Source organism: Mustela erminea, chromosome 13, assembly GCF_009829155.1.
Source record: "Mustela erminea isolate mMusErm1 chromosome 13, mMusErm1.Pri, whole genome shotgun sequence".
In the NCBI taxonomy this organism is placed as follows: Eukaryota; Metazoa; Chordata; class Mammalia; order Carnivora; family Mustelidae; genus Mustela; species Mustela erminea.
Genome location: NC_045626.1, coordinates 12,691,317 through 12,762,088, shown reverse-complemented (window position 1 = coordinate 12,762,088; position 70,772 = coordinate 12,691,317). Strand labels below are relative to the sequence as shown.

At 39.1% G+C, this 70,772-nt stretch overlaps 1 protein-coding gene across 2 annotated transcripts; it reads left to right on the top strand.

Moving 5' to 3' along the window:
* The first annotated feature begins 19,331 nt into the window (after window positions 1-19,331).
* Window positions 19,332-49,381, top strand: SERPINB7 (serpin family B member 7). 2 transcript variants are annotated; one of them, XM_032311463.1, is made up of 8 exons: window positions 19,332-19,391; window positions 24,461-24,646; window positions 32,153-32,203; window positions 32,808-32,924; window positions 41,270-41,387; window positions 44,783-44,925; window positions 45,886-46,032; window positions 48,461-49,381. In XM_032311463.1, exons 2-8 carry the CDS (start codon window positions 24,479-24,481, stop codon window positions 48,857-48,859), a joined length of 1,143 nt encoding a protein of 380 aa, XP_032167354.1. In that variant the 5' UTR covers window positions 19,332-19,391; window positions 24,461-24,478; the 3' UTR covers window positions 48,860-49,381. The 2 variants fall into 2 exon arrangements, with proteins under 2 accessions (XP_032167354.1, XP_032167355.1); XM_032311464.1 differs by lacking the exon at window positions 19,332-19,391 and adding an exon at window positions 30,709-30,731 and having other exon boundaries at window positions 24,580-24,646.
* Window positions 49,382-70,772: the final 21,391 nt, after the last annotated feature.

Genomic DNA, 70,772 nt, shown 5'->3' with positions numbered 1-70,772 from the left:
ATTTGGTAATAGTCAGAGTCATCAGATGCTTAACCTAAAGGATGATTACTTGTCCAAATTTTAAGGTATTACGGGATATTAAGGTGTTATGGGAAAATAAAGGATTTATGTAGAACACTTTAAATAATAGAAAGTCAGAGAAAGAGGTTTGGGGTTAAAGAATCATAATGTAGGTGAGTTGCAAGTTGTAATGATACCTTTGATTTGGGTTCAGTGAGGTGGAAATTAGTGGTCGTTGGGCAAAGAAGACTGCTTTCCTTTGTTAAAGATCATGTCCTTTGAGCATGAACTAAGTTTTTTTTTTTTACTAAATGGTGACTTAAATCCTGGCATCTCACCATGACATGTTTTGAGAATTCCACAACTTGGGAACATATTCCTGGCCAGGGAACCCAGAAAAGAACAAGTTGGACCTGTGTTTCTAAATGGGTCACTATAAAGAATTGCGTTACAGTACAATTACAGTTGTGTAGTATTTCCCAAGTTATGAAAACAGAAACTGCATGCCATTTATGTGGTATGAACTGAATTAAAGGCAGGCCCAAGAGTGAAACTTAACCAACCTTCAGGGTAAAAGAAAATCCTCCCAAGACTTGGACTCTGTTGAGTGATGGGTGATCGGATACATTTGGATAAATTTTTCTCAATCACTTACAGCCTTGGTCCCAATATCTGCAGTAGAATAACGTGAATGCAGATGGGATTTGGTTAGCTAACCTAAGATGCTACCTCTATTCTTCTTGGCTCGAACGCCAATGACACTGTGTTTGGAGGTTTCACAAAGCCAAATTTGTGTTCTGTCTGATTCATATTCAAATAAATATGGAGTGACTGAATAGTTTGGCCCTTCGAAGGAATTTCATGTCTCTGCTTGTTGGAGTTCTGACTGTTCCCGTCTCTTTCTACATCCCATGTATGCTCTTTCCTGCTTCTCCTGAGCTGCTGGTGGAAGTGTCCTGAGGAAGCTTCATACTAGTCTTCCACAAGTGTCTGTTTCTGAGAACCAAGGCTATTCTCCTTAAAGAACATGCAACTCTCTCTCTCTCTCTCTCTCCATATATATATATATTTATTTATTTTTTATTTATTTTCAGCATAACAGTATCATTATTTTTGCACTATACCCAGTGCTCCATGCAATCCGTGGCCTCCATAATACCCACAACCTGGTACCCTGACTTCCCACCCCCCGCCCCTTCAAAACCCTCAGATTGTTTTTCAGAGTCCATAGTCTCATGGTTCACCTCCCCTTCCAATTTCCCCCACCCCCTTCTCCTCTCCATCTCCCCATGTCCTCCATGCTATTTGTTATGTTCCACAAATAAGTGAAACCATATGATAATTGACTCTCTCTGCTTGACTTATTTCACTCAGCATCATCTCTTCCAGTCCCTTCCATGTTGCTACAAAAGTTGGGTATTCGTCCTTTCTGATGGAGGCATAATACTCCATAGTGTATATGGACCACATCTTCCTTATCCATTCGTCCATTGAAGGGCTTCTTGGTTCTTTCCACAGTTTGGCGACTGTGGCCATTGCTGCTATAAACATTGGGGTACAGATGGCCCTTCTTTTCACTACATCTGTATCTTTGGGGTAAATACCCAGTAGTGCAATTGCAGGGTCATAAGGAAGTTTTATTTTTAATTTCTTGAGGAATCTCCACATTCTTCTCCAAAGAGGCTAAATTACAGAAATTTATTCCACTATACTCTGTAGTGGGATGTTTTCCTTGAAAAATAAATCTAAAATTCTGTAGAAAATTTAAATGAATGAAAATAGTCAAGAATGTTTTGGAAGTGAAGAGCAGTTTGAAGGACTTGCCTTAACAAATACTGAAATACACTTCTATTAAACAGTTTCAGTTGACAAAAAAAATACATGGACAACTGAATGGCATGGAATAAACTCAGACTGTTACATAGTTGAAATTTAGCTTGTGATGAACAGGAAGTACACGTATTTGGAGGCGAGAGAGTTTAAAGAGGTGGTAATAGGATAATTGGTTATTATTATTATTAAACATGTAGATCTTCATTTTATACCAAAGGATAATAGAAGGAAACAAAGCAAAACAAAGTAGCAGAAGACAAGGGTAATTAGGTATTGGACCTCAGAGCAGTTTCTAAGCATAAAAGCTATAGAGGGGAAATCACCTATTTTTAATTGCATAAAAATGTAAAATGGGAGTGGGGAGGAGAGGAGGGATAGGTAGGCAGAACGCAGAGGATCTTTATGGCAGAGAAACTGCTCTGTGTGATTCTATATAATGGTTGCATGTCATTATACATTTGTCCAAACCCATAGAATATACAACAGCAAGAGTGAACTCTAATATACACTATAAATATTGAGTAATAATATCATTGTAGGTTCGCTGGTTGTAACGAATGTAGCACTCAGGTGGGGGATGTTGATTATGTGGGAGGCTGGGTATGCATGGGGGCAGGGTGGGTATGGGAAATATCCACCTTCCACTCCATTTTGTTGTAAACCTAAAATTGCTCTAAAAAGTGAAGTCTATTAAAAAGATATATATATTTTTTGTATATGTGAATTATCTGTTCATGTCTTTTCTAAAATTTTCTGTCAAGTTTTTGGTCCTTTGCCCTTCACATTTAAGAGTTCTTTTCGTATTAGAAGTAGGCCTTTTGTCTGTGGTGGAAGTTGTTAATTTTTCTATGTCTTGACTTGGTTTTTGGTATTTTCTGACATGCGCTAGTTTTTATTTTTTAGTCAAATTTATTAATGTTTTCTTTTATTGTTTCTGAACTTTGAATCATCTTTAGAAAGCCTCTTTCTTCACAGGAGAGAAATTGACCAGGGGCACCTGGGTGGCTCAGTGGGTTAAGCCTCTGCCTTCAGCTTCAGTCATGATCCCAGAGTCCTGGGATTGAGCCCCTCATTGGACTCTCTGCTCAGCGGGGAGCCTGTCTCCCCCTCTCTCTCTGCCTGCCTCTCTGCCTACTTGTGATCTTTGTCTGTCAAATAAATAAATAAAATCTTTTTTTTTAAAAAAAAAGAGAAATTGGCCAGTATTTGTTGCTGGTACTTCCATGATTCAGTTTCTTACATTTAGATCCCTAATCCATTTGGCATTTATTCTATGTATGGGATGAGATATGAATCTAATGTTATTTTTTCCTGAATAACTACCCAATTGTCCCAGAATTGTTTATTTAAATATCTATCTTTATTCCATTGATTTGAGGTGCTGCCTTTCTCATATTCTAATTTTCCGTAAGTATTTGGGTGCAACTGTAGACTTTCTATTGATTCTAGTGTGTTTCTTTTCTGTTGCTACTTCATTGAATTTCTTTTATTGTTTGTTTTGTGCTTATCCCTGATTATCTGTGGATTTCCAGGTATACTATTACAACATGTAAAAAATACAGGTAATTTAACTTATTATTTTTTTGATCTACTCTTACTCTTCTGATTGAGTTCTCTTGTCTAAGTGAATTTACTAATACTTTCAGTGCAATGATGAGTAGTAGCAGAGAGAGTGGGCACCTTTTTTTTTTTCTTGATAAATATAAACATTTAATTTAATTTAATTTAAAAATAAAAAATTCTTAAAAATTTTTTATAACAAATGGGTATTGAGTTTTGTCAGTGGCTTTTTCACCATATGTTGAAATAGTCATGATATTTTTTCCTTAGATTTATTAATATGGTGTATTATAGTAATAAAGTTCTAATATTTCTTTAAAGATTTTTAAAAAAATTTATTTATCAGAGAGAGCGAGCACAGGCAGACAGAATGGCAGGCAGAGGCAGAGGGAGAAGCAGGCTCCCGCCAAGCAAGGAGCCCAATGTGGGACTTGATCCCAGGATGCTGGGATCATGACCTGAGCCGAAGGCAGCTGTTTAACCAACTGAGCCACCCAGGCATCCCTAAAGTTCTAATATTGATTTAACCTTGCCTTTCAAATCCCACAAGGGATTGATGTATTGCTTTCTTAAAGTAGTACTAGATTCTACTCGTTAATATTTTACTTAAAATGTTTATAAAGATTTATTTATTTACTTGTCAGAGAGTGAGAGAGGGAGAGAGTGAGCAGGCATGCACACAAGCAGGGGGAGTGGCACACAGAGGGAGCAGCAGGCTCCCCACTGAGCAGGGAGACTGATGTGGGACATGATCCAGGAACCCCAGGATCATGACCTGAGCCAAAGGTAGATGCTTAACTGACTGAGCCACCCAGGTGTCCCTTTGCTTAGAATTTTTGCATCGATACCCCCGAGTGATATGTGTCCCCTCCTTGCCCTACTGTCTTCATCTGGTTGGTTTAGGTATCAGTGTTATAGTTGCTTCATAGAAGGAAATGGAAATTTTCCTTTCTTTTCAGTGTTCTAGAACAATGAGCACTGGGACTATCTGGTCTTCGGAAGTTTGGTAGAATTCTACTGTTAAACCATCTATACCTGATGCTTTTTTTGTGTGATAGTGGTTCCTTAATAATGCTGTTTCTCTAATGGAAATTGGTCTGTTCAAGCTTCTCAGCTCTTATCGAGTTTTAGTAATCTGTATTTCTTTAAGAAATTATCCAGTTCATCTAGATTTTCCAATGTATTTACATCTACCTATTATTTATTTATTTATTTTCTATTTCTTACGGAAGTGTTGGAAATTGCTAGTTGTAGCATGTTCTAATAGCTGCTTTAAAATCGTTGTTAGAGAATTCCTACACCTACATCATCTTGATATTGAAATCTGTTGATCATCTTTTGTCATGTGAATTGAGAATATCCTGGTCTTCGGTAAGATGACTAATTTTGTATTTTCACCCAAACGTTTTGAGTATAATGTAATGAGACTCTAATCTCATTTAAATCTTCTCTTTTGGTAGGTTTTAACACATTTATGATCACAGAGTACATCCTGGTTCACTCTGGGGTTTGTAGTTTTAATGTCAGTTTAGTTGTCCAACTCTGCAGTGTTATTCTGGTCTACCCCACTTTTGCATTATCCAGAGGCCTGCATGGAACAGCATCGTCATTTACTTCTCAGAGTATCTGCTTTATTGATTTTCTTTTTTACAGATGAGTATAAAAGGGGTGTGACTGGGACTTCATATACAAATTTAAAGGATCCTTTTTTCCATCTTCTGCCTCCAGCTCTTTAGTGGGGAGGAGGAGGGGGAACTGCTTGTTTGCTGGTTATTGTAGTCTTCATTTTCCTTCCTTTGGGGTGGTGATAGTTGACAAGATCCCACCTCACAGACTGTGTTCTCAGTGCAGGTGGGAAGGAGTGGGATTCTCTTATCTGTGTCTGCAGCCACCACCAGTGGCTAGGCATGTGACACTGTTTTCTTGGTGTAGAGTGGGGATATTCACCGTGGTTTCACTCCACTGTCTCTGCAGCAACCAGACCAGTGTTGGGCCAGGGGTTAGGGGTGTTGCTTCTCTCATGACATCTGCCTGTACTTGGGTAGGTAGAGTCGAAAAGGCTTTGCCTATAGGGCTACCCTCTTCCTAGACCTGTGGCTAGAGAGAACAGGCTTTCCTTGAAGACTTTTTCCTGTCCCTTTTAGGAGTTCCAGAGTGTGGAACTCAGGCTGAGATGTATCTGGCAACAAAAAATGCAGCAAATTTAACACTAAGTTGACCTCCAGTCCTGAGGTTCTAGGCATTCTCCCTTCTTTTTTTTTTTTTTTTTTTTTCTCCTTTCAGAGTCTTCTCCTTGTTCCTTTATGGCTTTTTTCCCCAGGGATTTTAGTTGTGATTTATAGGAAAAAAGAGGTGAGGTATGTTTTTCCTATTTTGACTGGAACTGGAAACCATTGACATTAACTTTTTTTTCTTGTAATTTTAATTTCAATTTTCTTTTTCACCCAGGAGGAAATAGGAGGATTTTAACTACCCACGTGGAAAGGTCTTTTGCACTTTGTTTTTGTTAGTAAACTCTAGTTTCCTTGCAGTGTGATCAGACGGTGTTGTTTGTAGTATTTTCCCTTACTGAAATTATTGATGGATGCTTCCTTTGTGATGCAGTATATGATCAGTTTCTGGGAATAAGCCATGGGTATTTGAGATGAGTGTATTCTCCAGTATCAAGGTATAGAGTTCATAGATTTCCATAAGATTTACTCTGATGACTGACTATGTTGTCTAAATCTTTTAACATCTGACCTTATTTTCTTTGATTCCTCTCTCTCACACATGTACACACACCCCACAGAATGTTACTCCCTTTCACCAGAACAAAGCAGGATGAGAGTCTCATGAAATGTAGTCCGAGTGGGAGAAGAGCTGAACTTCCCAAAGGTGTATGTGCACTTTGCGTGGAGGAGACAAGCACGTGGGTCTCCTGTCATTAGGAGTTCCAGGGAGGGGGATGGCGTGGACTTGTGCAAAAAGGGAAGGAACGAATGGAAAGTGGGGCCTAGTTGTGGTGAGGATTTGCGGTACAGAAAGGATGGTTCGCTGCTGCTCTGAGTGAAAGTTTGGGGATGGGAAGAGATCCCTAAAAAGGAGCAAGGAGGGACTTGTTATGTGGCATGCTTCCTGAAATCTTTTGAATGGACTCTTTAAGGAAGCCTGAATAAATGGAATGGGATGTGTATTTTCTTTGAATGTGACTTTTTGCACAGACTGGATCCTGATGGTCCTAGTTTTTATTCTCAGTTTTGTTTTTATTTTATCCATAATTAAATTAACATAATTTGACATGAAATGACCATAATAAAAGAAAAATTTAAATATTTCCTGTATCTTTGTAGACTTACCATTAGTTTATGCTCATTTAATATGTTCTTTATGTTTCATATACCCTGCACATAGTTTTTTTCTTTAAAGACCAGAATCTTTATGTGCTTGACAACTCCACTCAAAAAGGCACCCCTCTTTAAGGGTTTGCATGGGTTGGGAAAGTTATTACTCCCAAAACAGTCAGAAAACAAATCTGAGTTGAACTGGTTTACTTCAGTTTCCTATGAGATCATATAGGATTCTCTATTTCTCATAGGCCCTTATGAGAACTGATGGGCTGCTAGCTATGAGGTAGAAATCTATGGTAGGCACATTTATGCATAAATCAAGACAGCAGCTACATTAGCTCTGACTTCTAAGTCAGTCTCAGGGGAAGCCTGGGGGATGCTTGCAGAAAAGCCAGAAGCACCCAGGAGAAATTATGGTTCAATGAGAAAAAACATCCCAGGCATCTTGGGGTATAGTTCCAAATGTTTCTTTTGCGGGGGGTGGGGGCGGGTAGGGGCAAAGGGTGAGGGAGAGAAAGAATCCCAAGTAGGCTCCATGCCCAGCACAGAGCCCAGTGCAGGCGTGGATCTCACAACCCGAGAGCATGACCTGAGCCGAAATCAAGATTCTGATGCCTAACTGACTGAGCCTCTTAGGCGCCCCCCCACAACCAAAAGTTTCTTATTTAAAAAAAAAACACAAGCTTTCCGAGTCTCAGTTTTCTCATATTATAAAATGGGAGATTTAGATTTAAATGATCTCTAAAGTTTCCTTTAGCTCATTATATATCTGTCTTTAATAAAGGCAGAATTGATTTATGTTTACCTCTCAGGTTCCTGAATTCACAAATTTAAATAAAGTTAAAGTGGAGATCTTAAAATTACACTGCAAGTAGAGGAGTGCATCTAGATTATAGGTTTAATGAGCCCAGTGAGAACCAGAACCATGATGTTGAAGGATGACAAAATAAAAGGTTACAGAAAAACTAAATACAGGTTTCCCCTGCCATCCTGTTGTAGGCTGGGATGGCCTGAAGCAAAGAAGCAATTACCTTATTTATATGGAAAAATGTTTGAATGTTCCCTAGTCCCAAAATAACCGCTCTTAGACATTCCTGATACCTTAGGACACAGATGCACATAAATGGACAGAAAGCCCAGACACTCACGGATACAGTTCACAGCACTGGGGCTGCTGCGGAGATGCCCAGTGTGTTTCCTGGGAAAGCAGCCGGTGGCACCTCTCTCCCTGCTGCTGGGGGTGGGGAGTGGTGAGCTACCCCTACAGTGGCTGTGGCTCTCGCAAAACAAACACTGAATGCTGTCTTCGTTTTTTACCTTCTTTCATAAAAGACAAAGTCCTCCTTGGATTTATTTTGGTTAGCAAAACAGCTACTAACACAGGTCTTTCGTAAAAGCTAAGTGGCTTAATGCAAACTTTTGAGAAGTAGGTGATGCCCTTGCATAGTTTACCTTGAACCATGCCACTGAAATTGATTAAAGCTTAATGAACCTGGGATTATATTTCGTGAAAGATGATGATATTCAAGTTGGGGTGAAAAAAAATTCAGGAAATCCAATGGGACCAATTATTGCATTTATTTGGCAAGTTGACATTCTGAGATGGAAAAGTGGACTCTAATTTGCTTCTTAAGAAACTAGAACTGGGGGCACCTTGGTGGCTCAGTGGTTAAGTGTTTGCTTTTGGCTCAGATCATGATCCCACGGGTCCTGGAATTGAGCCCCACAACAGGCTCCCTGCTCAGCGAGAAGCCTGCTTCTCCCTCTCTGACTCCCACTGCTTGTGTTCCCTCTCTCACTGTGTCTCTCTCCATCAAATTGATGAAGTCTTAGAATATAACTGTGGTTCGGTGGGGTGATGTCTGGAGCTGACAACCAAGAAAGAATTCTTTAGACATATTTGGTGCAGGATGGTGGTTTATTAAACCACAGGGATTGGACCCAAGGCCAAAAAGAGCGGCTGCCCCGGGGGTTGTGAGGAGCGGTCCATTATGTGCTTGCAAGTTGGGAGGGCGTCAGGGATGGTTTCAGTCTCTAAGGAATTTTGGAAGCAAGGTTTCCAGGACCTTGAGGGGCTAGTTATTGTTGGGAAAAATGTCATTCATTACCAGTAATAAGACCTTTGTCGTGAGACCCTTTAGATGTGTCATCAGTGGGCCATATGCTTCGGAATGATTGTTAACAGGTATCTTGGAGGGTTTAGAGATAACGTTTTGGAAGAAATTGTTGAAGTGGACTTCAGGATCCTGGTAGGGGGTAGGGGTCATCAGGCTTTGATAGCTCTTTGCTCTTAGCAAAGTTTTAAGGTGGAGGCAGTTGAGTCCCTAGAGGAATGTCACTCTGCCTGTTTTAAGGGCTTGTCAGTGGGTAAGGACATTTAATAATTTTTCCTCTGCCTTGGTTTCCCACATCAAAATAAATAAATAAAGTCTTAAAAAAGAAACTGGAACTGGATTTTATTTGGGAAACCTCCCTGTCTCAGTCTGTTCGTAATATCAGAGAACTAAGAGTTCGAATAGGAAAGGTTACTAGTAAAAGCCATAGTGATGACTCAGTTCTTCAGGGACTTACCATTCATTATTCTATTGTTTGTGGCCATGAAGATGTGATGAAATGACATGGCACAAATAAGTGGAAACTGATAAGGCCTCGGATATTTGAAATTCTGATGAGAAGAGATCGTAGGAAGTTCCAATGACTGCATTCATTTAAATGTCTGAGGAGAGTAGTCCATCACGGTATTCATGGCCAGGGGAGAGCTAACATTATTCATTTTGAAAATAAAAGAGGGAAGAAGAAAGTGGAGGAGGTAGAGCAAGAAGGAAAGATAGGGTAAATATTGACATGTAAATAGGAGATGTGGACTAATGGAATTCTTTTGTGCCCTGCCCATCGTGCAAAACCAAAGAATACATCAAGTAATAAAAATAGACCTAACATTCAAAGCATTTAGGATGAATAAACCATGACACAACATGAAATTGAGCCATGGAACTTGCTACTGCAAGGTTTTATTCAAATAGATAACTTAGATTAGAGGATTAGATTCGGTAAACACAGTTATAACAAAATTTCAATGTCTGCAAACCAGAACAAAGAAACAAAACACCAACGAAACAAGAAAAATGACTGTAGCTTCCAGAGAATATTCTAATCTATTTTAGGATGTGTAGGAAATTTCCCTTTAGTGATATTTTATTGCTGTTCTTATTGATGGTCTTTAATAAGAAGAAGGTGATGATGGTTGTGGTGTGGGAGAGGAAACGGTCAGAATACATAACGGCAGTCCTCAGGGGCATCCTGCAGGCCTCTGTTGAGCTATTGAACTTGACCCACATGGAGATGCTGTAAGGCGCCCAAACTGGTCTCTTTACCCTTCGTGCCGTCAGGACATGAAATGTATATTTCTGTTTTTTGTTTATAGGCACTTTTATTCTTTTTTTTTTTTTTTACTTTGATTTAATTGTACGCTATTGCTCTCTTCCTACTCCATCATTCCAAGAGAAAATTTTAAATTCTATTTTATCGTTCATGGAATTTTTCAAGCATGCGCAGAAAGGAAGAAAATAGTCTACAGCAAACCTTCTACTCGTCAGCCAGATTCCACAGTAAGCAGCCCGTGGCCAGTCTCGTTTCCTCTCTGTCCTTTAGTTCATCTCTACTCCTTTTTCATTCTGCCACAACATGGGGTTGTTTGAAACAAATCCTTAATAAGTATCCATTTTAATGCTTTCAGGTCTTTCTGATGGAGGCATCCTCTCCTGGAGTAGCCCATCCACTTCTCTTCATTCTAAACGTCCCTGTTCTGCAGACCTGGCCCTTGTGGATCATCCACAATGCCAACATGGCCGCTTCCTCCTGCGAGGATCTCAGCCTCCTTAAACTCGACACACCTAGACTGTGTTATTGACCTTATGCCACTCTGTATTTCTCATTATTTTTATGCATTTTAATGTCTTTTAACCCTAAGTCTACTGAAAATTCCATGAAGACAGGGTTTTTTTTTTTTTTTTTCATTTTCCACGTATGTACCTTTATACTGCCTACTTTACTATCTGATTAACAGAAGGCACATGATAAAGAGTTTTTGTTCTGTTCTTTGGAAAAATCATCACTAATCCCTAGGTCATTCCCCTTTGATAGCCCACTTTGATCCACACCCTTTTCTATGCCCTTTAGTATTAGTATACTGTCACTACAGAAATGGTGTATTCTTAGCCCAAATACAGAGCTCTAACCAGAGTTCACAGCCTTCTCAACCCATACCTTATATAATCCTATATTTACTCTTAGGACTTGCTTGAAAGTCTTCTCAGGTGGAAGCTGTTTTTGTCCTCTGATCTCCTTGTCTGAGGCTAGGAGGAGAAGGTAAGAGCTTTTCTCTGGCTGTCCACCAACACTTTGAGAGCATTTTCATCTTCTTCTATTGCCCTTTCTCCTTTGAAACTCTAAACGGCTACATCTTCCCCTTCTCTCCCAGCCTGGCCACTGCCCATATGCCAGACTGTTAGTTATGCCCTGAGAACTAACTCTAGAGGACTTTGGCATCTGGGTCTTAGTTACTATTTGTAAGTTTTCTTTTGGAGTGTCCCTGGCTTGAACATTCATGTTGGTATGTTGGTACCATCTACTATTTAGCCTCTTGTGTTCCTCTGCAGGCCACTTCTCTGAGCACATGTGGACCTTGTTATTGGCTAGAGGGGATCCTCTTCTAGAGTTTTGAGCTCTTTGCCCCAGTCACACTTACTGACCTTTTTTGTAGTCCACATTCCCATTAAACATGCTTAATAACATCTTGTCTTCCAGCATAATGATGTGAATAAACTTATGGTTCACCCTTCAGGTAGCCTGCCAATGTTCACCACACTCACTGCAAGTATAGGAGTTTGGGGCTGGAGCCTCATGTGCTGATGTGCAGCGTTCTGCAAACATCTCTGCTCTGGGAAATTGTGAAGAGGGTCATACTTTCTCTTTATGATGCTCTGTTGAACCTGGACTTCAGGGTCCACCATTTCAACTGCACTCATTAACACTAAATCTGATTCCACATCATTTACATTTGTAATTCAAAACCCAACCACTTTTTTTCCCCCCCTCTGTGCTGCTCTTGGGCTTCCTGCTGCTACTGAAGAAAGGTTATGTAACTGTATTACCTGACTCTTTTGGGGTCTGGATCCTTACTTTGCCTGTCCTGTAAACATAGGAATTTCTCAGGGGCCTTCCCAGTGAGCTTTTATTCTTCTTACCTTTGGTAATCTTCTTCATGGTTTTAATTACCATCTATGTGTCAAAGACTGCTGAATTAGCGTCTGTCTCACCAACCACCTCTTTTATATATGGAACTGAATTTCCAACTACTTTTCCAGCTGGGTGTCCTATAGCATCTCAAATTCAATATATCAGAAGCAGACCCTGTTATCTCTTTTTTCTTCTTCTGTCCCATATGCTGTTCCTGCTGGATCCCTTGTTTCTGTCGATGGCATCATCATCCATCCAGGCAGCAGAGCTTGCTGCCCCTCCGCCCCTCTACACCACCTCACTAGGTATTTGCCAGCCATTCCCAGAACACATCATGTCCACTAGTTCCCCCGGGCCTTTACTCAGGCCGTTCTCTATTCCTGGAATACGCATCCTTATTCCTCAAGATTCAGATCTGATGCTTGCTCACTTGTGAGGCCTACCTAATCCCCTCACTTCCAATTAATTATTTCTCTTTCAGAGTTCTCACTTGTTTGCTTTTCTGTCATAACACTTATTTTACCCTAAGTCATTTCATTAATTCAATAGCATTTATGAAGGCTGAATATAGTATCAGACACTGTCATATACATGAGGGAAGAAAAAGGAATGACTTCGGTCTGGATAGATTGCTTAATTTCCCAGCCTTCTGTTGGGAGAGGTGGGCATTTTATTCACTTTTACTTTATGCCTTTAAAGAGAAGATATGCTTAGCAGTTCATTTGAGGATAGTAATAGGAGAATAAGCTTCAGATAAAGCCTTCATATAAAATGTTAAAGATTGAAAATTCAGTAGTAACAGTAAAGACAATGTAGACATATTTGGGTCATATGATGGTTTGGTAGTTCCCCAAAATGCATACTTAAAATTGTAATTTAATCGAGGCAAGGAGCCTATCCAAAGGATGTTTATGCATGGGTATTAATGGGCATCATGGGTGAGTGAGAAAGAACAAAACAAAATGGTAGAATCTCTGTTATTCACCTGGTCCCAAGGATAAGCATCAGCCAGAGATGGTTGAGATCACAAATCCTGGGAGATGCATCTCTGCCAGGTACCTGGTAACAAAAGTGACAAAGGGACCTTCTTCCCATTTCTTCATGGGACCAAATGAAGGTGTTGAACCCTTCCCCCCAACAACTGTGAGGATACCAGGAAATAATATTCTTGGTAGGGATAGCGGTATTCCTTCATTGAGTGGTGACAAAGGTGAGGGATCCTCAAGAATCCTGGAGACAGAGGATATTGATGAAGGTACTAGAACAGAAGAGAAATATGGAAGGCTCATATGGTGGCTCTAATGGGTGAGCAAACTTGTTTCCTTGGGAACCTGCAAATATCATCCCAGGCTTCAGTCCTGGGTAAATAAGTGAGGACAAGGGACAGTCAAGTTTAGGTTATTATAATTCATGTGATCTCATCTCTACTCATGAACTGGTAAGTCTATGGACATTTGGGTTACATTGTATGGCAAGAGAAAAAAATTGATAGGATATACCAGTTCCCATGGCTGAGCTTCCTTTTCAGACTTCTGTCACTTGAAGATTGGTTAGTTCTACATAAACTGTTGCAAACACAGTAGTAGTAGGGTTGTCTGAGTTAAAGTGGAGAAGAAAACATTGGTGAGAAGAACTTTAATTATGGTTGACTCTTGGTAATTCCAGGAGGATTATCCAGTTTATGTGTCACTTGGATTGCTTACCTTTTACCTACTGGTTGTTTTGCCACTTGAAAGTACTTTATGCCTACAGTAGGCAGGGGTGATAGAATATGGAACTAAACATATGTCAGCTCCATGCAGTCAGGACACAGAGAATAGGAAATCAATTTGTAATCCCGTTTTCAGTATTAACAACACCCTTCACCAGAAAATTTATTGAAACTACTAAATCAAAATAAGTTTTTAAAAAAATTTTTTCAATTTATTTATTTTCAGAAAAACAGTATTCATTATTTTTTCACCACACCCAGTGCTCCATGCAATCCGTGCCCTCTAAAATACCCACCACCTGGTACCCCAACCTCCCACCCCACCCGCCACTTCAAACCCCTCAGATTGTTTTTCAGAGTCCATGGTCTCTCGTAATTCACCTCCCCTTCCAATTTACCCCAACTACCTTCTCTTCTCTAACACCCCTTGTCCTCCATGATATTTGTTATGCTCCACAAATAAGTGAAACCATATGATAATTGACTCTCTCTGCTTGACTTATTTCACTCAGCATAATCTCTTCCAGTCCCGTCCATGTTGCTACAAAAGTTGGGTATTCATCCTTTCTGATGGAGGCATAATACTCCATAGTGTATATGGACCACATCTTCCTTATCCATTCGTCTGTTGAAGGGCATTTTGATTCTTTCCATAGTTTGGCAACCGTGGCCATTGCTGCTATAAACATTGGGGTACAGATGGCCCTTCTTTTCACTACATCTGTATCCTTGGGGTAAATACCCAGGAGTGCAATTGCAGGGTCATAGGGAAGTTCTATTTTTAATTTCTTGAGGAATCTCCACACTGTTCTCCAAAGAGGCTGCACCAACTTGCATTCCCACCAACAGTAAGAGGGTTCCCCTTTCTCCACATCCTCTCCAATACATGTTGTTTCCTGTTTTGTTAATTTTGGCCATTCTAACTGGTATAAGGTGATATCTCAATATGGTTTTAATTTGAATCTCCCTGATGGCTAGTGATGATGAACATTTTTTCATGTGTCTGATAGCCATTTGTATGTCTTGATTGGAGAAGTGTCTGTTCATATCTTCTTCCCATTTTTTGATGTTTGCCTGTTTCGTGTGTGTTGAGTTTGAGGAGTTCATTATAGAACCTGGATATCAACTTTTTGTCTATACTGTCATTTGCAAATATCTTCTCCCATTCCGTGGGTTGCCTCTTTGTTTTTTGACTGTTTCCTCAAAATATGTTTTAAGGACTTTTTTGTGACTTTATTTTTCTCTATTATTATATTACTCATAAACCATCATGGAAGTGAACAAAAACGATTTGATTTCAGATAAGCTAGCTGGCTCCCTTTCTTCCTTGGCAAGAAACAAAACTAGATAAAATTGATAAGCCACTGTAAGCTTGTGGCCCCTCAGATTCCAGTAGCTTTTTACAGTAGAAGACTCAGTCATTTGGGTAAGCATTGGCTGTATACTAGAAAACATTCAGCCAAAAGAACCAGCTTGCAGTTCCTTCTGTGCACAGCAGATGCCAGGGGCACAGAGTTCAACCATGTGATGTTAGCACTGGGACTGAAATGGGATGTTCTTTTTATTGAGCTAGAGCAAAGTGACAGCGCAAAGCTCCCGAGGAGGGAAGGGAACCTGACAGGGTTGCCCTGTGTGGTATATTCCAGTGGCAAACCTACCTTTGCTTACACATGGCCACTTATCAAGGGACAAACCCATTTCCATGAACTGTAGCCTGTATTATAGCAGGGAGGATCTAGATGTTGCAGATGCGGCTTTCCATTCATTGCCAGATCAGAAGGGTGGAGAGGAATCTGGCCAGGTGACAAGAATGAATTAACATCCCAAGTTTCAGCTTCTCTCTGAAGCTGCTCAGTTAAGGTAAGCATCTAGAGAAGCCAGTTGAGATTACAAACCCAACAGATATGTTTCTGGAAAATTCCAGGCCAGAAAAAACTGGGATGAAGAGGGAGTAGGAGAAGGATGGAGGATAGCACAAAAAGAAGCCAGTTAAAATAGTTTGAGGTCCAGATGAACATCTGAGTTTCAGGAATGATAAAGATACTATGTTAAATTCTATTTTAAGTTCTTATGCTAAGCATATCTACACAGGGTAAGGTTGAAAGGAATTAGACCACAAGAGAGCAATGACAAGTTGCTATAAAATTTCATGCAAAATTCACAGAAGTCCCTGATGTCTTGCTTTAGTTTACTGATGATCCCTCTCACAAGCAGAAGGTATGTTTTGAGACAGGCTAATAAATGCTCTAGATCCTGAAATTTTGTGTATACTTACATTAAAACCATTGGCACTGTAAAGAAGAGAGATGAGCCAATTCCCCCTTTAAATCTTATTCACATGCAAACTGAGTGAACCCCGTAATGACTGCCTTAGATACTATTTTGAAACTTGGTGCAAAGGCTTAATGCTTATTAACTTTAGGGACTGTGCTTACTGTGAGTCATAGGGAATCCATCCCAGAAGCTAAGTCTACACATCAATAAACAGTTGGTGGGGCAGGCAGCGTGTAGACGGCACCTACGGACAGCCTTTAAAAACGAATTCTAAGGTTTTTAGGAAAATACTCAGCTTAGAAATGCTTCTTTTTACTAGATAGTGATAAATCAGGCTTTCAGCTCCCCTCTTCTTTGTCCCCTTCCTAAGTGCCTTGGGAAAACACGTTAAGGCTGAACGGTCCAGAGTGGTATGAAAACACTTTCTTTGTGAGTGAGAATGCATCAGTTTGAGAAAGGAGATCAGAGTTTCATCACTGTGTGTGTGTGCCAGGAGGCTGGTGTGAATGCAGTCTTGATCTGCATATTCAAAAGGCTGGTCCTGTTTCTGCAGCTGTAGGTGAGAGGTATGCTCACTGGTGAATCTCAAGAAAGATGTCAAAAATGGCCGATTACATGCAGAGGTGTAGAATCTCTGGAGGGAACACTGGGACCCCTGGTCTCCCATCATGCACCATGTCTGTCTGAGCTCCAGTCTTACTTGGCATCCTTCTTCACCTCCCTGCCACTCTGTTTATCTTCAGTTCAGGTTGCCCCTCCCCCCATCAAAATCTGCCCTCAGGAGCAGATCTGTTATTGGTTACGTCCTATTTCTGAGGTATGTATTTCCTTAAATGTTTTGATTGACTTTTTAAAATTATGAAATATAAATTGGACACATAAAATATATGCATAGAATTGAACAAATAGAACATTGCCAATATCTCTGAAGTCTCCCTCCTCATCCTTTTACCAAAAAACGTTCCCTCCCCCTAAGAGGTAAGAGGAGCCAAGTAAAGGCAATCATGCCCTTATCACAGTCTGCCCACCTACATAAGCATCCTTAAAAACACAATTTTGCTTGGCCTGACTTCTCATAAAGGAAATCACAATGTGTGTTTTGTTTTGTGCTTCTCTTCTGACTATGGTTTAGGACCACATTTGTCCTGCTGCAGCAATTTCAGGCATCAGTGAGCAGATGAGGATGTATTTTGGGTGTCAGCATTATATTTCCTGTGTCTCAAGATAGTTTGAATTGAATGAACATGACCTGGTGTGGAGTTTTGGGATGTGCTAGATAAGCGGTGGTCTGGGAACTGTGGCTGAAGGGAGGAAATGTGCCCCAGTGTTTGTCCCACCAGGACTGAGGGTGTCCCAGGAGCTGGGACTTTCAGCACTAAAACCAAGAACATCTCAGGCAAATTGGAACCAATTGAGCGCCCCGGTTCTTTGTTCAGACCTCAACCTCCATGCCAGCGGGTCCCTTCCCCACCTCTTAACTCTGAGCCTGCACTCCCAACTGCCCATTATTCCTAAAAGCCCTCTCCATTCCTCCTATGATGAAAATCTCCATGTATTATTGATCATTGTATTATTTTCAGGAGGATGGAACTATCACACTAGAGAGATAATAGCAGTAAAACTCCAGATTCTCGAAGGTAAAATGCTATATACAAACAGTTGAGGTGATCCAACTTCTTATGTTGTATGTAATCACATGTAATATAATACAGCCAGGACAGAGTGAGCATGGACGGGGATTAAAATTATTGAGGGCCTCTCCTGCACCAAACGCTATTGTGGTATATATACATAGTACCTGTGGTGTAGTATATAGTACCTGTAGATATACACATATATTCATATGTCTTTAAATAAAAATAGAATTGATCTGAATTCTGATATTATGGATAGAAAAATGGGAGCTCAGAGAAACTAAGTTATGGACTCAAGGCCCTACAGCTAGTAGAGGTGCCAAGCTGGAACTTAGCCCTAGAACTGGTATTTTATCCTTCGTCCATTGCAAGTTTAGATATGATCTAAGCAGTGAGGAGTCAAAAGGAGACCACGGAGCTGATCAAGTAGAGCAGCAGTCTCCTCTTCCCTCCCCCCCCACCCTGCTTCTCACGTAACAGGAAAAACAACTCTCAATGCTTTTGTTTTTAAAACCACTTAATTGCAGTATGATTGACTATGGTGGTGATTTTATAGGTGTATACTTATCTCCAATCCCAAGTGCTTTTAATGCTGGCTTGTATCTTCCTCCAGATATCTAAATACCATGCTAAGGCTGCTATTTTTTGCATTTTACCTTTAAAGGCTTATACTAAAGACTTCCTTTCATGGAAGGAAGATGTGTCTCTTGGATACCCTATTCCCCACCTGACCCCTACACCTAGTTTCCTCCTGGCATCCTTACAGAGATACATCCTGAGTCTTGTTCAGCTCAGTACTTAATATTTAAATCATTACAACTAAGAGACTATTACCCTCAGCTGACCTATAAAGTGTAGTAGGCTATACCTTTCACTGTGTAATCTTTGTTTTCCCTTGAGTTAATAATTATATTTTTTTCCTGATTTTTTTTTGGTTTAGTTTTCAGTGTTCTGATCACTAGCTTATCTGTCTTCTGGTGAAGGTGGTTCTCTCCCTACGTGTTCAATATATTCAAACACATCTATACTGATAGGATATTCACCTTAGAGAACTTTAAACAATCTTCCAGTATTAAAACTTCTAGTATTAAAACATGCAATTAAAATTAAGGCAGGGTGGGCAAACGCTTGTAGGAATAATGATAAGGTAAAGTCAGAAACACTGTATCAAGTAAAACCAAAGGAGCTGTGAAAGAGTGAGCTCACCTGCTGTCCTCAAATACAGAAATCCTGTCTCTGAGCCAGAGCGGTGCTTGCTGTCCCCACTCTGTCCCCCAGCTCTTTGCCCTCTCGCTTCTCTAGGGGGTCACTGATGCCCTTCTATGTGGGGCTCTGCAGTATTGTTAGACACCAAAATCCAAAGAGGAGGTGGAATCTGACAATAACAGTAACAAAAATCAGTGGTTGAATCTGAAAAACACACCTTTCCCTGTAGAAAAATACCAGTGTAGCACAATATATGAATATTTGCATATACTACATAAAAATACTATGTGATGTTAATATCAAAGTAAATAAAATTTCATACTAAATTATACTTACATAAAATATATATTATTATACTTATTAAAACATAGCTACTTTGACCACTTTGAATTGGTTCTGTAGCACAGATGCTACACATTTCTCTTAATCTGCTTTATAAAGGGCCTTAACATAATTATATTTTAATGCCATTATTTAAAACTTCCATGGTCATCACAAAAGGAAGTAGGGAGTGTCTGAGTCAGAGGCTTTATATTTCAGAGTAATGCAAGGAACTCTTTCAGACTCACCCAACCAGCTGCTAACTTCCTCTATGAAGAGAGTAAGGTAAATATTTCTGAAGCCCACAACTTAAAGTCTGGCCAGACACTTTGAATGAGAGAGAGACAGAGTGTGAGAGAGAGGAGAGAGACAAAACAATGGCTGTTTGTACCTGAGGGTCTGAACTCATCATACAATATCAGAATCATTGCCTAGTCCTGCCCTCAGCTTGCTCTCTCTTAGGGCTCCTCTTAGGGTCCTCTGATGGCGGACTTTCTGTGGTGTCATGGGGGGAAGGGCAGCGCCATGCAGGGGATCAGATGAGCTGAACCTCATATTCCATTCAGAAATAGATAAATAGCATCTGGGGAATTATGTACAAATCTAGGTTCTATATTCCCAGTGTTCTTATTTTAGGCATTGTAAGTTAGAATTTTTAAATATAGCATGGGAAAAACTCGGCTTTGAGATTAGAATTGAACTTAAAAAAATCATGTAGCATGGTGCTTGTCTGCTTAGGGATTTACCAAAATTTGAAACCAGATTTTAAAAGAAATGGAAAGATTTGAAAATACTTCTGTAGAGGAGTAACTATTGATAGCATTACAATTGACTTCTATGATAAGAATAAAAATTAAGCATGCTCGATAGTAGTTACTCATATTTTCCCCAATATGTATTTAATTTTAAATACAAGTTTTTTTTTTTCTTCTTCAGTAATGTACCATGAAATAGAGCTACTTTTCCTTGTACAGACAAAATTATCCTGAGATTCGGTAATATTTTTATCAAAGATTTAAGACACATAACTTGTCAATCAGGTATAATACATTTAGGTCCATAAAATGTCATTATAATTTCGTGTTTTTTTATTGTGCTTTGTCCCTAGTTTTTCCTGTGCTTTATGTAAAAATTATTTTTCTTGCCTTTTATTAGACTTCAAAAAAAAACTTTAGTGACAACATGTATTTTTTTGTTTTGACATAAAAAATGTTGACTATAGGAAGGAAGGGGTAAGAATTTTCTTGGATTAAAATATACCATAAGTAAACAAATAAGCTTTGAGTTCCTGTGGAGTTTTAGACCCTCAAGGTAGATGCTTGGGATTTAAAAAGCTTTAGGAATCTTTGTTAATTTGTATTAACTTGAAAATGATAAATTACATATCTGTATAATAAACTAAAATATTTGTGTAAAGAGTGTAAGAATGCAGTGTTTTTTAGTGGGATGAAAAATTAATCTGAAGCCAAGTTCTTTCCGGATTTGGAAAGCATATTTCTGCATTGCTATGTCTGGACAAAGGCATCCTGGGGCCTGGGTCGTATCATACTGATACCTTCTGTGGCTTAACGTAATTTATTTTCCTTTTCCATTTCCTTTAGTTATTTAACTGGGACCCAAATCACTGGATACTTTTGAATGGCTTGTTTGAACTTAATTTCTCTTGGTGCTTGTTTATTATTTTCTTTAAAGTTGGGATAAAAAGCAATTATAGGAGAAAGGAAAACCACAGTTTTGGTACTAATGCTAATATTTATTAATCTGTTACCTGATAGAAGCTTGGGAGCATAAAAAAGTAACTCACCCTTAAATATTGTTTATCTATTTGCCAGTGCGATTTAAACTTTATATCAAAAGAGAAGGAAAGAATCTTGCTTTCATTTCTAGAAACTGCAGTGCACCTGCAGAGAGAAAGATAAAAACAATTATGTGAAGTGGAACATACTATTTGGTATTTATTTTCAAAGTGCATAAACACCTCTGTACAGGAATGTTTAAAGATATATGATCTAGTATCATTTATCATTTTAAAAGTCATTGCTTGAGAATTTATATTGGTCTAGGAAAGTCTCAGCTCATTTTTTTTATGTTTATGTGTCTCTTCCATAAAATTTATCTAACTCGTAAAAATGTGTACTCAGTTGCCTCAATGAACAAATTCCTGTGTAGCTTCTCTTCTCTCCAGTACAATGTAGTTTTGTGAAAAGTCATCAGGATGATTAAAAAATTAGAAAATGAACATTTGTAATTATTGCTTCAAGCATGATTTAAGAAAAGGTTTTAAAAGACATGAAAGGCCCCCACCTTGCCTAGGGGTAAAATAGTATGATATGCTTTTTTATTTTAAAAAATTTTTTAGAGATTGGGGCTCCTGGGTGGCTCAATCTGTTAAGCGTCTGCCTTCGTCTTAGGTCACGATCCCAGGGTCCTGGAATCAAGTCCTGCATCTGGCTCTCTGCTCAGTGGGGAGCCTGCTTCTCCCTCTGCTGCTTCCCCTGCTTGTATTCTCTTGCTCTCAAATAAATAAATAAATAAAGTCTTTAAAAATAAAAAAATTAAGATTTATTTAATTATTTGAGAGTACGTGGACTGGGAGGGGCAGAGGGAGAGGGAGTGCCAAGCAGACTCCATGCTGAGCATAGGGCTCTGTGCAGGGCTTGATCCCATCACCCTAAGATCACTAACTGAGCTGAAACCAAGATCAGGACATTTAACCCACTGTGTCACCCAGGTGCCCCAGTAAGACATACTTTCGTACAGCATCAAACAGAACTGGGGATTGACCAAATAAAAGTGCATTGAAATTTTGTACTTTGGGATATGATACTAACCAAGTAACTTCCACTCTCCACTGTTCCACACAGGCAGGTCCCCAAACAGGGTCATTTTTAAATATTGCAGATCCTAAAGTTTCAGTATATATTGAATATATTACATCAAACATATCAAATAAATAATATAGAATATATTAAAATAATTCAACAATCCTCTATTAAGTATAATTTTCACTATACATATTTGGAAATGATTACTATAATTTTGCTTTTAAAGTTACTTTTCTAAGAGTGATTAATTTCATTTACTATGCTTTTCAGCAATCAGTATGAAGTCTTGGAAACTGAAGAGACAGAATCTAGCACACAATTACACTTTCAAATTAAGGAACTTCTTATAAGTTCAAAATTTAATATAAAAAATCAATGTTTCAATTTAAGTTCCAATTTAAGTATATGCTTCAATATAAATATATTTACTTATATATACACTAATTTCAATTTTGTCATTTTTAAAAATTAAAAAAAATACTTTTCCGATGTAGAATGTGATTTCGAGCCCCTGGAAAGTTTGGGGACCTTAGTTCCTGCCGATATCACTCACTGGCTAAAATTGTCCTGTATCTCTCATCCCGTGTCCTCTCCTTGCTCTGTTTCCTTCTTGCCCTTACAAGAAAGGGTTTCTCCTTCCAATCAAAGCTGCCACTACACGTCCCCTTAGTTTACATGGATTTGATATGAAATCATTCAATTTTATGGATAACCATTAAAAAAACATAGATGTTCTTTCTTGGAGTGAAGAGTGTTTGGAGTGTGAATGATATTTTCACCCTTTATTTCTGGGGGCATAACTGAGGAGTGGGACCTGTAATGAATTGAAAGTAGCTGAATTTGACCTTGCAAAACAGCATCATTTATGGTCTTGTGCCTCAGTGATGTTGTCAGGGGCTGGAATTCCAAAGTGCAGAATACAGTTTCCTCAGGCATACTCTGGAAATGTTCAATTTGTGGTCTTTAAGGAAGAGCAAATTTACTACCATTTAATAAAGAATAATGAATATGGGGGCAGCTTCGAGTCACTGTTTACAATGAATCAGGCATTATGCTAGATTGTTTTTCATTTTTGTTTAAACTCAAGCTTCCATTTGATAAAATAAAAATCGAAAACTTATTTTAATGACATTTGTAACTTTGAAAGGCATTAAGTTTTTGTGACTTCAACAAAATCAACACCATAGCAGTTGTAGGATATTATTTTTTCAAACGCCACATATCCCTCTTCTTTTGGCATTCTTTCTTTTCTATACCATGCCCTCATCCTGCTCCCCAGAGCTTGGACATCATGCCATCCTTTAACAACTGTAGGGCGGAAGCAGACTTTTTTTTTGGGGGGGGGTGTCTTGTAAATTGATCATATTATTGAATAAGAGGTAATTTAGGAGCTTAGAGAAGTTAAGACTTAACCCAGGTCATACAACTTTTAGCAACAAGTTTGGGTTTAAGACTAGGTCTCTTAAGGGTCCGTGAGTCTTGGAACCCACCTCACATTAGGCATAATGTCACAGAGTATTCAAGGAGAATAATTTGGAGGACCCATGGGAATTCATTTAGTCTCTGACAACTCCAACTGTGGTACTGGAATCAGTTTAGTATTGTGGAAAAATTATGCAAAGAAATACCAAAGTAGACTCCTGAAAAATGCCATGCAGTAGTGGTAACCCTCTATATTTCAGAAACATTATCAAGAATTTGAAGACAATCTCATTTTCATCCTGGATTCTAAATTTGCTATTATACCTCAGGTTCTCCAGTAAGAGATAGATCTCTGTTTTGGAAAGTCATGTGCATGTTTGTGATACATAATATGGTTAATCACACTTCCATTCCAAAAAAATTAGAAAGTGGTGTGAAAATAATAAATATAGGATCAAAGATGCATAATGTTTGAAATTAGGACAGTCCTGAGAAGAGTTAGGGTGCATGATTAAACACATGCATTAAACACATGCATGTATGGTGGCTCTTCTAGAGAGAAGGAGTAAGGAAATTATGTGTTAAATCTCTAAATGTTAATGTTTTTTAAAATTACAGATTGAAAAGGCACGGACTATAGTCCCTTTAAGAGACCATTAATGCTGTACTCTTTGTTTTACTGCGAAGAGCTCTTTTGCTCTGTTTCAGCTTAGAAAATGGGGGTGATTTGATGAAAGGTAGACGTCGGAAATGTGTCTGCTTAGGGGTTGAAAGCAACTCAGAGGCCACTGATGATAGCAAACTCATGTCAAGGAGAAGTGAGAATATGAGTGTGAGAGCATAGGCAGAAACACAGAAACGCTGCACCAAAGAATATCAGTGTAAAAAAAGTGAGCGTATTGTGACGTTGTTGGCACAACAGAGTTTTAGAGTGTTGTTAACAAGGATACAGGACCAAAGGAAATTTTCTTTTTGTTCTAAGTTATTTGATGGTTATAGCCAAGATTGAAGAAATGAAGCTTCAAATACAAAAATCAAAGACTAGAAAAACCATCATATGGCCCCAAAACGTACTTGGCACTCATTCCATTTCTCTTTGTCCTCTAGGCAGCGCTCCATTCCACAATGGCCTCCCTTGCTGCTGCAAATGCAGAGTTTTGTTTCAATCTGTTCAGAGAGATGGATAACAATCAAGGAAGTGAAAATGTGTTCTTCTCTTCTCTGAGCATCTTCACTGCCCTGGCCCTGGTCCGTTTGGGTGCACGAGGTGACTGTGTCTCTCAGATTGATAAGGTCAGTCCCAGTTGTGCCACCACCCATGGTTTCTGCCAATCCTCAGTTAGGGCAAATTGTTTCCTATAAGAGCACATTCTACTGCAATGGTACCATGTAAATGAAGATATCTCAGTGAGTCCCTCTCTGGGTGTGAAGAACCCATACTGCTTGTAGCACTTGATTTTGAGGTGGGAGAAAACAGGAATATTCTCAGAACCACTGCTTTGATGCTTTTCTTTAGTATAGTGCTTCTCAAAATGCATTTCCTAGACCAGTAGCATTACCATCACCTGGAGAACTTGTTAGAAATGGGAATGGTTGGGCCCCACCTGAGACTTACTGAATCAGAAACCATGGGGGATGGAACCCAGCAATCTGTGGTTTAATAAACTCTCCAGGTGTGGACTAAAGCTTGGGAACCACTGCCTGAGTAGATGTAGATGAGAAAGGAGGGCAACAAGAAGATACTAGTGAAGTCCCACTTTATTTTTATTTATTTATTTTTTGAAGATTTTGTTTATTTATTTGACAGAGAGAGACACAGCAAGAGAGGGAACACAAGCAGAGGGAGTGGGAGAGGGAGAAGCAGGGAGCCCGATGCAGGGCTCGATCCCAGGACCCTAGGATCATGACCTGAGCCCAAGGCAGATGCTTAACGACAGAGCCACCCAGGTGCCCCTGAAGTCCCACTTTAAACACAAGTGACATGGGCACCAATGACATAATAGTATATTCCAGATAATAGTAACCTACTGAATGGTTATCACATTGTCACCAGCACGTGTAGAAAGTGCTTTTTAACTCACCCGTGTATACTACCCTGAGCCAGGCTGTGCAGGGAAGTGACACTGTCACAGAACTGTAGTAGCTCAGTAGCAGGGGAGATCCCAGGTTTAGGCTGCCTGTGGAGGTCTTTGTTATCACTTTCTGCCTCCTGGTTTCCCCCATTATTTTAGTTTATAAATGAGAGCTAGAGGAAGATTGTCTGTGTTGTAACCCATCACAACTAAGCAGTTGTTGAAGAGTGTTTGCTCAGATAATCTAAGCTAGGACAATTCATTTCTCATTCTGGGTAGCTCAGTGAATATTTGTTGCTAAGGAATAACCAGAGTCTCAGGACACCATTTTCCCAAGAGCTGGAGTGATTCGCAACCACAGTGCATTGAACACTTTTAATGAGATGATAACAGCTGACTGCTGGAAGTTTCATCAGCGTACAGCTCTGGGATAAGCTCTAAGGGTATCTTATTGGCTGCTCCCAGTAGCTCCGGAGTAGGCATTATCACCCTGATTTTTGTGTTCCTGTGCCATCTTAGTAAGTGTCAGCACTATGATTCAAACTCAGGGTGATCTTCTAAATCAGGGTTTCTAAATCTCAGCCCTACCGACATTTTAAGCCAGATAATTCTTTGTCATGAAGAGGCTTTGGTGTGCATTGTAGAAGGTTTAGCGGTATCCCTGGTCTTTTCCCACTGGATACCATTACTGTACCTCTGTCCAGTCATGACAATCAAAAATGTCCCCAGATAGTGCCAGATTGCCCAGGAAGCAGAGTCAACCCACAGTTGAGAACTATTTGGCTTAAAACCACCAAACTGAAATGCAGCCCAAAGTACATTATTGCAAAGCCTCATTTATTTTAGAGTTAGTGTAAAATATAAATCCTTTGGAGAAAAAAAAAAACTTAGTAACCAGTAAAAATGTATTCATTCATTGGTATAAGGACACAATGTTTTAGAACTAAGTAAAGCAACGTGGTGTCACGGAAACAAAATACTGGTCTGGGAGTTAGAAAATCAGATCCCGGGGTGCCTGGGTGGCTCAGTGGTTTAGGCCTTTGCCTTTGGCTCAGGTCATGATCTCAGGATCCTGATTGAGCCCTACATCATGTTCTCTGCTCAGCAGGGAGCCTGCTTACCCCCTCTCTCTCTGCCTGCCTCTATGCCTACTTTTGATCTCTCTCTCTGTGTCAAATAAATATATAATATCTTTAAAAAAAAGAAAATCAGATCCAAATTCTGATTTGGAAAAATTAGTTCATCCATGTGGGCCTCAGTATCCTCACCTATAAACTATGGGGGTTGATTTGGGGTATCCTCTTAATGAGTATCTCAAAACTTGTTCCTGTTCCATATGTTAGACAAAGATGTGCAGGCTCCACACCTATGACAAAACCCCACGCCTTTAACACAACAGAAGGCACAGTTACTTGTTATTGTATGATTTTGGGTTAGGAACATTCCTGAGCTATTGCCTGATTCATTTCCCAAGGTCTCCTAGTGGCCCAACAGCCTGATGGACAAGGGTCAACCGCTCATGGAAGTAGGTCACAGTGGATTCAGAGAGCCTATCTTACTGAGGTCTGCTCTTCCATCACCACTGGAATCAGTGCCTTTCCTGAGTTACTTTTTATACCTCTTGCTATTGTAACCTCCTATAAGAAACATGGAAAAGGGAAAAATGCAACTGTAGACACAGAAACATTGATATAATTCACTGGTACAAAATTTAGTCATCTGCAGTAAACGCCTTGGAAGTTAATTGTTAAGCCTCCTCCGCCAGTCCCCAAACTCTGTCCCAGATAGTTTCTCCTTGCAATACCTGACACCTGACACTGTGGGTCACGTATGTGTATTTTTAGAGAAATCAAGCCTCGGTCACTTTAGTTGTAATTTATGGCATCATCCATCCTTCTCTCTTAAACCTTACCATGGACCAGTGTTCGTTTTTGTTTTCAATGCTAAGATGGTCACAGTTGGGCCAATAGAAATCTCTTTAAACTTGTCATTTTTAACAATCCTTTCAGATGATTCTAAATCTTTGCTAGCTAACAACACGATGTTCTGGGCCTGTCCTGAATTTTCTTGGCTCAAGATAGGTCAGTTCTCTCTGAAAAACAATCTGAGGGTTTTGAAGGGGTGGGGGTGGGAGGTTGGGGGAACCAGGTGGTGGGTACTGGAGAGGGCACGGATTGCATGGAGCACTGGGTGTGGTGCAAAAAACAATGAATACTGTTAAGCTGAAAAAAAAATTAACACAAAAATAAATAAATAAATAAAGGTCAGGTCTCCCACTCTCAGTGAAACCCTGGTTCCACTACTGGACAATAGCATTGAAATCCAGACTATACATATATTTTATATAACATATGTATATAATATATAAAATATATGTATTTTATATATACATAATATATAAAATATATTATAATATATAATATATACATATTTATAAATACATAATATATAAAATATAATTTAACCTAATGGTTTTTATTTTATTTTAATTTTTTTATTTAAAGTTACCTTATTTATTTTTTTTAGGACTGAAACACTTGGAAAATATGTCACAGCCTTGAAACACCAAACATAGGCACATAGGCACATACATTATCATTTCAAGGAATAAGCTGGTAAAAAGAGAACAAGGTCCTTATCAAAATGATAAGGTGTTCAAGGAACGGCAGGAACACAGCTTGCTACAAAGGCCCTTAGGCCAAAGTGGTGTTCGGTGGTGGTGGTGGTGGTGGGGAGGTTGCTCCTCTTTGTTTTAAAGGATTCATAGCTCAGCCCTGAGTTGCTTAAGTTTTCTCCTTTGACCTTTGTTGCCCAGGATTATCTCAATAGGGCTGTGTTATTTCTGGGGTAAATAAGCAAGACTGACTTTAGGCTCTCATTCCATCTTATTCTATATAAACAGATGTTTTCCGAATCTAGTACTTAACAACTGTCTTAATCAAGAAGGCAGCAATTCATCCTTCAATGTTCATTCCTGGATACTTGTATTTGGTGCAACTGAAGCCCCCTTTCCCTTTGAGGGAGAATGCCGCTGTCACTGTAAGGCTGCCCTGTGCCTCTGCTTCCGAGAGCCTCAGGGCCCATGGTGGCAGCTGGTGAGTGGGAAGGGCTGCTTCCCACACCCATGGGGCATTACCTCCCATGTAGCTGCAGGAACATCCTCCTAGTTGGAAGATGTAATGTGTTTTCCAAGAAATGCATATCCACATTTTCTTGGCCAGAAACAGAGAGCCACAAGGAAGTATTCAAAGTTCTTATCCAAACCACCTCTCTCAACTCCACAGCTTAAAAACCAGGCCCTTGCATATAAAACAAAACCAAGCGAAACAAAGATCCAGAAACCTTTTTTTTTTTTTCTCTTCTAAATTAGTGACCTCATGGATTTTGTTTTATAGTTTACAGAAAATGATTTGGTGATCCTTCTGGTCAACAGGAGTTTGGCAACAGACAGAAACACTTCTGCTCACACTGATACAGTGCTTTTTCAAATGTATTTTTCTTTTCTTTGAGCTACCTACTCTTCTCTTTTCTCTCACATAGCATTTCATTGAAATAAAGTATGTCATAATTTTTTTAACTTTAATCATGTCTTTATATTACAGTGTTATTTAGAAGGTATACAAATATGAATTTTCTTTTTTTTTTAAAGATTTTATTTATTTATTTGAGAGAGAGAGAGAGACAGAGTGAGAGAGAGCATTAGAGGAGAGGTCAGAGGGAGCGGCAGACTCCCCATGGATCTGGGAACTCCGGGCGGGACTCGATCCCAGGTCTCCCGGATCAGGACCTGAGCTGAAGGCAGTCGTCCAACCACCCAGGCACCCAAATAAGAATTTTCTTTAAAATAAGTGGGTTTTACTAAAAACATTTCAAAAAATAATCATTTTAATATTACTTATTCTACCACTTTTGTGAGAAAACACAATAGTTTTATAATTGGTCATGAATACACAGGTGGAAGGCCACTGGGATGCAACGATTCAAAATCTTTTATTTTTTAACCTTCTGCCCGAAGATCCTAAAATTTTTTAAATTTTGATGGCCCATGATTTTCCTTGTTTGCCATTATTCGAATATGTTATCAGTTATGAACAAGAAAAAGAAATTCTGATTTTCCTTCATAGGGTCAGTCAGGGGATACGAGAGCACAGGACTGCCGGCATTTTGGATTGTGATGACTATGCCCTAAGATATTTTATTTAATACCTGTTACATTTGAATATTTACTAGTATCACTATTCACCTTTAGTCATGGCAGTTTTATTATTGAATGTGTAATATCTTAGAATTTTTGAAAATATAAAAAAAATATGCATTACCTCAATATTGTACCAGCCCAGTTTACTAAAAGCCAATTAAGAATGTCAGAAGAGACAACTAGATTATTATCAAAATGGAGTAAAATTATAAATGATCAAAGAATAATATTAAATATTTTTACTCGTTAAAGCTTTTTTCAAAAAGTTAACAAGAATGACTTCTGGAGATTCATATAATCTTTTTAAATTTATTTTTTATTTAATTTCGGCATAACAAGTATTCATTATTTTTTCACCACACCCAGTGCTCCATGCAATCCGAGCCCTCTATAATACCCACCACCTGGTACCCCAACCTCCCACCCCCTCGCCAATTCAAACCCTTCAGATTGTTTTTTGGAGTCCATAGTCTCTCATGGTTCACCTCCCTTCCAATTTCCCCCAACTCCCTTCTCCTCTCTAATGGCCATCTGTACCCCAATGTTTATAGCAGCAATGGCCACGGTTGCCAAACTGTGGAAAGAACCAAGAAGCCCTTCAATGGACGAATGGATAAGGAAGATGTGGTCCATATACACTATGGAGTATTATGCCTCCATCAGAAAGGATGAATACCCAACTTTTGTAGCAACATGGACGGGACTGGAAGAGATTATGCTGAGTGAAATAAGTCAAGCAGAGAGATTCATATAATTTTTATAGTATTTCCTTGGTTCCACAAGAATTAGTTCAGAAAAGACATTAGCATTTTTGAGTCCTGACACTGTCCCATGATATTTTATGTTTCTGGTACCTCCATATATTCCCAAATACCAGTCTATCCAACACCAAGGCAAAATGAGAAAGGAACCTGATATGTTTCATATTCCACAGTGGCATCGAACCTGGGGGACAGGATGACATCTGGGGCATGAAGCATGGTGCCTCCATGCCTGCAGAGACCCCACCAGTGAATTTTAAATTGACTACTAATTTGTATATCAAGTTTATCTCTTACTCCATCTCATGTTAATTATTATTTCAGATTAAGAGGCTGTAGAAATTAAGGTAGGTTCCAATTCTCTGTGACCTATTAAGACTAATAATGACACTCATTGCCCCCATATGTTTTCATCTATCTTACGTAGCTCTTCCATTTCGTCATAGCCAATAAGATGGTGCTATTGATTAGGGGTCCAAAGTCTTGAAGTCTTGAAGTTGAAAGCCTCCACAGACACACAAATATTAACATTGACTCAATTAGATTCCCATCCGTAATTTCTTTACCCAGTGTCGGAGTGCTCCTTTGCCTCTTCTCCCTACTTCTACCTCCCACCAGGGGTATGGTTCAGATATAGCACACATGACCTCCCCCTCTTTTTTAAAGATTTTATTTATTCATTTGAGAGAGAGAAAGATAGACCACAAGCAGGGGGAGCGGCAGAGGGAGAGGGAGAGGGAGAAACAGACTCCATGCTGACCAGGGAGCCCGACCTGGGACTCCATCCAGGACACTGGGATCATAACCTGAGCCAAAGGCAGACCCTTAACTCTTCAGGCCACGCAGGCGCCCCCGCATGTGACCCCTTAAAGAAAACCTACATCTCTTTACAGAAAATCTTACCTGTCTCTCTCAGTGCGCATTCAGTTTGCTCCAGATGGCCGCATAAATGATTATCACTGCGTAGCACCCTTTATCACTTCCTTGTAGAGAAGCCCTTTTGTGTTTCAGATCCCATGACCATAAGGGTCTGGGGAAATTAAAAGTGCAATAGATAATAGATAATAGATAAAGTGCAATAGAAAATTAAAGCTTGGGCAGAATAGCAATTAGTAGAATAATGAGATTATGAGAGCCACACTGGAAAAGGAAAACATAACATAAATGATGCCACACATCCACGATGCCACTGTGGAAATGCTAATTAACTACTTAATTTCAAATAATTGTAGGATCTTTTTTGTTTTATTTTGTTTTCACATCTCTCAAGTCCCAATTTCACTTCATTTAGGATTTCTTAGATACCCAGTACCTTTGTCTCTCTTTTTTATCTTTGTGCCTGCATCATTAACCTTAATCTTGCCTGCCATGTGGGCAAATAAAATTGCTCATTTGATACTTTTTAAATCCTTGTCAGGTTTAATCAGTGAATAATTGTTCAATTGCTCCGTGAGAGTGAGCAGACCAAAATGATTCGTAGACACAATTCATTTTGTAGCCATCGATTTATTCACTCTGCCAGCTGCTGGGTGCTTTACCCAATGCATGACCTGTCTTCTGTCAGTAGCTCATAGTCATGACCTGTGTTCTGTCAGTAGATCACAGTCATGACCTGTGTTCTAACCAAGTCAATAGCTACCTATTTTCTGCTACGAAACACACATGCAAGCACAGCCACTAACAAAGAGTCCCTTCTTTCCTTTATTTTGTGGGGTCCCTTCCCCTCGAGCAGGACCTGCTAACTGATTTCCTTACTCCCTGTTTGCAGATGCTTCACTTCAACACAGCCTCGGGATGGGGAAGCTCTTCTCAGGCTCAGGTAAAGACAACATGTTCTTTCAGGGAAAGAGATTGTGAGACTGACTTTAGAGAAATCACTATTGCGCTGATGTATTTAATTATGCTTACCATCCTTCCAAGCAAGGGAATGTGTCTCTCTCAGATTTCCATCTTGTGACATCTCAAGGACAGTTTTTGGTAATTTACTTGTTAATTATTAACTTACCAATATTTTACTTCTGTGTTGGCCAGATTTTGGCAAGATAGTTTGGAAATAAATGTTTTGCTTTTATCCTTTGATATTCACAGCCAACTTATATTGGTAAAATGAATTTTTTAGTATACATGCAAGGCAAATTCATTATCTGCTGTTAATAATTTTATTCTTAAGTTATTTTATATGTGCTGCCGAAGTGAGCACTCAAGTTAACTATTTTAGTAAAATTTGTAATTAACTTTGATCACAGGTACTATTTGAGAAAGGGCAAGAAATTGTAAATAGAGGTGGTGTTGCTGAATCTACAAACATCATTATTTTTCAGTTCTTTCATGATATAGTATACATATTTTATGTTATGTGTAAATAAGAGTGTGGATATATTTGCAGTCCTGTAACACATTTTTATACATCTTTTTAATAACAGCCAGGACTTCAGTCTCAACTGAAAAGAGTTCTCTCTGATATAAACACATCCCATAGGGATTACGAACTCCACATTGCTAATGGTCTTTTTGCAGAAAAAGTGTTTGACTTTCATAAGGTAAGTGTGGCCTCCCCTGTCACAGGTTATTTCTACTCTGGACCCCAGTTCAACCCATCATCTGCAAAAGGCTTTTGTCTTTCTACAGAGCGATACAGTGATGATTTTTTTTGCTAATTATGTTCCCAGACGTCTTTGAAATTTCATCTCTCCTGTTTCTAGAGTACAGCTTTACTGGAGCTGAGCACTCCCCATATTCAGGGTCCCCAGACTGAGAGGCTCCAAAACAGGAGACCATGTCCTCTGGCAGTCATGGGGAGGGAGGAGCAGGCAGCCCACTTAGGGTTGTCGGTGGGCAGCAGAGAAAAAAGTCTACCCACTTTTCTTCTGAGCTTTGTGTCTCCTGGGATCCTTGTGGATCCCCAGGGCTGAGTTCACCTCCTCTGTTCTCAGCCACGCCCTTTCACCCCTCCTGCCAACAGTGACTTCGCCATGGGATCATTGACGGCCGTGAGTGTCCTGGTAGGGCACATGGGCGGATACAGCCAGCTGCTGGCGGAGGAGCGGCTCGGGCTGGTCCAAAGGCAGGGTCTGGCTCACGTGAGGTCAGCGGGTGAAGTTTCCACGTTACTGGGTGGTTTTTGTGCTTTCAGTGGCTTTCTGTTCACGCAAAGACCAGGGAGACCCCGACTGTACCCTATAGGCTCCCGGGCTCCTCGCAGGCGCCCCGCGTGCGTTACAGCCACTGTCGCGGGGACAGCCAGGAGCTGGTTAGCGCTGTTCAGAGCTGCAGTGGCCATGGTTTTCAGGGCGTGTTTGTGCTCCCTGTAATTCTCCACTCGTCAGACGACCATAAAGCTCTGCTTCCGTGACATCTCTGGGCTGATCTCCACTTGTGTCTGTGCCAGCTGTCTGTGCTCCACCCAACCATTATTGTCTTCTGTCTGTCACCCACACAGATCTTTGTCCCTTCCCAAACCGCGCCCAAGCCCTTCGGCAGCCTGCCAGGTATGAAGCACTAGGCCACTTTGTGTTTTAATCTTTCCCAAAGAATCCTACACAAGCTTTCCAGGGCCGCCTTGTAGGTTCAACTCCACATTTCCTGTCTCTTTTCCCACACGTACTGCGGACTCCCCGAGGGACTGTTAACCCTTTTAACCTGGAAGTTGATGTGTCTGTCATGTTACTATTTATAGCACATTTCCATGTTCCTTTATCTAGGACTCAGTGTATGCACCCGGCACAGAAAAGGTGCGATCCAATCACCAACATGGAAAACAGACGCTGCCATTGTTTTTCCTCCCAGACATTTACATACACAGCTATTCGAAAAACTACTTTTGATTAAAAGCATGACTTGCCTTTCAGTTGTCAGTGCAGTACAAAGATAGATCGTCTCCAAATTTTCTACATTTTGTTGTGTAACAGTATTTTACTCATATTTGAATATGAAGGAGTCTATTTGAATTGAGGAAGATAATAATAATGTATCCATTTTCTTTACAAAATGTATGGAGAAGACCCAGCTGCCATCTCTGATACTTTTCTCCACTCTCCTCCCTGAATCTGTGCTAAATCTGTCTTGGTCAGACCTCTGTGAAGGTCATTCCCTATTGCCCCAAGCTCTGCCACCATTGAGGGTGACTTCAGTGTCCCTATAACAGCCGGCTGTGAGCTCAGTTTCCCTCCTTACAGTCTCCTGACCCTCTCTCCCTCGGCCATGACAGTAACAAATGCCCAAGCCCCACCCTGAAACTCATCAACACCCAGAACTGTTCCACTGCAATCTACAACTGGAGCTGCCCTGTCAGGGGCCACATCACTTCATGCTTCTCATTCTCTCATGATTTCAGGCCCGCTCTACCCGTTCTTCAACTGCATCGAGTTATGCAACTTTTCCGTCTCTAATCATCTCTCAACATATGAGCTCTCTCTCTCCCCCAACATAGCCCCACCCGGATCAGTCCCTTGACTTCCCCCAGCAGCTGTGCCTCGGCCCATAGGTGACACTTGTGCCAAGCCTCGGTGTGTGCGGTCACCACCAGGACACCATGGGCTCCTAGCCCTGCTAGGTGTCCTCCATGCTGTCCAGCAGCCAGCTGGGCGCTCACAGCAATTTCTCTCATTCCTCTCACCAGTTTCTGAAAGCTCTTCTCTTCTCTCCATTTCCCAGCAACCCCTTTTGGCCACCATCAGTTTCAACTAGGTTTATACCAGGAGCTCTAATCTCTGCTTCCTTAGATTTGTTTAGTTGGTCCTGGAGCAGGAAAAGGGCCCAGTGCTGTGGGAGCTCAGGTAAGGACTAGAAGCCATGGGAGTTGGTGGAAATGGCCCTGGGTTTTCTTTAGTGCACATCCTGCTTCCCCTGGTTAACAGAATCACAGCAGTAACAGGGTGTCACCACTGCCTTTGGGTGGGGTGGGTGGGTGGACGGCTGGGTCATCTGGGATGACCTGAGACCTCAGGGTAACACCCCTGTGCTCCTCAGAATTGCTGCTCTGGGTTCCTGAGGTGACTGCCTGCGTGCCTACTGCTCTCCGCCTACCCAAAACCCAACACTGGGACTTAGCACCTAAATTTTATAGCCATTTGTGTGTTCACCTCAAAAATAGAATTCCCATACTACACAAGCACTTTAAGCTTTCAAGCTTCTTCTCTCTCTCTCTCTCTTTTTTTTAAATAGGAACTTACTTTAATACTGAAATAGAAATACATGTTGTAATATACATAGGATGAATATTTTAGCTCTGGATAGACCATTTGATATTCTTAAAATTAATGGAAGAATTCTTAAGAGACAAAACAACAGTATCTCTTTATTAAAGGTGAATACATCATATAAGTTCTTGGAACAAATTGTATCTAGAGAAAAAAACTAGACTTGAGTTGTCTTATATTCCAGCTTCTCTTCTGTAGGTAGAAACAAATCTGCTTCAGAATAATGCACTTTCTTTTTTTTTTTCTATTTCTTTTCAGTGTCCCAGAATTCATTGTTTAATCACCACACCCAGTGCTCCATGCAATATGTGCCCTCCTTAATACCCACCACCACCAGGCTCACCTCTCCCCCCATCCCCCTCCCTTCCAAAACCTTTAGTTTGTTTCTCAGAGTCCACAGTCTCTCAAGGTTCGTCTCACCCTCCAATTTCCCCCAACTCACTTCTCATGCCCATCTCCCAATGTCCTCTGTGTTACTCCTTATGCTCCACAAGGAAGTGAAACCATATGATAATTGACTCTCTCTGCTTGACTTATTTCACTCAGCATAATCTCTTCCTGTCCCATCCATGTTGATACAAAAGTTGGGTATTCATCCTTTCTGATGGAGGCATAATACTCCATTGTATATATGGACCATATCTTCTTTATTCATTCTTCCGTTGAAGGGCATCTTGGTTCTTTCCACAGTTTGGCGACTGTGGCCATTGCTGCTATGAACATTGGAGTACAGATGGCCCTTCTTTTCACTACATCTGTATCTTTGGGGTAAATACCCTGTAGTGCAATTGCAGGATCATAGGGAAGCTCTATTGTTAATTTCTTAAGGAATCTCCACACTGTTCTCCAAAGTGGCTGCACCAACTTGCATTCCCACCAACAGTGTAAGAGTGAAAGAGGGTTCCCCCTTCTCCACCTCCTCTCCAACACACGTTGTTTACTGTCTCGTTTATTTTGACCATTCTAACTGGTGTAAGGGGATATCTCAATGTGGTTTTGATTTGAATCTCCCTGATGGCTAATGATGTTGAATATTTTTTCATGTGTCTGTTAGCCATTTGTATATCTTCTTTGGAGAAGTGTCTGTCTTCTGCCCATTTTTTGATGTGATTACCTGTTTTTTGTGTGTTGAGTTTGAGGAGTTCTTTATAGATCTTGGATATCAACCCTTTGTCTGTAGTGTCATTTGCGAATATCTTCTCCCATTCTATGGGTTGCCTCTTTGTTTTGTTGACTGTTTCCTTTGCTGTGCAGCTTTTGATCTTGATGAAGTCCCAAAAGTGCATTTTCGCTTTTGTTTCCTTTGCCTTTGGAGACATATCTTGAAAGAAGTTGCTGTGGCCAATGTCAAAGAGGTTACTGCTTATGTTCTTCTCTAGGATTCTGATGGATTCCTGCCTCATGTTGAGGTCTTTTATCCATTTTGAGTTTATCTTTGTGTATAGTTTAAGAGAATGGTCAAGTTTCATTCTTCTACACATAGCTCTCCAATTTTCCCAGCACAATTTATTGAAGAGGTTGTCTTTTTTCCACTGTATTTTTTTTTTCCTACTTTGTCGAAGATTATTTGACCATAAAGTTGAGGGTCCATATCTGGGCTCTCTACTCTGTTTCACTAATCTTGTGCCAGTACCATGCTGTGTTGGTGATCACAGCTTTGTAGTAAAGCTTGAAATCAGGCAATGTGATACCCCCAGTATTGTTTTTCTTTTTCAACATATCCTTAGCAATTCGGGGTCCCTTCTGGTTTCTTACAAATTTTAGGATTGTTTGCTCTAGCTCTTTGAAAAATGCCAGTGGAATTTTGATCAGGATGGCATTGAAAGTATAGATTTGCTCTAGGCGGTGTAGACATTTTAACAATGTTATTTTCCTATTTAAGCAATAAATTCCCATCTCCACTTGTCTTCTACTTGACAAAGAAAATAGGCAATCAGAGCGGATCCGTACCCCAAATAACACCCTGCTCCCTTTCCCTTTTCCCTTCAATATCAGGGGAACACTTTGCTTAATGGATAAGTCCTCCATTTCTCCTTGCCACCTCACCCCCTCCCTTGCCCCCAGTTTCTTGGTGCTGTTTCTGTATTTTTCCTGAACTTCTGTTACTCTGTTTTCTTATTCTTCATCACATATAAATGTGCTCCAGATACACATCTTCTCAATTTTTCTCTCCTTTTTTTTTTAAAGTTACCCCATGATTCTTTTTCCATTTCTGTGTTTCTCACTCTGACAGTCTAAACTTGAAAAATACTATTTGAAGGATGATATGTACAGGCAGAATCCATTTTTTTTCACCCTCTCTCACTGCTCCATCTATTGCAAACTAGCTTCTACTTTCCACATTCTCCTGAAGCTGCTCTTAACCAAGGTAAGTTGCTCTTACCAAGTTATTGGCTTCCAGTGGACACCAAGCTATGGGCACTTTGCAGTCTGGGTCTTACCTGCCTCTTTAGTATTCAGTGCTATTGGAGATCCCTGAAACTTTCTCCTCTCATGGTTTCTACAGCATTGATTTCTCCTGGTTTTCTACCTTCTCTTCATTTCACTTTCCTTTGTTTATCTTTATTCATTTATTCATCTCTGAAATACTGTTGCTCTTTAGGGTTCTGCCCTCTGGCCTCTTCTAAGAAGAGATGATTGACTTAGAAAGTTTAACTTGATGTTGTCCTCCGTACCTCCACAGCTCATTCATTCCTCACCCTCAATGTCATGCTCATCTCTCTGCCTGCCTACTGCCAGTCTTCAAGTGGGCATTTACAGGTTCTTCAACACAGCATCTCTCTTATTCCCACATATTCTTTTTCTTCTGAGTTCTCTTTCAGTGAATGACCTACCAGGTATTTTGATCAACTTTGACATTTCCTTTCCCTGGAGCTTCACTGTCGATCAGTGAAGAAGCGTTAATTGATTTTCCTTCTACTTTCAAAGAAAAGTTATTTGAAATAATTTCAAACTCACATAGAAGTTCCAAGTATTATAGAAAGAACACTTTCCTCCTGAAGCATTTAAGATGCTTTATCATGTTTGAATACTTTCATGTAATTCCTCCAGTGGCACTCTCCTACATAGACACCATACAACCATCAAGATCAGGAAGTTAACAGTGTACATTCAGCCCATCTTCAGATCCTTTTGGGTGTCACCAGTCAGCCCAACATAATCCCTCATAGCAAAGGACTTAGCTCAGAATCAATCATTATATTCTGTTGTTGACTCACTTTTAGTCTCCTTCAGTTTGGAACAGCTCATAGCCTGTCTTGACTTTCATGATCTTGACACTTTTGATGATTATTTAGTGTCCAGTTTTAGGCCAGATATATTTTAGAATGCCCTTCAGTGTGGGTTTTTTTGATATGTCTTCATGATTAGAGTCCTATTTTCTCCCAGCATTTCTGAATTATGATTGATATATAATATAGTATAAATTTAAGGTATAGAGCATGTTGATTTGATTCACTTACATATTATGCAAGAATTATCACCATAGTATTAGCTAACATTTGCACCAGATTTTATGGAAACATCCAATGAAGTCTGTTTGTTTTTGTTGTGCCACAGTGTCCCTGTGGCACACTGGCAGGATTCTGATTTATCCTGTTGCTTGTCCTGCCATCTTTGGTCACATGATTACAGGGATGTATGCTGGGTTTCTCTGCTGTGAAGTTACTCTTTTTCCCTTTTTGTTAAGTATCTTGTGAAGAATGGCTTTCAGACTGTGTAAATATCTCATTCTTGATAAAAGATATTTATTTGTTTATTTATAATAATATGGACCCATGGTGTCTTGTTTTAGCCAAAGGGTTAATCCATCATATTATTTTCATGCTCAAATTATCCCTTCTATTGACATCTATATTTGTTTGACATGCCCACCTCATTTGAGCACCTCATTTCTGGCACCATGAGAATTTCCAATCCCATCTTCTTTCCCTGCCTCAGCCCTAGAATCAGCCATTTCTCCAGGAGCCCTAGTTCCTTTTTAGGAAAATACATGCACATATTAAATCAATGTTCATCTTTTTACCCAAATATAGTGAAACCCATGGGTTCCTACTGATATCTCTAATTTCCATCAAACACCACAGGGTTCATTTTTTTTTTTCTCTTTTTCTGTGTTCATTTAACTCCCTTCTCCAGCATTAAGAAATCTGGCTGTATTATTCTTACATATTTACTTGCTTGATCAATCTCCCTCTATGTAACCTATTTCCCATCACTGATGGATGCTGTTGCTCCTTCCAATGTGAAAACACCTTCTTTATCCCATAAGAGATCTGCCCCTCCATGCGAGGCTGTGTGTATACACACACACACACACACACACACACACACACACACACATACTAGGAGTATATGTCTTCCCTCGTCTTAGTCTCCCACATCCCATGGTCGTTGCCCACCACAGAGATGTTCCTGTCACTTTTTTGGGGCTTTGACATCCCACAAGAATGTCCACTTCACACTATTTAGGATCTAATACCTGCATGAGGCCACCCCTCCTCAGGAATGCCTCTGGATTCTGCCTAAGCTTGAATTCCAGAGCTGGGCTTCCCTGACAAGGCAATGTGTTCTTTGTCTCCTTTGGCTGCTAATACTTTGTGTTGAATTTCTCCTCACCATGATGGAGCTCTGCCATCCATCCAGCTCTGCCACACTGGTCCTCCCCACCCTGAGATGTGTACCTACCTAGATTTGCCCCTCCTAATGGCTTTGAGTCTCAGCTGTTCAACAAGGAAAGGGAAGGGTAGGGGACAAGAAAGAGTTAGTTCTACCTTCTTAGTGTATCTCTAAAATTTGTTTTGTCCTCCCCATGGCCCTGGAAACTGCCAGTGCTTCAGTTCAGGACCTCTTTATATTCCTAAGGATAAACTATAAGGACATTTTAGTAAGTCCCTCTATTTCCATTCATTTTTTTTCCTATGCTGATTTCAGAATCACCTTTATGAAATGCATATTTAATTATATTACTCTCCTGTTTAAATCCTTTTAATAACTCTTCCTAAAATAAAATGAAAGCTCCTTTTCCAGGGAAATAAGACACTCATGCTCTTCCTCTGTCCTGTCTCCTGTCCTCCATTTTCCCCTTTCACCACATGCTTCAGTCATCAAAAATTCCTGTGGGTCTCCTGAGTGTGCAAAGATACTCTTACTTCTCTGAGTGTACTATTGCTTGGGGCCTTACTTTTCTGCTCATCTTCTTCAACTTGACTTCTTTTTTTTTCTTTCAAATGCAGGCCAGGTCCAGGGGCTTGAGCTTTATCTTAAGTACAAGAAGTTGCCTGGAAACCTTCTTAATGCTTTCAGTAGGAAGCGGGTGACACAAGCAAGGGAGATGAGCAAGGACACTGTTGAAGTACTTATGGTGAGAAAACAGTGCTAAAGCCAAGGAAGTGGGCTTTAGCCATAATCCCTGTTAGCCTCCCCTAATCTACTTCAGATAAACTTAGGTTCAAATAGTGTGCTTGCTGTGCAAATTCAATTTCAGGTTCTCCAGCAACCTATCCAGCCATATTTTCATATTTCTATCCATATTTCCTCATCTTTGAGTGGGGAATGAGTCTTTGAGTAAAATGGTGGAAATGAAGAGACAAGTTGAAAAACAGAGTTTTTATATGCTTAGTTAATGATGACTTGTGACTATAAGAACTATGTATCACTTACAGAACTGTAATTATTTATATTTATAGAACTATATTGAGTGTGCTGAAAAATTATACAATGCTAAAGTGGAACGAGTTGACTTCACAAATGATGTAGAAGATACCAGATATAAAATCAATAAATGGATTGAAAATGAAACACATGGTAAGTGCAACCCTATTTTTTTTTTTTTTTACAAGATTTGCCAGTTATATGTGAATACTGAGAATGGCCAACTTTAGAGCTGGATATCTTTTTTAAAACATGCAAGGAACAGTTCCTCCTAATCCAAAGTAATGATTGATGTTATTGAATATTTCTCATGCACTCTTGGTGGTAAGACAAATTGGTGCAGCCACTATGGAAAACATAATGGAGGTACCTCAAAAGTTAAAAACAGAGCTATCAATATCTAGTAATCAATAGATTACTAGATATCAATATCTAGTAATTCCACTACTAGGTATTTATCCAAAGGAAATGAAAAACACTGATTTGAAAAATACATGTATGCCTGTGGTTATTGCACTGTTATTTACAGTAGCCAAGATGTGGAAGCATCCCACATGTCCATCAGTAGATTAATGGATGAATAAGATGTGATATATATCTCATAGATAGATAGATAGATAGATAGGAATATTACTCAGCCATAAAAAGGATGAGATATTACCATTTACAACAATGGACAGATCTAAAGGGTATAATGCTAAGTGAAATAAGTCAGACAGAGAAAAGCAAATATTTCATTTACATGTGGAATTTAAGAAACAAAACAAAGAAAAAAAGAGGCAAACAAAAAACCGACTTATAAATACAGAGAACAAACAGATGGTTAGGCGAGGTGTGTTGGGGGATGGGAGAAATAGGTGAGTACAATTAACTTGATGAGCACTGAGTAATGTGTAGAATTATTGGATTATTATATTGTATACCTGAAACTTAATATAACACTGTATGTTAATTATACTTCAATTAAAAAAAAATAAACAAGAATGGTGGTTACCAGTCTTTGGGGATTGTTGTGTGAAGGGGAGTTGTTTGATGTATTTAGAGTTTCAGTTTTGTAAAGTGAAGTAAGTTCTGAAAATGTGATATACCACAAGGCATATATGGTTAATACAACTGATCTGTTAAGATGGTAAATTTGAAGGTATATGTTTTTTAACACAATCCTAGCACCTCAAAAAATCAATGCTTCCTTTTCCCATTTTCTATTCTAGTCCTTGGTTTTATGCACAAAAAATAAGTTGACCTAGTTATGTTCAGAGTCTACGTTCACATTTGTGTTTATATTTTTTTCTTCACATTCTATCTCCCATATTTTTAGAGACTACTTTGCAATTTTTATGACCATTTAATTGCATAGGTCAAGTATGAAGTAAAGAATGTAAACATCCTTAATAGTTTTTTATATTTACTATTTGGTGGAATGGTAATATTTAGGTTCTATTGGTTACATCAAATAAATTATTAAATAAAAGAAGAAAGAAAATTGCTTTAGTATTTGTCCACAGTGTGGTTCTGAATAATCTTTATAATTTGAATGCTTTATACTTTTCAGAAATCTTACCTATTACATTATCTCATTGGATTGGGAAACAAGCCTATGAAACAAATACTGATTTCATTATGACCATTCATAAATTACTATTTGGGAAATATATTTTATATCATTGCTTCCTCTAAAAGATGCATTGTTTATCTTTCATTTAAAACCCTCTTCATGTATCAAAATAATGTATGTGACAAAAGTGGTACCTTCCAGAAAAAGTACATTGCTTTATTGGTAAGTGTTTTCACACAGCTAAAAACTGAATTCCAGCAGATGTTCTTGTTGAGTTCAAAACAAATAAGGAAATGTATTCATTGCTATTTTGTTAATCAATTAATCCCAAACCTAGTCATTTCTTTACTTAAGGCTTGACTTGGATTTATACTCTGAACAACATACAAGTATTTGCTGAGTGTGGTTCTGTCTCAAAAGTAAAAATCATGTGACTTGCAAACATTTGACATACTACAACTTGTCCTGGGAACAAGAATACAGTGTCCCAGTTTTCTTTTGCTTATTCATTTGTCATTACCTCAGTAGAGGGTTACTTGGACCATTAGCCATGTTTCAAATATACTATTCACAAACAAAGAGGAACCGTGTAATTGCTTTTCCTAATAACTGAATGGAATTCTATTTAGTGTGTAGTTTTTAAGGGTATCAGATTGCTAATATCTTTTTTCACCTGGACCAATTATTCATTTCTCTTCCTTCTTTTTTCATGCAAATATATTTCAAAAATTATTCTTATTTTGATAAGCATTAGTTCTCAATACTCATTTGGAGGGCACACTTCAAAATGCTGTCAACATTCCAACAAACCCACCCAAGTCCTACCACCCCAACTCCATCCTCCACACACTGCCAATGCAATCCTCTTAAAAGGTAAATCTGACCCATCATGGCCGTGTCCTTTCTTATATCCCAATGAATCCTGAACAATTATTTTCCATTGCCTTCAGGATAACCCAATTATTACCAGACATTCAGGGCTCTTCATTATTGGCCCCTGCCTCTAACCTTTCCAACCCTACTTTCCCTACGCATTGGAATGAGTTAGGGTTTCTCCAAATACACTGTGCTCTTCCATGCTTCCATGTGTTTGGGTAAACAGCCTCTGCTGTATGCAGATTCTCTCCACCTCCCACCTTGCCATCAGCTCAAGCAGAGGGCCAAGCCTGAGATGGATGCCCCTCATCTGTGTCCCCACAGCACACTCAGCATGTGGCTGTGGTACCCATGTGTACAGCTGCCCTCCCTGCAGTGGACTGCGAGCCCAATGATAGCAAGGACTGTGGTTGTGATTCAAGAATCGAGAATAGGGTTGACATCCAGCAAAATCTTGTTCATGTGGAAGGAAGGAAGAAATTAGTCCAACAGAATGGAGTTAAATTATATTTGAAGTGCTGTGGCCTTGTCTAGGCAGTAAAGGTAGTTTGGTGCTTAACAGCAAAGAGGGGCTTTGGGAATTGTCTTTCTGGGTCAGAATCCTGGTGCCCTAAGTTTCTTGCTGTGTGATTTTGTACGAATTACTTCATCTCTCTGTGTTTCAGCTTCCTCCACAAGAAAGTGCTCACCTCACAGAGATTTTGTGAGGATTAAATCAAACATTGTACATAAAGTGCTCAGAGAGTACTGGAGGAGCAATTGGTCATAGATTATTATAGTATCATTGTTATTATAATTATGTTGTAAGGAAAACATCATGTTCACCTTGTCTTTTTTTAAAAATTATTTTAATGGGGCAGTTGGGTGGCTCAGTTGGTTAAGCATTCACTTTCTGATTTCAGCTCAGACTGTGATCTCAGGGTGGTGAGATCAAGCCCTACGATGGTGAGGGTGGAGGGGGCATCCTCAGTGGGGAGTCTGCTTGAGATTATCTCTCCCTCTGCCTCTGTCCCTCCCCCTGCTCTCTCTTCTTCTCTCCCAAATAAATAAATGAATCTAAAAAAAAATTAAAAATACATTAAAAATTAACATATTTTCTCCATTTATATTTCAAAAGGCAAAATCAAGAACATCTTTCGAGCAGGTAGCATAAGTTCTTCGGCTGTAATGGTGCTGGTGAATGCTGTGTACTTCAAAGGCAAGTGGGAACTGGCCTTCACCAAGAATGAAACTGTAAATTGCCTGTTCAAATCTCCCAAGGTATGGGAATATTTTTTAGATTTTTTTTTTTTTTTTTTTTGGCCAGGAGACCTGGGTGTCTCAGTTGGTTAAGCATCTGCCTTTGGCTTAGGTTGTGTTGAAACAGAGAAACTCAGATTAAACTTTTAAATTTAGTTTTATTTATTGAAATGTTCTTTCTGCATTCTTCCACATCAGAACTTTTAGATACAGGAGTGGTGAGAGCTGGTAGAAATCAAAGATCGCTGAATGAGTGATAAGTATAGCCATGAACAGTATAGATTTTTTTTTTCTTTTGTCAGAAGTCAATTACAGACCCGTACCATCAAAATCACACAATTTAAGAATGAGGTCTTAGGGGCACCTCGGTGGCTCAGTCGTTAAGCTTCTGCCTTTGGTGCATGATCCTAGGGTCCTGGGATTGAGCCATGCATCTGGCTCTCTGCTCAACAGGAAGCCTGCTTTTCCCTCTCCCACTCTCCCTGCTTGTATTCTCTCTCTGTCAAATAAATAAATAAAATCTTTAATTAAAAAAAAAGAATGAGGTCTTATAAAAATAAAAAACCTATAGCATCCACTTTTAATTACAATGCTATTTAATAATTATTTGTTGCTTACTATTTAGACGTTTTCAGATAATATGCTAAGTGCAAAGAAATGAACCAAGTTCTAAGTATATTAACGCACATGATCTTTACAACAGTCCTGCACAGTAGAGACTGTTTTACCTCCATTATATTGACGAAGAAAGGGAGGCACAGAAAGGTGACGTAACTCGCCCAAAATTGCATGCTGGAAGTTTTAAACTCAGGCAGTTAATCTCAAAGTCTGTGCTTGTACCCCTAAGCCATGAACCACTGCAACCACTATTGGCAACAAATCAGGAAAAATCTACAGGGTCAACCAAACGAAAACTGAAACATTATTCTTATAAGTGAAATAAGGAGATTAATAAAAATTTTTTTCTGACTTGACTTACAGTGTCCTGGGAAAGCAGTCGCCATGATGCATCAAGAACGGAAGTTCAATTTTTCTGTTGTTAGAGACCCACCCCTACAGGTTCTTGAGCTCAAGTATCACGGTGGCATAAGCATGTTCATTATGCTGCCTGAAAATGACCTGTCCCAAGTAAGTTGCTACTGCCACTTTCGCTATTGGGGAATTAGAAGATTTTTAGGATATTATTGATTGTATTTTTATGCATCAACTTTACAATTTTGGGTTGTAAGAATTAGAGATTTACCCCTATTCATTTGACAAATATTTAAGGAGTACCTACTCTGTGCCAGGTGCTGTTACTACTGAGATTGAATTATTTCCGTTTAACATAGTTTTAGTTGAATAGCTATGAAATTGGAACCCTCTCAGATCTCAGCTTTGGAAAGAAAATGGCACAAGTTTAGGTCTTTGCACTTGGCCATGAAAATTGTGTTTCATGTATTATTGGAATTTGAACAGACAATTTTCAGGCAGGAATGATACTGTGGGGTCTGGAGTCCTGGGCCTTTGTGCACTGAAATGTATGTGAGCTGCTATGTCTCTGGGAAAAGCAGAAGTTAGGGACTGCCCTGTGACTGGTGTGACTAGGACAATAGACCAGCATGGTACAAGAGGCAAAGAGTGATAGTCCTGAAAAGCGAGGAAGAATCACCATATCTCAGATCCTGATCTTTTTTCAGGCCTATCCATATAGCCTCCTGAGCCTGTGACCTGAAATCCCAGAAGCCTGGGTGTCAACATCCCTCTCTGTATTTCCAATCAAAAGTAATAATAGACACCATTCATTGAACATCTATTATGTGCCAGGCCATGTACTCTGAGCTGCATTTATGTTATCTCATTTGATCCATACAGCAGTCTTGTGGGGCAGGGAAAGGAGGGTCATGGAATTTGATCAATTTATCTGATAGATACATACATATGTACAAATATGTGTGGGTGTACACACCTATCAGCTACCCTAAAATGTTACACCTAAAGTTTAAAATATTTTTTGGTGTTTTGATTAGTAAAATGATGACTCTTGCTTGTAAAATAACTGGGAAACTACATAGAATATAAAGAAGTTCTCCTCATACCTAGAGGCATAACTTCTATCCATCCTTTTTCTATGATTTAGAAACATGATTTTAGAACTTTAGAAATACAGTTTCTAAATGGACAAAACCACTGAATCATTATAATGATTTTCATTTAGTTTCATTTTAATTACCTTTTTTTGATGAACAGCAAGAGGAATGTCATGAAGTTGCTATTGTTAAACCTAAAGTGACAATATAAAATATTGATACTCATATTAAACCAATAATTCACTTGACAATCATTATCACAATTAGATTTTAGCATACATCAGTTATTTTAACTTCAAATAATCTACCATAACAGAAAAATTAGCCCATATAAAACAAATGGCAGATAACATGAAAGATAGATTTGTTCTTATACTTATTTTCTAAGTTTTTCTTTTCTGTAATAGATCTTGCTAATAATGTTTAGATCAGATGAGTATAAATCTACATTCCTACATTATCTTATAGACCTATATAATCCTATGTAATGAAATAATGGGGAAGTTGGCTTTATAGTGAGCTAAATGAGGAAATAATTCTAATTCAGAGTGAGAAGTTATTATAGATTAACCATAAACTGGATAATTTACACACATAAAATTTTAATCAGACAAAATTTGATTAAACAAGTTTAGGTCTTTGATAAGGATAACTGTGAAAAGCTTTTAAAATTCCAGTAAGACTGAATTTGAGAATAAATATCTACATATAAGATTTATAAGCAATGTGCACGAAAAATCCTCCCTGTGTACATCTGGACTAGTCCCTGATCAATTCTCAGTATTCAAGAGTTGGTGAATTCCACTAGAGAATCACTGAGGGCAGCAGTGGTGCTGGAGAGAGGACCGTGGGCTCCTAGCTATGTAACTGACGTGCCCAGCTATGCAATTTGGCATATTTCCTACAATGTCTTGAACTTCAGTTGTCCCATGTATTGAATAGGAGGATGTATTTGGATCCAAGCCCCCCAGTGGTGTAGGCGACTATGCTAGTAGGTACTGATCACCTAAACTCTGGAAGCTAGAGCTCTGGGCTCCTTGCTTTGGGCCACCTGCCATCCCATTGGTTATTCTGGAAAGCTATGCAAACATTACCATTTTCTATGTTGTTCATGATGGGAAATGGTCAAGAAATGCTGACTTAAATGACCTGAGCTCCTTTCACCCTCTGATGATCTCTGCTACCCTAATTCCTTCACCTGCCCATTGTTCTTGGCTGTATTTGTTCATATGTGGGCAGAGAAAAGAAATGCCTTGAAGTACAAGTAAGTCACACCTTGTCATAGCATAGAAAATTAAACATGATTTATTAAAGAGTGCTTGAACTATTTATGCTAATAATTTCCCATTTTCAGAATCCTCTGGACCCACTGACATACTTCACTCAAATATCCAGAAGAGAATAATTATGGAAAACCATCTATCTTTGTAGTTGGTGTTTTATCTGTCCCTTAAGCATATTGAATTGCCTTTTCAATATTCCTACAGATTGAAAACAGACTGACCTTTCAGAATCTAATGGAGTGGACCAATCCAAGAAAAATGAGCTCTCAGTATGTTGAGGTGTTTCTTCCTCAGTTCAAGATAGAGAAGAATTATGAAATCAAACACCACTTAAGAGCCCTAGGGCTGAAAGACATCTTTGATGAATCCAGAGCTGATCTCTCTGGTATAGCTTCAGGAGGCCGTCTGTATGTGTCCAAAATGATGCATAAGTCCTACATCGAGGTCACTGAGGAGGGCACAGAGGCCACTGCTGCCACAGGAAATAACATTGTAGAAAAGCAGCTGCCCGAGTCCAGGGTGTTCAGAGCTGATCGTCCGTTCCTCTTCGTCATCAGGAAGGATGACATCATCTTGTTTAGTGGCAAAGTGTCTTGCCCTTGAAAATCCAGTTGGTTTCTATTATAGTAGTCCCTACCACATTAAGGAACCACCGCAAGAGGATAGATTTAGGTGTAATTGAAGCACGTGGTGTTTCCTTCGTGTTTATCTCCTTTTAATATTGGTCGGCAGATGATTTTGGAGACTTGACCCTTTGCAGACACTTGGCTGATTGTCCTGACTCTGCTTTAGCCTACCACTGTGTGCCTCGTGTAATTCTAAGTTCGTTCTCTTTCTGCTCCAACTCATTCCCATCATTCCTCCCCACCCTCCCCACTCCCATCCCCATATCCCCTTGCAACCTGGAGCTGGGCATCACGTCAGGGAACTTCTGGTAATGACAATGTGGAAGCAGCCTAGGGATTTGCCTGAAACTCTATAGTTATCCTAGTTATTTCAGTTTCATTGCAAAATGGGCTTGGAAGGAAGCCCAACTACTGAATGTCGGTGTGAAGGATAACCTAAGAAGACACTGGAGAGTTTCCTTCCACATATCTCATTTGAAATCAGTGTTGAATTTAGATGCCAAAAAAATACAGATTTGGGATTGGGGGACAACTGAGATATTTCACTAATAATTTCAAGTTCCTATTTTTTGGGTTTTCCTTGATAGAGACTTTTTTTCTTGATAAAGACTTAATGTGTACATAGTTTTTCAAACATTATGTATCTTTGAACTTTGCCATTTGTTATTTACAGTATATAGTTCATGTGCTGTATAGTTTATTCTCTGTTTGTCAGAATAAATACATACAACATGGCTGTACAGTGTGATTGTTCTCCTCTGACCAGCTGTGGACTACTAGTACTTCCTTTGTTTGCTAGGCCAAGCAAATTAGCAATGAATAGAAAGAATGCTTTTTAAATATAAATCTGATTTGGTTCAATATTGCTAATTTATGGGGCTCCTGGGTGGCTCAGTGGGTTAAAGCCTCTGCCTTCAGCTCAGGTCACGATCCCAGGGTTCTGGGATCGAGCCCCACATCAGGCTCTCTGCTCAGTGGGGAGCCTGCTTACTCCTCTCTCTCTGCCTGTCTCTCTGCCTACTTGTGATCTCTGTCTGTCAAATAAATAAAATCTTTTTTAAAAATTGCTAATTTATTACACATGCAAATTACTTTTACAGATGCATAGTCTGATAAGGTCATTTTAAACCATTTTAAATACTAAGATTTAAGTTCACAAAACAGATAAAAAATAAATTGAGAATCAATAGACCAAGCTGAACTCACTTAGGATTTTATAAGCAGGCTATTCAAATTTTTTTTTTTAATCACAAAAGACTTTCACCTAATAGGAACGAAATAAATCTGGAATAGTCTATAGCATGGCACTGTGGTGCATAATACTAGACCTGGCAGCTATTTGATTTTCAACAAATGTAGAATCCATGAATATGACACAAATGTGTTAATGTGACATGATTTAAGAGATGTAAAAAAGCTTCCAATCAAAATAATTTTAAATGCTAACCTTCCATGCCTGAAATAACTATTATGTCTTTCAGAGACTATTTTGGGGGGGAGTGAAATTAACCAGTATGCAGTGGTATCTATCTCTCTATCTATCTATCTATATTTTTTTAAGAAGCTGATTTTTTCTGATTACCCCATTCTCACTTATTGCCATTCAAAAATGACATACTTCTAGACTCTGTCCTTAGGCAGTAAAGATATAAGAAGAGGGTGAAGGAGTGTGCATTCTGATGGCAGCCATGCTGTTCAGAAGCATGGACATTCTTGTCTGTTGGTAGGGATTCCTGGGCAGCCATGGTAGGACTCATAACTGCTGAGGTTTGAAGCAAGCATCCGGGGAGAGAGAGGGTCAGGTCTGTGAGGAAATAGTACGGAAAAACTGGTGTGATCTTTTGCTACAACTTCAGTTGGTTCGTCCTGCCATCCATATGTCTACTTCATGGTTAAGGGCCCCAGTTCATGCAGAGAAGGGCTACCATGTCCAGTCATGATCTAGGCTTCATTTGGCATTACTTCCACAAGCTGAACAGCTTCTGAAACTGTGGCAGTTGTGGAAACATGATGTTTCCTGTGAACGTTGTCATTACACCTCAACTCAGTGACAGCAGAAGTAACAGCTGTTGAACCTCTGTCTTGCCATTGAGCTTCATGCTTCTTGGGGCAGAAGTCATGACTGATTTGTTTTGCATCCCAATATCCATAGAACAGTACTTAACATATAGTGGGCACTCAGTGTGCCTTCAGGATAAATGTAGTTGGAAGTCCCAAGAGACCTCACGGACCACTTTGGTATAAGATCAAGTCATTGATCTTGTAACCGATTTCTTTTCATACAAAGATGACTTTTTATCTTTTAAGGTCATGTTTTTTCAATCTTATTTAAACATAGGTATTTCCAAAGCTTTTCTCCTCTTACTCAAAATTCTCTACGTGATCCCATCTGAATACATGGCTTCCATAATAGTTGGTGACACCTAGCTATATGGTTAACTTCATCTAAATTCACAACTGCCTCCTGAAAAGTCCACTGAATGTCCTGGAGTAAAATTAAACATGTCTCAGCTAAAACACATCACCATCCTCCACATGATCTTCTTGGGGACCTGCTTCTAGTAAAGGACAAATATTGCCTAAAACTAAGCTCAAACCATCAAGATTATGCTTGTATATTTCTTCTTTTTCACACTGGGACTGTTCACTGGTGTTACCATGAAAATGTCTCTTGAATTTATCTCCTTTTCTTTCTTCCCATCAGCACTGCTTGAGTTTAGACTGTTCACATCTGTACTTTGTTTCCTGCCTGTTCTCTCTGCCTCTTGTGACATGCATTTCCCTTTCCTTCTTAAGCCCAAAGTCATGAAGATTTCTATCTTTTTTTTTTTAAGATTTTATTTATTTATTTGACAGAAAGAGAGAGATCACAAGTAGGGAGAGAAGCAGGCAGAGGGGGAGGGGGAAGCAGGCCCCCTGCTTAGCAGAGAGCCTGATGTGGGACTCGATCCCAGGACCCTAGGATCATGACCTGAGTGAAGGCAGAGGCTTAACCCACTAAGCCACCCAGGCATCCCAGATTTCTATGTTTTCATCTGTAGACACCAGTTACCTTCCTGAAACACGTATCGGAACATATCTTATAAAGCACCGATGGCTCTTTACCACCTAAGGAGGGAGTCTAAACTTCAGCATGACCCTCCTGACCTTCCACAGTTTTCCTTATCCTCTATTCCATCTAGTCTTGCCACTCTGCCACTGAGCTCAACATAATATGGACAAATGGTGGGTATTATGGAAGGCACATATTGCATAGAACTGTGGGTGTGGTGCATAAACAATGAATTATGGGTCAATTTAATTTAATTTAATAAAAAAAAAGAAAACCCAATCTACTATTTCATGTTGTTCAACCTGTCCCCTCTGAGTATCACACTCTCTCCATCTTTGAATTGTTCAAGCAGCTGACCACTTTTATGTTCCCTGGGAGAGCTCCCAGGAAATGTGGACTCACAAAACACACCATACCTCCTTTTATGAGAATTATGCTCAAATTTCCTGCTACCTTCTGTTTGCATGTGTGTGTACACACGTGCATGTGTGGTGCATTGTGTGTGGTGTGCACATGGTTTGCTAGAGTATAAGCTCTTAAAGGGCAGGGTATGGCATAGTGTGTGTATCCCTTCCTCATTTTAAATGAGTAGATTTCCCTTAAGGTCCCAAGAAAGGACAAAATCAACCAGAGAGTGTAGTGCAGATGGAGACTCTGGCCAGATAACAGGGGCCCTTGCTAGCCTTTTGGTCCCACTTCCACCAACGCCTCCTTGAAAGCATTCTGTTTTCTGCCAGTCATATGCCAAAGCATCTATAAGGGCAAGATCTCTAAAGTGGACAGAAGAGCATTGTCCGAACTTCTGTCTCTGCAGGAGCAGAAAGAAGCTTTTTTCCACCTATTTTTCAATGAAAAGGGAGAGCAGTGTTGTCATATTCTTCACCACCATCGCTGCTTTATCATTTACAAAATGTTTTCATAGTGCCACATCTCAATTCTCCCTACAATCCTTTAAGATGGAAACTCTTATGATTATTAATATTACTTTCATTTCATAATTATAATTAAGGTCAGAGAAGTGGCCAATTGCTTAAGATCATATGCGTTCTTTCCATCATAACCCGCTGCCTTGGACTTCAAGAATCTCACTTGTGCCTTGGCTCTGCTCAGCGTCCTCTCATCTCCAATGCCTTACGTGGCTCACTCCTTCTTTGGCATACCTACTGGCTGACACCATGTGTCTCTGATGAGCTCAGGCTTTCCTGAAATACCACACCTCTTATAAACTTGGGCAAATCCATAATTAAATGACTCTGTGTTCTTATATTTGGGTTATTTACACTTTTATGATTTGAGTGACTTAATTTGACTGCATATTATTTGTCTTAATGATAATTTTTGAGAGTTATATAGGATTGATAATGATAGTACGAACTCTTCTAAACATAAACCCTCTTAAGTATAAACTCTCTGAAATAAGGGACAGTTATTTTCTGCTCACTTTGTAATTTCTCTCCAGCACATTCTATGCTCCTTCACTGATTGACAGGTTCTATTCATTAGCAGAGAAAGGCAGCATATGTGTCTATAATCATCTTGTTATCTTTTGACACTAATATTTCATTTCTGTCCCTACAGACATCCTAGAATTTGTAAAGACCCAGGACTAGAAGAGCATTCATATAAGCTTAATCTTCCTGTAGATCCCAGCAGCACCTTGAAGAAGAGAAGGCATCAGCGAGCTTACCTGAAAGTGGAAAGTGATGGCTACCAGAACTTAATTGTGTTATGAGACATTCCATTGATACCCTCTTTTCTTCTCCTTGTTTCTTGCCTGTGGCATTGTGAACCAAAACAAGAAAACCATTGAACTTGAAACATGAAAGTTCTTTAGTGAAACCAAAGATGACTAACCTTTTGTAAATATTAAGTTTTACTACTGGTTTATAATTTGAACAAAGTAAAATAATATGCCTTGATATACTCAGTGTGTTGGGAGGGATTAAAAAAGGGAGAAGAATGGAAAGTATTTAGAGGGAAAAGAAGATGAACAGAAATTCTAGATATTTTAGAAATAGTTCATTTTTAAATGCAAAATTTCTCTCCAAGTGTGTCTGTTCAGACAAGACTTCTCAATGTTGCTAAGAGTTTGAGTCTTAGGCTGGATGGAATTATCACAAGTTTTGCAAGTCGTGGAAGGGTGATAAGTTCTTTAAATGAGGGAAGAGATGCTGTGGGATGGTGCAGTAGGAGCTTCTAAATCAGTCCTGGAAGGATAGGGAGGCTTCCCGGAGGAAGGGCTGTTGTAGCTCAAACCAGAAGGAATGAGGAGGTAAAGGGACTGGGAGGAGAGGGGATGAGGGGCTCATCAGAGGCACGAGCATGTTCAAGGCCCACAGGAGAAAGACCATGGGCTCCTCTGAGATCTGCAGGGGCAACCATTGGATGCAAAGGGCAGAGGGCTGTTACAGGTGGGCTGGGAGGAGCGGGGAGCAGGTGCTGTCCATGGGCACCACTATATGGAATTTACCTTCCTTCTAAGTTTGGTGCAAGGGCAGGAAGGGCTTCAAGGAGGGAAGTGACACTTTCAGGTTTGCATTTTGAAGGATTGTGTTTGGTGTGTGATGCTGAGCTAGAGTGCTCCAAGACTGGCAGAACTTGGCAGTGGTCTAGCTGGGAAGCGCCAAAAGTCTAGACGACAATGCAGGTTGTAGGGTCGACAGAACGGAGAGAAACTGACAGATTTAGGAGGCAGTCTTTGATTTAATGAATCTGGGATCAGAGCTTTGTGACAGTGAATTTGAAGGCAAAAGATACAAACTTCTCAAGATTCGATCTGGCAGTCTTTAAATGACGGTGACGTCAAACCGCCGGAGCAGAGAGGGTGGGCATCAGAGAAAGAGAAATCTGAAGTGCAGGGGGGGGACCCATGTGAGGCCCCTAGGAGCTTTGATAGTCATGATCCTCCACTTTTTGAAGTAAATACTCCCTTTGAGAACCAAAGTATCAAAGCATTCACACATATAAGAACTTAGGTATACAAGTTTAAATTCAAAGACCTCTTGAATCTCATCCATAGATCTGCTAGATTAAAAGTCATTGTCTTCTATACCTAAGTTAATGCATTTGGGGTGGAAACTGTCCAGTGTAACACCAAGAAAACTACAAGATCCATGGTGCACTAGGTACAACTTCTGTGGAATGGGGGCTCCAGGAATGACCATAGACAGTGACCTGTCCATTTTAAACAACTGGTACAATAGGCAGGAACACACACCCTCACTCGAATCTGTGAGTCAGAGTCTTTATAGAGAAGAAGCTTTAATGTGCAAGAGAAGCCAGTAAGTGTTCCTTTGTTATAGTGTTTTTAAGGTAATAATAGCACAGAAGTTATTGGGCTGGCCCAGCCATCTCTTTGCAAATGATCCGCTGGTTTTGTCAATAGTCAGCCAGTGAATTATTGACTTTAAAAAAAAAAAAAAGTATCTCTTCCTTGGGTCTCCTGGGGAACAGCATCTGCAGATGAATCAAAGTCCTAGGAGATTGATAGAATTCTTTTTTTTATTGTGAACCCCTTCTCCTCCTTGAATCTAAATTCTCCTGAAGACTGTATATGAGAGAAACAAAGTTCTCTTTATTGATGGGCAAAATGATTCAAGGTATATTTCTTTGAGAGTCTAGAGATTTAGAGTCATTTAGTAGTTCTTTTCTCTCTGGGAACATGAAGAACACTGATGCTTCCCTGGCTTCAGAGTCCCTACAGAGGACTTCCGCTCCTCAACGAAGGATACCACGTCTTCTGCAGCCCTTTTAGATGGGACTCTACCCAGAGGGAGGATTGCAACCTGAGGTGAGTGGACTTTTGAGAATATAGTCCGAGCATCCAGAATGTCTCTTGCTTATGTTATATGTAATTAAATTGTTTCATTTCTTCCCTTTACCTTCTGAGAATCTGAGAACCCAATGGAACAAAGGAGCATTTCTTGTGTGCATTGCCTTTTCACTCAGTAGGGTGAAGCCAAACACTGCTTAGTGGTCTGATATGGTGGGCATTTGACAATTCTGTTTTGTGAAGACCCCAATCCAAGTTTTTATTCCTGTGTGACAATAATTTTATAAAATTCGCTATCAACTCACTATAAAATTTTATAAGGGGAACTATTGGATTTGTGTCCTGCAGTAACTATATTTGGTGTCTGTTTTTATGTTACCTAAACAAATCAAGTGTCATTTAATGGAAATACAAAAGACTTAAATCCTGCCTCTTTTTTATTTCTTTTTCACTGCCTTGAATCTTTTTCTTCCATTAATTAACCTCTTCTTCCTCTGGATATATTTGTATTTTTGATATAACTTTTTAAAAGTAGAAGCTTCTCTATGTATGTATATGTGTGCATAATTTGATAAAAAGAGTTAGTATAAATGGTTGGATCTGACTTTAATTGAGCCCAATTAATGCCAGATAATCATTTATTGGGGGGATTCTTTACAAAAAAGGCAAAAATAGGTGCCTTTATTTTTAGCAAAAATTATTTTTATAGCATAGTAGTTACAACCAGTAGGGGTAAATGAAAGCTGAAAGTGGTTAGGGAATTCAGATGAAATGCATGAACTCAACCAGGAGGCCTAATATCAATACATAGGTGAAATCTCCAGTTGAACACCAACACCCAGAATTATCCTTTCCATGTTACTTCTCTGTACCGAACAATTTGAAAACACTAATCCATTCTAGTCTCTGCACTGTGTTAAATGAATACCTAGTTATATTAGGGCTTAGATTCCTCTTTTGCAAGATGAGACCATTGGGCTAGATCAGCATTTTCCAGCTGCGGGATAGGACCAATTAGTGGGTTGTAAAAACAATTTAGTGAATTGCTGTCAGTGTTTGAAACATGAAAAAGGAGAAAATAGGAAAAGAACAATCAGAATGTATCATTAACTCTAAGAGGAAGTATTTTTTGTGGAACTCTTGTTTCCATTTTGAACACGTGGTCTGGATCACAGTGTAAAAAGTACTTCTTGTTGGGTTAAAAATCTCTGAAGAGATGCCAAGTTGTCCCATCTCTCACATTCTAGTACACTATATTAGTGTCTGAGTTAGAGCTACAACTGATCTGGAAATTGCCTGCCTTTGCCTTGAGATGCTTGAAATTTTAACCAACAAGGGTTGCTCCATCCCTGGATGCCTCTATTTCAGACAGAACAACACTTCATCGTCTTAAGAGTCGAGGAAAGAAATCTGTTTCCAGTTCCCAAGACAAAACGCCTTGACTCTGTCTTGTAAACATTGATAATATGTTGTACATGTAATATATACATGCAAATCAATTTTTCAACATCTAAAATATTCCATAATTATGAAATAGCATGCAATTTATTGTATAAAACCCACAGCATTAAACATTTTGCTAGGTCTTCCACATCTCTTGGGTCACAATGTTGACCAGAGAAACAGTGTATTTTACCTTGTGTATGTCAGGTGGCTCACTCTCTATGCTTGGTATAAATACTTTAAATCACTTCGCAGTGCAAGGAGAAATGACCTGTGCCTCCAGATTCAGAGAAGACAAGAGGAGCAAATTCTGGGTGCCAGGTAGTCTGTGTGTGTTGCAGACACAGTTGTGGGGTCACAGAGCAGAATTTCAGCCAACCCGAAAGACAAGGTAAAAATGCAAACTTTAAATCGTCATATCTACTTTGAAATGATTTTTGTAACTGGTGATAACTTGTCTCAAAAAGTGTAAGAGAAAATATTTAGTTATAATCAAAGGGAAAGGGCAGTGGAAGTGCCATGGTTTGGGGGACAGCAGTAGGGAGACACGAATGTAAAACGAGGCAGTATAGTTCTCTTTTCCCCTCTGCGTACTCACTGAGGGAGCTTTTTGATGTTGTGATTTCCAGTACTGATGAGAGCCATTCCTGTCACCAATATTTATTCCCAGGTCAAGGTGAGGTCAAGATGAAACTGGGTGTTCATTGTGAATTGGGTGTTTTCTAGCTGTGTGGACTTGAGGAAGTCATACTAACCCTTCTAAGTTCACTTCAGTTTCCACATTTGTAGAATTAATTTGGGGGCTTGATACTTTCCTCCTCAAATCTATGACTCTAGTTTGAGTTAATCCATAAACCCTAGAAGAGGGAAGGAAGATAATAGTATTGAATAATGTTCCTATTTAGAGGCTTTATATATGGTATCACATTTTACACTCACAACGACCTTGTCTGGTGACTCCTATTTTATAATAAGAGATTTATTTTATAGATAGGTTCAGAGAAGTCAAGTAAATTACATGCATAACAGAAGGTGAAGTTCACATTAGAAATCAACATTTTACCTTTCAAAAAAAAAAAAAAAAGAAAAAAAAAGAAATCAACCTTTTCAGGTTTAAAGGCTCTCTGTTCCCAAGAACCATGCTTGGCCATTTCAACTAATTGCCCCTTCAGCAGAGCAATCCTATTTTTTCAGATTGTTTGGATCCAGCTAGAATTAACGGGTATAGCCAGAGGATGGTTTTTGATTGTAGGGTGACTGGGTGTGTTACCAGGAAATAGACTTCCCAAACAGTTGAGTGTGTGTGTGTGGCAGGGGTGAGGGATAAACAGGGGATCAGTGTCTCACAAATTCTGAGGAGCAGATCTTGGTTTGTTCATCTGTTGCTGGTTTCTTGTGAACTTGAAACCCATCTGACTCATATTTTCCTCCCTCCCCCAACTCCATTTCTAGAACATACAGGAATACATTGTCTTAGAAGATTTTACTTCGTGTTGGTGGGAAGAGAGTGGTAGCTTTTAAACAAGTGGTAACATTTCCAGTCCCTTTGAAATGCGACCTCGCTGTCCAAATTATTCAAACTTGCACTTTGTGTAGGAACTCTTAAATCTGTTTTATTGGAACCACACCCCTGGACTGGAAAAGTTGCTTCTGGGCCTCTGATGTTGGCAAGACATTGTATAATTTAAATACTTCAGCAGAAAAAATGATGACTTTTCTATTTGTATCCTCACTCAAACTCGGTAATGACATGTTTTCCTTTTCAGATGCTTTTTAAAGAAATGTACCATATTGGGTTCTATCTCCTTTTAAAATGTATAGGATCAAAAAAGCATCTTCCTAAAACATTTGGACTTTCTAAGACTGAGATATTCCATTTACATGAACAACAGATGAAGAGAGAATTTCACACTGATTGGAATATCTTAGTGGAAGCCCCTTAACATGTCCATAGAACAATGTAAGTATAGCCACCAGAAATACAGACCTGCAGCCAGCCTCCTGAATCCAAAACCCTGACGTGGCATCCCAAGCAGGGCCAGGAGCAGGGGCAAGCAAGCAAGTTTCCCAAAGGAACAAAAGTTAAGGAGGCACCCATTCTTAGGTGCTGGTCCTGTGTCTGACTCTGAGTGCACAGTGCTTCCTGAAATTTACAGATATTACATGATTTCATCCTCACAGGAATCCTATAAGAAAGCTGTTACTTAGCCACAACCAGAGAGAACGTAGACACCCGGAGAACAGAACTAACTCTCCCAGGGTCAAAAAACTAGAAGGTGGCATAGATGAAAATGCATTTTGTCCCCAAATCTGTGTTCTTTTTGCTTGCATAAAGCCCCTTTTAGAGCATTTTGATTTCACAAAATCAAAGTAACTATTTCCCTGATTTGAAATAAACCACTACATAGTGGTGGTTTGATGTACACTTTTGGGTTGTTGTTGTTTGCCTTTGTATTCCAAACCCAGCTAAAGGAACGAGCTCACGCATGGAGCAAATGCACAGTTCTGCTTTGATGTTTTTAAAAAGATGAGCTATGACCACACCACTGAGAATATCTTCTTTTTTCCCTTGTCTTCAGGGCTAGCAGCCACCAGGGCATCTCCGATGGAAAAGGTATGTCACGCTTTCAGTCATGTCTAGAAGACAAACACGTGATGATTCCAAGCACTGTCCTGTGAGAGGATCACCCACAGATGCCCAAATCTAAACATAGAAGAATGTCCACCTTCACTTCAAGTTGCCTATCAAATTGGCTCTTTCAAAAAGTCTTCAAAAGGTAAAATTTCCCATAGCTCTGTTCTGGGGGGCAAGTGATAAGAGAGCACAACAGAAGCCAAACAGGGGAGGCACTCATCGAGGCAAGCCTGACCCACAGCAGAATTGATATCCGTACCTCCATGCCCACCCAGATGCACCCTCCCAGGGCCTTCCTCTGATGCGTCACATAAAGAATATTTCCAAGGATTTACAATCTATACAGTTACATTTCCAAAGAGATTATGAGTGCTTTAATTCAGCCAATGATTCTGGGTGACTGGGAGAAATAGTCCTACGTACATACTGAGTACATACATACATATTCTGTCAACATGCCTTCATCATCTCTCTGCTTATTGTAGAGGGAATGGGTAACTAGTGGAACCAAGCTTCTCCCCAGTCAGGATTTAAAATGAGAATGAATTTGAAAAGCTGAAGTCAAACTCTGAGTTTAGTGATATATTCCTCCCCCCGAAATTAAATGTAAAAGCTCTTGTGTTCAATTTTATCCTATTTCTGTGCATTGGGAGATTAGGTTCCAATGTCTTACCCATAGTAGGTGCTCAATAAACACTTGTTTGTGGTGGGGGAGAAATAGGAGCATAGAGGAGTGCTAAGGACTCTGTACATGTTGTAGGATGAGTTTGTGCAGAATCACCTCTTCCTGTCACCCTCCTTCAAAACAAGAGACGATCTGGTGGCTGGCGGCTCCTTCTACACTGCTGCTTGCTTTGGGTTTGGCCACTAGAGAGACAGCCTGGTCCACTGTGCTGAGGGCACAAGTCAAGCAGAGAGCCTGGAGCAGGTATAATTCATTGTTTCTTCTGGCAGCCAAGCAGCCTGAGTTTGCAGAGATCCAAAGAGTTCACATTTTTTCCCCTTGCTTCTTCCCATACAAAATGGAGAAAAATCTCTTATATTTTTGTCCCCTTAATGATTCTCCCTCACAGCATTCACAGACCCAGCCAGATACACACAATTGCACTTTCTTTTGATGAAGAGAAGATGGACCACTGAAACAATACCAGGGGGTGCCATTCATGCAGGGTCCAGGGATTATGGACCAGTTCTGTCCTATGATATAGGAAGTTGCCAGGCCAGCACAGAGCTAGCTGGAGTCACTCTCCGCTCCCCACTTCCATCTCCACTAGAAGCCAGCAGGCAAGAGGCTGGTCAGTTCTCTAAATTCCTCCAATAAGGCAGAGCTTGAGAGGCTGAGGTAGCTTTTTAACAAACATTCAGAGAGTTCGACATTGTAGAAAGTTCTTCCTAGCCTTGAACTAAAGTCTCTGTAACCATTGCTCCTTTATCATTTTCCATTCTTAAAAGACATACACAAAAATTATATCCTCTTGCATGTGTATTTTAAGAAAATTGAAATATCTGCTCTGGATCAGCTATTTCTTTATCCCATATCTACAAAACATGTTAAATATACTTACCCTTTCAAGATCTGAAGAGAGTTGCAATGTTTTATTTCAGCTGTTCTCTGGTAAAGGTCTTAGGAAACTATGGTTTCACCTTGGGTTAGTCAATAGGACTTTGTGGAGAAAATGATAGAACGTACTGGAATCTCAAAGGGATACTGTGAACATCAAATCAGATAATGTTTGTGAACATAACTTGGCAATAATTAACTCATATATGAATTTAATGATTATCTTTGCATGCTTGGTGAGTAACAATAGTATTAACAGTGTGCAAATGACATTAAGATCCATTCATTAATCCGCATAATAATTCGTTCTTCATTCAGCAAATACTTACCTTCCTACTATGTTTCACAACTGAGAATATAGAGATGAACAAAATGAAGTGACACTACTGGGTATTTACCCCAAAGATACAGATGTAGTGAAAAGAAGGGCCATCTGTACCCCAATGTTTATAGCAGCAATGGCCACAGTCGCCAAACTGTGGAAAGAACCAAGATGCCCTTCAATGGATGAATGGATAAGGAAGATGTGGTCCATATACACTATGGAGTATTATGCCTCCATCAGAAAGGACGAATACCCAATTTTTGTAGCAACATGGACAGGACTGGAAGAGATTATGCTGAGTGAAATAAGTCAAGCAGAGAGAGTCAATTATCATATGGTTTCACTTATTTGTGGAGCATAACAAATAACATGGAGGACAAGGGGAGATGGAGAGGAGAAGGGAGTTGAGGGAAATTGGAAGGGGAGGTGAACCATGAGAGATTATGGACTCTGAAAAACAATCTGAGGGTTTTGAAGGAGTGGGGGTGGGAGGTTGGGGGAATCAGGTGGTGGGTATTAGAGAGGATACGGATTGCATAGAGCACTGAGTGTGGTGCAAAAACAATGAATACTGTTACGCTGAAAAGAAATAAAAAATTAAAAAAAAGAAATATATGTACTTCCCTAAAAAAAAAAAATGAAGTGACAACACAAATGAATAAGCCTGAGTTATTTTTAAGCACCTCTTTAAACCTGTCTTACATTCTATCACAGGGGATATACAGGCATATACACACACAGGTAAGTACCTACACCTCATCTCTAATACTGTAACACTCAGACTCCTGCTTAAGAACACATGAAAGATTTTGATTTGGAAACTCACCTTTCCTCTTTGAAATAATTTCTTTTTTTTTAAAATGTGGAACAAAACTAAGAAATAGATATGAGAAAGGTACAATGAATAACAGAAATTTTATAAAGATGTAAACAGCTTAACATTCATGGCAAGAAATTGTTTTCCTATGTCACCATTGGGTCTCTTGGAGTAGCATTTGAATAGCCTTTGAAAATAATTCTTTGTTTCCCATGATAGGTGCTTCACTTAAATGAATTAATAAGAATGGCAAATTCTTTAAACACAAAGATATATGTAATTCCTACTTCTGTTTTCATTCTCTTATGGCAGCTTATCTTTATGAGGATGAAACGTTTAAGGCAATAAAAGAGGATATTTATTCCACATGTCCTTTGAGTCTAGAATATAGATATATATAGTTAAACTCCTGTACATGCTGTGTTAAAATAATCGTCCTGAGGTCTGGAAACAGGAGATGATGACACTGTCAAAAAATTGAGGGAGAGACAATATTTAAGAAGGGTTATTCTTTTCCTTGAACAGTAAGTGCAGAAGGGAATGTAAAGTCAGAGTGACTTCATAGTGGAATCCAAAACCTACCTGGACAATAGAAGTGCCTGGACCGTACTAAGTGCTCAAAATATATAATTATTATTTTCTGAAAAGATAACTAAAGATGGCTTATTTTGTAAGCCTTATTGTTAAATGCTTTTCCATATTAGTAATTTCTAAAGATACAAGGTAATGTATTCATTTATGTAAGGAGATTTATAGCTTTTTATTATTATTTTTAAAAATTTATTTATTATAAAAAAATAAAGGGATTACTTACATAGTTCGAGTCAAAAAAAATTTATTTATTTTCAGCATAACAGTATCATTATTTTTTCACCACACCCAGTGCTCCATGCAATCCGTGCCCTCTATAATACCCACCACCTGGTACCCCGACCTCCCACCCCCCTGCCACTTCAAACCCCTCAGATTGTTTTTCAGAGTCCATAGTCTCTCATGATTCACCTCCCCTTCCAATTTACCCCAACCCCCTTCTAACTCCCCATGTCCTCCATGCTTTTTGTTATGCTCCACAAATAAGTGAAACCATATGATAATTGACTCTCTCTGCTTGACTTATTTCACTCAGCATAATCTCTCCCAGTCCCATCCATGTTGCTACAAAAGTTGGGTATTCGTTCTTTCTGATGGAGGCATAATACTCCATAGTGTATATGGACCACATCTTCCTTATCCATTCGTCCGTTGAAGGGCATCTTGGTTCTTTCCACAGTTTGGTGACCATGGCCATTGCTGCTATAAACATTGGGGTACAGTTGGCCCTTCTTTTCAGTACATCTGTATCTTTGGGGTAAATACCCAGGAGTGCAATGGCAGGGTCATAGGGAAGTTCTATTTTTAATTTCTTGAGGAATCTCCACACTGTTCTCCAAAGAGGCTGCACCAACTTGCATTCCCACCAACAGTGTAAGAGTGTTCCCCTTTCTCCACATCCTCTCCAACACATTTTGTTTCCTGTCTTGCTAATTTTGGCCATTCTAACTGGTGTAAGGTGATATCTCAATGTAGTTTTAATTTGAATCTCCCTGATGGCTGGTGATGATCAACATTTTTTCATGTGTCTGATAGCCATTTGTATGTCTTTATTGGAGAAGTGTCTGTCCATATCTTCTGCCCATTTTTTGATATGATTGTCTGTTTCATGTGTGTTGAGTTTGAGGAGTTCATTATAGATCCTGGATATCAACCTTTTGTCTGTACTGTCATTCGCAAATATCTTCTCCCATTCCGTGGGTTGCCTCTTTGTTTTCTTGACTGTTTCCTTTGCTGTGCAGAAGCTTTTGATTTTGATGAAGTCCCAAAAGTTCATCTTCGTTTTTGTTTCCTTTGCCTTTGGAGACATATCTTGAAAGAAGTTGCTGTGGCTGATATCGAAGAGATTACTGCCTATGTTCTCCTCTAGGATTCTGATGGATTCCTGTGGATGTCCACTCTCACCACTCTTGTTCAACATATTATTAGAAGTCCTAGCAACAGCAATCAGACAACAAAGGGAAAAAAAAGGTATCCAAATTGGTAATGAAGAAGTCAAACTCTCTCTCTTTGCAGATGACATGATTCTTTATATGGAAAACCCAAAAGACTCCACCCCCAAACTACTAGAACTCATACAGCAATTCAGCAACGTGGTAGAATACAAAGTCAATGTACAGAAATCAGTGGCTTTCTTATACACTAACAATGAAAATACAGAAATGGAAATTAGAGAATCGATTCCATTTACCATAGCACCAAGAACCATAAGATACCTGGGAATGAACCTAACCAAAGAGGTAAAGGATCTATACTCGAGGAACCACAGAACACTCATGAAAGAAATTGAAGAAGACACAAAAAGATGGAAGACCATTCCATGCTCTTGGATCGGAAGAATAAACATTGTTAAAATGTCTATACTGCCTAGAGCAATCTATACTTTTAATGCTATTCCGATCAAAATTCCACTGGTATTTTTCAAAGAGCTGGAGCAAATAATCCTAAAATTTGTATGGAATCAGAAGAGACCCCGAATAGCTAAGGAAATGTTGAAAAACAAAAATAAAACTGGGGGCATCACGTTACCTGATTTCAAGCTTTACTACAAAGCTGTGATCACCAAGACAGCATGGTACTGGCATAGAAACAGACACATAGACCAGTGCAACAAAGTAGAGAGCCCAGATATGGACCCTAAACTCTATGGTCAAATAATCTTCAACAAAACAGGAAAAAATATACAGTGGAAAAAAGACAGTCTCTTCAATAAATGGTGCTGGGAAAACTGGGCATCTATATGTAGAAGAATGAAACTCGACCATTCTCTTACACTGTACACAAAAATAAACTCAAAATGGATAAAAGCTTTTTATTTTTTTAAGATTATTTATTTATGTATTTGAGAGAGAGAATGAGAGAGAAAGAGAGTGAGCGTGAGATAGGAGAGGATTAGAATGAGAAACAGACTCTCTGCTGAGAAGGGAGCCTGATGTGGGACTCAATCCTGGGACTCCAGGATCATAACCTGAGCTGAAGGCAGTCGTTTAACCAAGTGAGCCACCTAAGCACCCTGTCTACAGCTTTTTAGAAGATATGACATTCCCATTATTATCTAGTGGGCTACTAAGACCAAACTTCATTGCCCAGAATTCTTATTTATTACGAAATATAGCAAACACATTTTTCCCTGATGCTAGCCCGGGGCCATCTTGTGGAAGACACAGGGTAAGCTCTGCCCAGGGCATGGGCTGTGTCATTATCCCTCTTGCCCATTAGGTGATTGTGACACGTTGTGGCATCTGCTCTCTGAGCATGGTCTCATTGTCAAACAACATGGTCAGTGAAAGGCAAAAATTTCAATATGTCCAAATGGTGGAACAAGTATTCTTTGATTCCATTTTTTTTTCCTGAAATTTCATGTCCTAATGCAAACACAAGACCCTCTCTTCTAACCTCAGCTGACACTTAGGTGGGTGATACTAAGGTCCCTGTTTTCAGGTATTTTCTAACTTCACCCTAGGGTCCATTCACACATTCAAGCACTTTCCCTAGAAATCAATATGTCCAGTCAAGTCCACATGGCAAGTGGGATGTTTGCAGAAGTTCCTCCTGGGGAGTTAAAGTAAAACATATTTCCGTAAGTAAGGTAGAAGACTTTCCTTCCTTTATTTATTTAATTTATTCTAGCACTGTTTGTGTTTTCAAAAGTGTAGGAAAACAAAAAAGATATACATATGTAGATATAGATATAGATATTGCTAAGTAAAGAATATACAATATAATTTATATATACATTTATTTCATATAGAAGGGTTTAGGATTCTAATTTTCAGATGCTAATTTGTGACATGTTCAATCATGTTTCAGATATGTCAAAACACAATACATTTAAAATAGTTTATGATTAAAAATGACACTGACAAAATTTTGGTATCAGTAATAATAAAAAAAGGAATTGGTATCTTGGAACCCAAGATATCTGACACTAATTACTGAGGACACATTCTCCTGTCAGATTATCCTAATTATGCAGTTCACCCTCTGAGGCTGAGAAAAAAGAGAAATGTCTTTGTTGTTGAAAAAACATCCTATAGTAATTTGTTAATTTTACTTCACTATATGCTTCAAATATGACAAATGAATGTATTTTTATTAGTTGGGCCTAGTGCTGCATACTTGCATTTTATATATTTCTGTCTTTATTTATGTATGACTTTTACCATGTATGGTCTAAATGTATTAAAATAATAATTTATGCCATATCTCTTCTTTTTCTATGTTCACTTTGTAGGCATATTTAGACTGTGTTGAAAAATCATATAAACTGAAACCTGAAAATTTAGATTTCAAAAATAATTTGGAAGGAGCCAGGATTCAGATTAATTTATGGATTGAAAATAAGACAAAAGGTAAGAGACCTAAGACTTCTTTTTATTAATCTCCTCCTTCTTCCCTTCTTCTTCTTTTATGAATAATTTACATTCAGTGAAATGCTCTTATTTTAAAAAGTATGCTTGGACAGTTTTGGCAAATGTGTATCAAGACACAATATGTTGATCATCCTGAAAAGTTCCTTTGTGCCGCCAAGCAACCATTGATTTGATTCTATCATCAGAGGTTAGTTTTGTCTGTTCTAAAATTCTAAATAAATGCAATAATGCAGTATGCACTTTTTTGTGGACTTCTTTTTTCCTTTAGCATGTTATTTTTGAGATCCACTTGGGTTTTTAGATGTAACAATGGCTTGTGCCTTTTTATTGCTGAGTAGAACTCCATGTATGAATATACCACAGTTTTTTCATCCATTCTCCTGTTGATAGACATCTGAGCTGTTTTCATTTTGGGGTTATGATGAGTAAAGTTGCTGTGAACATTTTTGTAAAAGGCATTTTGTGTACAGATATTTTAATTTTTCTTGTGTACTTAATAGTAGAATTGCTATGTCCTAGTCTAGAGACATGTTTAACTTCTTAAAAACTGGCAAATCGTTTCCCAAAGTGGTAGAACAATTTTACATTCTCACCAGCACTATATGAAAGTTTCATGTGCTCCACATCCTCTCCACTTTTTAGCATTGTGAATATGTTTCATTTAACCGCTTCAGTAGGTTTGTAGGAATATCTCATTATGGCCTTAATTCACATTTCTCTGATAACTAATGACATGGGCTATCATTTTTCATATGTTTCTTGGCCCTAATATATCTTTCATTATAAAGACTTTTCAGTTGGGTTTTCTTTTGATTGTTAAGTTATGGGAACTCTTTACATATTCTGGAGGCAAATAATTTTGTCAGAGGCATATATTGCTAATATTTTCTCCCAGTCTGTGTCTTGTGTATTTATTTTCTTAATTTTGTGTTTTTGATGAGCAGTTGTTTTTAATTTCAGTGAAGTCCAATTTATCAGCATGTTTCTTTTATGGTTTGTGCTTTCTGTATATTCTCTAAGAGAGTTCTGCTTATCCCAAGGTCACCAAGATATTCTCTCTAGTTTTCTTTTCCATTTATTGTTTCAGTGTTTACATTCAGATTTATGATCTACCTCAAATTGACTTCTGTGTAGGAGGTGAAATAAGGGTAAAGGCTCTTTCTTTTTTCCATGTGAATAACAAGTGGTTTTAAAATAATTTGTTGACAATCTAAAGACATTTTTTCATTTCATAAAATGAAAACCCATGACAGTTTCTTTTTAATTTCACTACTGGGAAGCAAAAAGGCATAAAAAGAATAAAATCTTTCTTCTGCACTTTCTCTTTTGCTTGATTTGAGCAGAAAGTTGTTTTCAGTTGACAGTGGTGATCTGCAAAACCACCTACACTCCAACCTTCATGTTTTCAGTGTATGGTGGTAGGAGGAGAAATGTGACAGGAAATCCAGAGCTGAATGGTTAATGTGTTAGTATCTCTAAACCACCTCCTAACTGGGTAACTTAATCATCATGTACATTAATTTGTTTTTTTTTTTTTAACTTCAAAAGGATTCCTAACTTTTTAAACTGCCTTTCCTATTGTTAAATAGTGGTGGTGGTAGGTGAATCCTCATATGACATTTCATCTACATCACAGACTGTTCTGTCTTTCACATTTATAACATCTAGTGTCTCATCTAAAGCCAGTGGGGCTAATTCCTAACTGATGGCTGATTAGGTGTGTTTCTCTCCCCAGAGGTGAAGTGCAGACCCTCATCACCCAACAGCCTCATGGCGCCCCATTACTGATGGCTGGTTAGCACCATCATTGTGCCTTTCAGAAAGACCACACCAAAGCAGTGGCTTTCAGGTTGGATGAGGTAGTCTTGTGTCCTAATTAATTATTCTCTTCAAGATAATCCTCAACAATTTTGCCCTTAAAACATGTTACATTGTTTCTGTCTTTAGGCAGATAATGAATTTCCAAGTGATTGTCCTACCTGCATATTCAACTAAGTGCAATGTTGAATTTATAAAATGTTAAATAGTTAAGCCTTCTTCTAAATTCTCCATGGTGTTTTTACCCTATCTGAAAATAGAAACACTATTTTTGGCATTCCAGTTTTAAAATGAAGAAGTGATATAAAATATAGGTCTTTGTAAAGTTTAAAATGGCTTTGGGCTTTGGGTTAAGTTAAATCTTTATTAAAGAATTCTCTAACTGCAAATTGGAAATGAGGCAGATGATGGAGAATAAGGAATTGACACTTCCAGAAATAATGGGCAGGTCATTTGTAAAATGGGTGTGACCTTAAGCAAAGCCAAACTGGGGAACAAGATTCACAAACACAATAGAAGTTTCCAGGTGTGCTGTCTTACTCCTACCTCCAGTCTTCTTTTCTTCAACTTCTTTTCTTAGTGCCCTAAAGGTGTCCAAGATATCAGGATGAAACCAAAATAAGACATGTCATTTAATAAGAAAAAATGGATTTGTATTTTATAACTCAGTCCCTAAACTATCAAATGTGTGTATTCTCTCAATTGTATTGCCAACAAATGCTTGAAATTGTTGGTCAACTTAAAATTTGTTGTAATCAACTATAATCAGTACAGATTAGTCGCATTTTACTTGGCTCAAGGCTGGTTGCTGGTTCACACATTTTTTTTTTTTTTAATATTACACATTGACATGTCTTTTGGACCTGCTGCCAACCAACTAAATTGACTTTCACGAACGCACAGGGCCCCAACATACAAACTCAATGTTCAGGCTTTTTTCCGCGCTACCTTCTCTGGTACTTTCCCCTGAGCTCCTACTGGATGTTTTGCTCCACTCTGTGATGGTGTCTTCTTGCTCCCAGCACTGAAAGGATCTAGCCCCTGCAGCTTTCTTTAAATTCCCCTCTTTCCTCCTTTGCTGCTGCATTTTATGCATCTCTCACGTTCACATTGCTCCCATCTGTTCCTCTCTGGCTGCAGACTTCTCATCCTTCCCTTCACTCTTTCTTCATCCCTGGTGGCCAAAATCACTGGTCCGCTGAGACAACAGGCAGGCACTGGCAGCCCATCAGGGGGTAAGAAACCTGGAAAAGAAACCAAGCCATGATTCGCTCAGTATTTCATAGCAACTTGTGTCTATAATGTCATGAGAGCCCAGTTCCCTGGCTTCTCAGTCCACTCTGGCTTGATGTTCAGGTTATTCAGATGTGTTGTGAACATGGCTGAAAATCAAAATCTCATTTCTTATATATGTGACTATATTTCTGCATAAGCAAATGTAGAAATATGATTGCTCTAGACTATGAAGAAAATCAAGACAGACATGGAAAAGACAGGCTTGGTGAGCATATATTTTACCCTGGACAAGGGAAAACCTTCCTGATGAGTGAGGTTTGAATTACTGCTCATTAAAAATTGTCAATGCTATGTAGTATTATTATTATAGACTTCCTTTCCCATGGTTAGACAATGCATGAATGCTGAATTTGTAGGTGGCAACATTGATTCCTGACCATGGTTTTTGCCACAAACTCACTGCAGGGCTGTGGGATAGTCAGTTAATCTCTCCAAACCTCCCATTTTTCACACCATGAAGACGTTACAATAAATGATTCCTATGGTTCCTTTTAGCTCTTAAATTTGATAATATCATAAAAGCTCAGTCAAGTGGCATCCAACTAAAATAAACTATATGATCACACTGTTAGTTCTTTGTGGTGTCCTTCATGTCATATCCTTGACATGAGTCCTAAAATTGGAACATTTTAGAATAATGTTAAGATCTCTGAGAAGTAAGCAAATTCTGAAGGACAATCACAGTTGGATGAAATGATCTTAAAGAGT

Excerpts from the sequence above, each read along its gene's own strand:
- SERPINB7 (XM_032311463.1), top strand. The coding sequence starts at position 24,479 with ATGGCCTCCCTTGCTGCTGCAAATGCAGAGTTTTGTTTCAATCTGTTC. Across the intron at positions 32,204-32,807 it reads GAAGCTCTTCTCAGGCTCAG|CCAGGACTTCAGTCTCAACT; the intron begins GTAAAGACAACA and ends TTTTAATAACAG. Across the intron at positions 32,925-41,269 it reads AAGTGTTTGACTTTCATAAG|AACTATATTGAGTGTGCTGA; the intron begins GTAAGTGTGGCC and ends TTATATTTATAG.